General features: G+C 41.7%; 2 protein-coding genes across 6 annotated transcripts; one reads left to right on the top strand and one right to left on the bottom strand.

The window, feature by feature from the left end:
• Positions 1–9,159: 9,159 nt before the first annotated feature.
• SEL1L3 (SEL1L family member 3) lies at positions 9,160–50,086 on the bottom strand. 2 transcript variants are annotated; one of them, XM_075091727.1, is made up of 24 exons: positions 49,560–50,085; positions 44,846–45,413; positions 43,047–43,173; positions 40,236–40,357; positions 38,807–38,922; positions 37,066–37,121; positions 35,963–36,095; positions 35,230–35,362; positions 34,336–34,482; positions 33,707–33,918; positions 31,968–32,147; positions 30,717–30,836; positions 26,937–27,077; positions 24,921–24,983; positions 22,574–22,750; positions 20,764–20,891; positions 20,032–20,115; positions 17,546–17,636; positions 17,352–17,436; positions 15,072–15,181; positions 13,660–13,787; positions 11,903–12,005; positions 11,737–11,809; positions 9,160–10,436 (listed from the first exon to the last, which is right to left on the bottom strand). In XM_075091727.1, exons 1-24 carry the CDS (start codon positions 49,629–49,631, stop codon positions 10,270–10,272), a joined length of 3,336 nt encoding a protein of 1,111 aa, XP_074947828.1. In that variant the 5' UTR covers positions 49,632–50,085; the 3' UTR covers positions 9,160–10,269. The 2 variants fall into 2 exon arrangements, with proteins under 2 accessions (XP_074947828.1, XP_074947829.1); XM_075091728.1 differs by lacking the exon at positions 22,574–22,750 and having other exon boundaries at positions 49,560–50,086.
• A 245-nt stretch (positions 50,087–50,331) lies between these two features.
• Positions 50,332–56,267, top strand: SMIM20 (small integral membrane protein 20). Of its 4 annotated transcripts, XM_075091730.1 has the most exons (4): positions 50,336–50,506; positions 50,682–50,872; positions 54,374–54,430; positions 55,744–56,267. In XM_075091730.1, exons 1-3 carry the CDS (start codon positions 50,398–50,400, stop codon positions 54,389–54,391), a joined length of 318 nt encoding a protein of 105 aa, XP_074947831.1. In that variant the 5' UTR covers positions 50,336–50,397; the 3' UTR covers positions 54,392–54,430; positions 55,744–56,267. The 4 variants fall into 4 exon arrangements, with proteins under 4 accessions (XP_074947830.1, XP_074947832.1, XP_074947831.1 ...); XM_075091729.1 differs by lacking the exons at positions 54,374–54,430; positions 55,744–56,267 and adding an exon at positions 51,368–51,535 and having other exon boundaries at positions 50,332–50,506; XM_075091731.1 differs by lacking the exons at positions 54,374–54,430; positions 55,744–56,267 and adding an exon at positions 51,368–51,534 and having other exon boundaries at positions 50,334–50,506; positions 50,697–50,872.
• Positions 56,268–66,499: the final 10,232 nt, after the last annotated feature.

Genomic DNA, 66,499 nt, shown 5'->3' with positions numbered 1-66,499 from the left:
CTGAAAGACTTTTTACTAAAAATGTACACAGTATACTGGATTACAGAAACTAAATGGAGCTGACAAACACTACGTTACGGTTAACTCAAGTTTGAGAGGCAATACAGCATTTAATAATAGCAAAAATCCCACCAGCTTCACTTTGCCTTGAGTGGCAGAATTCCTGTCCTGGAAGGAAAGCTGAAGCACCACAGTTCTTTGGTGCCTAGCTTCAGGCATTTTAACAGCTCTGTGTGGAGGAAGGAAAGTTAGGCAGCTGAGAGAGGAACCACCATGTGGCATGGGAAGACAGCCATTGGAGAAGACAATAAGGTGATGCTGAGATCTTCCAGACTAGTGAGAGGTAGGTAGTAGTGGACCTGCAAGTGGCATAGTCTACATACTACATGGCAATACTGTGTGTGTGGATTGCCACTTGCATGATGATGTGAGGTGGCAAGACTTCTTCAGGGACTTGATCTTGCTGTTGAGCTAGCCTGGGTGTCTCCAGCCTCAGGCTGGCTCAAAAACTCTAAGCAGGAAAGAGATATGGATTTAAAGTGCTGAATTTAGGAGCTATCGGTGTAACAGGCAGGTGGTGGCTGCTTTTTTTCCCCTGTTAATATTTTGGGAAGAGCATTAGGTGCGTGTGTCCCGGATCAGGCACCACTGGTAAAGAAAACCCCCCCAAAATAAAAAAAAAATCCTCAAGCAATGAAAAAAAAACGCTCCAAAAACCAAACCCCAGAAGATGGGGAGTCATTCTGCTGTGGCTGTGCGTGAGGAAGCTGCTAGGCTGGGCATCCTTGCATGTCCCCTTGGCATCTTCTGCAAGCTGATGGTTCTGCATGTAGCCACCTGTAGAAATCTTAGACCTGTAGTGGCTTCCACAGGACTAGGTAGCAACTCTGAAAACACTCATGCATACCCGCAGTGCCCCAAACACTGGTTCTGGGTTTCAATAACACTGGGGTGCAGAACAACTCCTGAGAATGCTTAGGGACTCAGCATGTTATGAAGCGAGGCTCCCATTCATATCTCCTGTGGCACAAGTACAGGTGATGTTGACTGGACTGTCACATTTCTCTCTGATGTATCAGTAATTTGTAGGGGCAGGGCAATTTTCTGTGGAGTGAGAGAGGTAGACGTGAGCCTCCTTGGAAGAGGCTAATGCGCTGCTTCATCCTGGGTAGGTCCTCCAGACATAAAGCCGTTTTTTATAATAAAAATCACACAGCCCTATCAATGTATTAGGTATACATATATAAAAAAGGCAGCAGTAGAGTAACAGATTCTTGGACATACTAGGCACTGGGGCACCTTTACACAGTTTTCTTGGCACTTACAGTAACCAGAAGCTGTAATCAAAGTTAGTCAGAAAGATGTACCACAAATATCTCTGAGTTTTGAGTTCCCTCCTGCTATTTCTCTAAGTCTTTAAGAGTGATGGAGCAAATTAGGCAAAAATAACAGGTATGTCAAATGGATAAGGGGGGCTTATGATTGCAGACATCAACAAACCCTAGGTGTCTAAATTCCAGCTTGTAAGGTGGGAAAAGGCTTGGACACAGAATGTAGCTATTCTGAATTCTTAAAAATCAACTACTGGGGTGTTACCTTTGTGTGGAAGAAACTGCTAGAAATGTTAACTTTTTAATGAACTTGGACATTCAGCTCCCCAGTTTGCCCTTTAGCTCCTAAATACTCATACTTGCAAAGGCCTGTGGCCTTTGAATAACAAAAAGTCCTGTGAAGGCTCATATTTACAGTCAGGTCTAGCAGAGTAATTCAGTTTTCTGTCATAAAACACAAGTACAATCATGTGATATTTCTTTTTGCGGGAAGGGCAACTGCTCAGGAGTGCTCTGTTTTATTTGCATGGTGGTATAAAGTCCAGTTGTTCTGCAACAATAACCCATTTCTGTCAGAAACTGTCTTGCTGAATGTGTACAATATTTCATCTGGAAGTCAAATGTCCAACAGAACAGTCAAATTCATTACTTTTTTTAATTGGTAAGACACAAATCCTGACTATACTCTTATATTTGCTTCTAGCAAGCAGAAGCCTTGAAGGACACTGTGAGAGTAACCCAATGTTCTTAATCTGATAGAGGTTAAATACATTTGTCTTGCAGTGTAGATTCTGTACCTCCTGAATTTACTTTGCCTGTGCCAATGTTGGTGTGGGCAAACCTTGAGTGGTTGAGATGTATGTTGGGGTTGGTGGAACAGAAAATATGGCAAGGCCAAGTATGGAAAATTCGCAGGGTACAAGCCCCAGATCAGTCTAGCCATGCCCTGGACCAGTTATGGGTATTCAAATGTTGTGCTGCTCCTTGTGGCATTACCACTCAACATCAGCGATCCAACATGGCTTACAAACTCAAGCAGGGTTCAAGCACTGCTGCTGTTTGGACCTTTGCCCAGTACTGTTGGCTGAAAAGGGACTGTGATGTCTGCACTGAAGAGCAAGTAGAGATTAACTTGGTGATAGCACCTGGGATAGCCCACGCAAGGAACAACCCCAAAGACTCATCCTTGAACTACTCTGTCTTGACTGGTGTTACATGTGAACTTGCAGGAGAGTATTCTAAGCCCTTCTGTGCTGTTGTAAACAAAGCCACTGTAGTTACCAGAGAACTGCAGTAAAGACCCAGAGAACTGCTCTTTTTTTCTGGATAGAAGAGATATGGAGACTGTATAAGGCTCTGGAAGACTCTCAGGACTCCAGTGACTGTGGGGTTTGGGTTTTTTGTGTGTCCTTCTCCCTTCTACTTTTCCCCTTGCTTCAATTTATTCACAGCCAAACAAGCCTCAATTTAAAGCATAAGACTCTGGCATGATGGTTTTGTGTGTGGAGGAGATCAAGGGTGAGACAAATATCCAAGTTCTTAGACAAATCATTCTTCTGTTAAGTGGCACTGATATTGTGTATCTTCAAAAGTTGCATCTGATAAGCTGAGCTAATCTTTGTCCTAGGAGTGTAGTTAACACTATCACAATCTTTTAAATGCTTCAAAGAAGATCCTTTTACTTCAGTAAAAGTGAGAGACTTTCACTTTTTCAGTGAAAGAATGGATTGTATGTATCTTTATGAATTTACAGTAGGGGCCTTTATTAAACCCAGTCTCCCATCTTCAGCCCTTCAAATCGTTCTGTAATTATATGAGGCAGGTACGCAGTGTGGTGGGTAGATATGTAAATTTCTGCTTTTATCAGCAAGTGGTGGTGGGGTAGGTGGGTGCCTGGGGACTTTACCTGTTATGGTTTTTATAGGCAGACTTACAACTATAAAAATTATTTCAAATGAAAGAGAGATTTTATTTCATGCACATATCCTTAACAAGCATTTAATCCACCACAAGATGATCTGAATATTCCCAGAATAATGGTATTTGGGCACAAGGTATAAATAGGTACAATGTAGGAGTTTGGCGGGTAGCCTGATTCTCCCCCTCTCCCTGTGCCCCCCTCCCTTTAACTGAATTAGTACATGGAGTAATAAAGCTTTCTTGGAAAAGTGCATAGGTATTTTATTATTCAAGATGCTGAACAAGGTGTTTTCTATCCCTGATATCTGCATCAGTGTAACTGACTCTGTCATATGCTTTTCCTCTGTGCAAACCTGTCTGGTGCTAATAGTTTCCAAGTGCCAAGGATCTCCGGTGTATTCTCACCAGATACACAAGGCATGAAAGTGAAGTTGTTTTTATTTCCTGTAACTTTGGAAAGGCACAGAGGGTATGTTTGCAGAGCACAATAATGCAGTGTCACGCAGGGTAAAGAGTTTGCCCTAGGAGAGCCTGAGAAACAGGGTATGCAGGAATACAGCCAGACTGCTGCTGGACCCTGGTCCCAGGAGTCTCTGAGGTTGCATCTGCACTTGCCGTGGTTATCTCTGCGTGGCTGTCATTTCTGTTGTAGATGTCCTTGGAGAGGCTGAAATCCACATACTTTTAATGAGTGTAGGAGACCACTTTTAATACTGTTAGTCCGAGCTGGGTATCTGAAGAACTTGGCCAGAATTACTCTAGGCTATAGCATATTTGCATTCATGTCTCTATATCACGGCAGCTTTCCAGGTCAGTAAATTAACTTCTAAATATTGGCCTATTGGTGCTTCTGAAGACTGGTAGTGATTTTGATATATAACTTACTATTGCTTGGGGCCAGCATCAGATGAGCAGTAAAAATTTAAAAATATCTAGAGGAAAGATCACAGAATCCCAGGTTGGAAGGGACCTCAGGGATCATCTAGTCCAACCTTCCTAGGAAGGGCAGAGTCTAAACAAGATGGCCCAGCACCCTGTCCAGACAACTCTTAAAGGTGTCCACCATGGCCGAGTCAACCACTTCCCCAGGGAGATTATTCCAAGGGTTGACTGTCCTCAGTGTGAAAAATTTCCCTCTGGTGTCCAATTGGAATCTCCCCAAGAGAAATTTGTGTCCATTTCCCCTTGTCCTCTCCATGTGACTCCTTGTAAATAGGGAGTCTCCATCTTCCTTGTATCTACCCCTTAAGTACTGGTACATGGTGATGAGATCCCCTCTGAGCCTCCTTTTCTCAAGGCTGAACAAACCCAGTTCTCCCAGCCTGTCCTCATATGGCAGCTTCCCTGTCCTCTGATCATCTTGGTGGCCCTTCTCTGGACCCCTTCCAGCCTGTCCACATCCTTTTTGTATAGCGGGGACCAGAACTGTACACAGTACTCCAGGTGTGGCCTGACAAGCGCTGAGTAGAGTGGGATAATGACTCCTTTCTCTCTGCTGGTGATGCCCTTTTTGATGCAACCCAGCATCCTGTTGGCCTCCTGGGCCGCAGCAGCACACTGTTCACTCATGTTGATCTTTCTGTCCACCTGGACCCCCAGGTCCCTTTCCACAGAGCTGCTCTCCAGCCAGGTGGATCCCAGTCTGTGCTGCTCTCCTGGATTATGTCTTCCCAGGTGCATGACCTTACATTTGTCCTTGTTGAACTTCATAAGGTTCTTGCTGGCCCACTCCTCCAGCCTATCCCGATCTCCCTGCAGAGCAGGTCTCCCTTCTGGAGCGTCTACTTCCCCACTCAATTTGGTGTCATCTGCAGACTTCATCAGGCTACACTTGATGCCGTTATCCAGATCACTTATAAAGATGTTGAACAACATCAGGCCCAGTATTGATCCCTGGGGGACTCCACTAGTGACAGGTTGGCAGTTTGAGAAAGAGCTATTTACCACCACCCTTTGGGTGTGGCCTGTCAGCCAGTTCTGATTCTCCACAGTTTCTCATATTTGTTTAATGTAGACAACTCCAGGCATTCCTGGGTTTCCCCTATTGATATTGTAACCAACTGAATTGAAATTGTTAACTTGTTTTCTGGGACTAGCATGCTGTGGTTGACTCGAAAATGACATCAGAAGGGCTGTCTGCATGCAGCTGGAGCTGGCTTGGAAGGGCAATGTAACACTGGTGAGCATATGCGGGCTTCTAAACCTTGGCAGCTGGGTAGGACAGCAGATAGAGTCTGTGTGAGACAAGGAGGCAGGGACAGCATTATTGCCACTAACCAAGTCTGCGGAGCAGAGGGCAGTGCTTTGGTCTTACCAGAATGCGGTAAAGCAAGAGTGGAAACTTTGACTTATTTCAGTCAGTCAGTACTGGTGTGTTTTGAAAGGCTGTCCTGTGGTCTACAAACACCTGACGAGCATGCTGATCCCAGTAAGGCAAGCCTTCAAAACAGCTCTGAACATGGTTGGGCATCTGGAAGACACACAGGCCGGTGAAATTGGAAGGACAGATCTTAGAGCAGTCTCTTGGGACATGGGAGTGGAATTGAGTCTCGCAGCCTGAGTCAGAAAGGCCAGCATTTTCAGTTCATCTGCACAATTAATCTGAACAAGCCCTAAAGGCTATGCTTGGGCACTGGCTCATGATTGTCTCTGCTGTTTGGTGGTGTGCTTCTTGGCTTAGCTTGAGCCTGTTTGAGTAGTACCCTCCTAGACGACACCCTGGCACTGTTCGGGGGATTTTATGGACCAGGACTGGCCCCAACAAGCAGCACACAAGGCAACCGGATTCTCAGGAAAAGTTTAACTAGTCACAGCCAGACAGTGGAGCCTGACCTTCATTAGGTTATTAATACAATCTAGTCAGGGAGACTGGCTTCTAACTTGTGCAATTAAAGATACTTGCTGTGTAAATCCATGACTCAAGGTCATGCCATAATGAACAGACAGAAAACACCGTGCAGGTATCTTGGTTCCTCCTTTGTTGGACTGTTATAAAATGGTTCTGAGCTCTGCTAATGGTCTTGTGCAGGCTCCTGTTCACCTGGCAGACCTGACGGATGTCTGATAGCACTTACCAAACAACTCAAGTTCCTGAAGTCAATGGGCACATAGCGCTGGTGCAATTTAAGTTTGGAACCTCAGTGCTTCAGAATATCTAATCTACAGGAAGTGGGGTGGTGTATTTTTGTTTGCTTGTTTTTGTTTACCCAAACACACCTAATACTCTAGCATAAACATCTTCTGCAATGCTTTTCCTTTCCATTTTGGTTACTCATTGCTCCCAATTTTTTCTGGTTCTGATGCTCACATATGCAAAGCTGTATGCAGCTGTCTTTAACACAGATACCATGTAGTTAGGCAGAGGCTTGCTGCTCCTTCTTTTTTTTTTTTAACTGTAAATAATAGTTTGGCCTTCTGGCCTAGGAATTGGGTCTCTTCATAAACATCCAAGCTGTGATGCATTTCCAGCATGTCTATAGCCCAGTAACTGCTGTTTCTCCATTTACAATGCTCTGTTTATTAGGGAATTGCTCCTGCCACCTAGATCTTAGAAGACAACATGGGAAACTGCTCCGTGCTTGGACTTCCCTCATCATTCCTTAGCTTCCTTACACTTGGGCTTGTTCTTCAAAAATTCCAGCTGCTTCATTTCCTTCTGTTCTTTCTCGATGCCCCAGCCTCTTAATGCAGTTCATGCATTTATGGAAGGAAGGAAAGGGTGTGTGGGTGAAATTCCTCGGCTGAAGCTAATTCAACCTGTTTTGTACCTTTGTGCTGCATTTCATCCAGGATAAGGGTCAACAGCCAGTGTTAAATACCATAGTCCATTAGTCAATGAGGACAGCTTACACAGACAGGCGTCTGCTATAAAACAAATCTCTTCACAGATAATCCGTGTTTCCCACGTGCTTGGAAAGACCATCTACGGTTTCCCTGTAGCTCAAATGGGAATACAAAAGTCCCAATAGGGGATATACTCATAATCATATATATAATCATAATCAGTGTACTAATTTCCATGAATTGGCCTCTTTTTTTTTTTTTTAAATCACGGAATAAATTTCTATTGCAAGGTGTGACTTTTCAACATGTATTAATATAAACTTTAAGCACACACTCATGCCTGTATATTGGGATGTAATGTTCGTCACTGCATGGACTGGGAAACAGCATCATGCACTGGTCACAAAATCACCCACATAAGGATGCCCACTTCTTTTTCTGTTTGTGGGGTGCGGGTGTGATTTTTTTTGTGGATGTAGTGGAATTATGCAGCTGCCTTAACTTACCAGCCTCTCCCTGGGAATTGTTTGATTCTCCAGGTTGTCAAATAATAGTCTCCTAGATCTTTTAAGAAGTGACGGATAATAATGTAACTATTATTATTTCAGCCTTTAAACATTGCCAGTTTATTATGAAGAGTTGCTTATCTTAACATACTGTATTATTCAGTGGAACTTCTGATGTAATAGATAACAATAAACAAAGACCTAACTATGAACTGCTGGCATCAAGAAATATATTCCAGCTTCAGCAATTGTCTTCTGGAATACAGATGTGAAATCACATTTCTGGCAAACCTCCTCAAATAAGTTAATAACTAAAGTTGAACATGAGCTTAATTTTGGAGAGGACAAGTCAGTCAGCCTGACTGCTAACGCTTAACTCTGACCCATAGCTACATAACCCAAACCAGTGCTGCTCTAAGAACCACAAGATTTCAACATATGGGTTACAACCAGGCCACCACCACCAAACTTCCCCGAGATTAATGTTTTGTGACGGGCTTCAACAATAGCAGCACTCCCTGTGTAGGGACTGTCACTTACATATGTCCTATAGGTAGTAAAATCCATCTTGCATGTGTAGCTTACTACAAGCAAGATTTGCCGTACGTGTACCCAAACAGTTAGGGGGGTTTGTGACCACTCTGTCTGCCATTTTGTGCCTAATGGCATGCCTGTGTTGTGAAAACTGTCTACTCATCTTCAAAGGCTACGCTTTCTGCAAGACCTCTGGGCTTACCAGCTGACCCTGCCAACTCTCAAATGCACCCTGTTTTCTTTTATTAAGTGAGAAATGTAAAGGTGAGAAGATTCTTAAAATATCCATGTAGTTGCGTTAAGGAGTTTGATGCAACCAAAGTTAGTTGCACAAGGTTTTGCAACCCAAATAATATGCTGCTGATCCATTTGCAATGGATGCCAAAAGCACAGCATATAGCCTCGGCAAGCCAACAACTGCTTAGGATGTAGAAGTGAAGATCCTTTTTAACACCGCAAAATACTTTGTAGAAAGGCACACCAACTTATGCGTAAAAAGCACAACAAAATGTGTTACATGGCCTCTATATCCGACTGCACTAAGAACAAACAGTACTGTTTGGACTGTCCTTGCTGAAATTAAAGATTGTAATGTGCAACACAATTCTCCACATATATAAGCTTGTGTGTGTGTGTGAAGCTTCAATATCTGGATTTCCCCCCCCCCAGCTTACTCAATGGAACTGCTGTCTCACAGTATCAACTCTTCTCCAAACACTTTTGAATTTTCAGTTTTCTGCAAGAGAAATATACCCTCATGATATGTGTATACATACATTTATATATGCATATTAATATCTCTTGAAGGTTTTTTTGTTTGGTTTTTTTTTTTTTTCTCCTTTGAATTAATTAATTTCATACTGAAAAATTCCACACCTTGACTGAAAAACAAAACCAAAACTCTTCCAGGTCTGCTCTGTGAGAATTGCTTTCTTTGAGGAATACAGCAAGGTTGATTGTCCCACCTGAAGCTAAGAAAACAGACACCTAAATAATGGTATTGAGACTTTGCAACAGCAATTTGTTATTGTTACGAGAGACTTTAATCTGACAGGTGCTTTAAAAAAAATCCTTCATATACAGGCTGAATTAGAAAAATATTTTTATTTACAGGAGTAGATAATGTAGTGCAAGGAGAGTGGATTTAACCCTCAATAATGCATAGATTGATGCAAATTATAGCCTGTGATCTACACAATTTGCAGAGGTGCATGCACACCTGCTTTAAAGGTCAGACCTTTCCTACAGCCACTTCCTTACCTGACAGCTTTAAATCAGACAGAAGGCATTTGCACGCCACACTTATCCATATATCCCATCTACCATTTACCAAATAAACTGTCATTAAAACAGGTGTCTTTAAGAGTTACTGCAGAACATGAAATGAATCCTTTCCAATGTTATCTATCTAAGAATCAAAAAATAAGTTGTTCATTTACTTTGTGTCACCTGTTCACACTTAGCTTCCCTAATGAATAAGAAAATAGACTTTCTTTGGCAGAGCAGGAAACATTAACTGTTGTGTCTCCCAGGGAACTGCTGACACGTTGATGTTTCGAGGGTTAGTCAGCAGAACTGCTATGTTATGATCATATTGCAAATCTTCCTGGTGTGGTTTTTTTCCCAAACCACTCTTCACATCGAAGAGTTAGGATGGAATATAAAATGCCAAAAAAGTAATTGCTATCACTGCGTGTACTGAAGTCCTGGCAGGTGTGCCATGGAACCTGGAAACTGTTGGTGACTGGGTTTCACGTTTGTATTGCTTCCATGCTACCAACTCAGAAAACTCTGGTAACTTCACCAATAAAATAAGCTGAAATGCAGTAAAGACAATTTAATAAGACATTAGGTATGCAAGTAAAATTTCTTCTTCATCAAAACCAGTGGGAGGTTTGCTCATTCTTCAATGAGGCAAAGACCCTGCATGTTCTCCTCCAGTCCTTCAATGAAATACAGTATGATCTTGTGTTGGGTAGAGTGAGATAATCTGATTTATCTGTTTGGAGTGTTAAATAAATTGTAGAGATGGTTTTTCTCTATAGTAGAGAAATTAGATCAGTGAATTCCCCTACGATTTTGGCTGTTGGACTGCATTATTAATGCCACTACTAGGGCTGGTTGACAGTTCTTAGCTTTGTAGTTGTTCATATCTCTTCTTCCCGGTGGAACGTCAACCTGAAGAAAACTGCACTTCAGCTCGTAACAAGAGGATTCTGAGGGTTTGAATCCTGCTGTGCTAAACTGTTTGAAAAAGAAGATTCATCTTGCTGTACTAGTCTGGCAGCATCCTCGTTGGTATGGCCTGAGGAAGAAGGTTCATCTGACGATGGTTCTGATCTTGTTCCCAGAGAATGATGGGCTTTGGAAAAACATCAAAAGAAATTATTAAAAAAAGACCCCACTGTGCCTAGTAAGTCTATTCATCAATATTTAAATATTATGTGGATATAAAATCACAATATAAAGATAATACTCAAAGGTTATGAAATATCAAAAGAAGAATATATGGAACTTTATACATATGTAGTATGATTCCCAAGTTACATCAATTATAGCTAGCAAGAAAGGAAAGCAGGATTTCAGAATTCTTTCCACAGTCAGCATATTATGCACAGCTACATGTCTTAAATGCTGTCTAAGAATTATAAAATTCTAATAATCTTTTCATATTTTTAAACACTATTCCCTATAGTGTGGGTTGTCAATGTGGAAAGTAATTTTTTTTCTGTATTTTATTACAGAAGTATGTCAGAAAACAGCGTTTTCTGATACAGGCTTAAGCTGCCTACTGGGGTTAAACCACAACATAATAAAATGTATTTAGTGGAAGAAATTCTTTTCATAACTGGTAATATCCGTTTCACAACTTTGTGATCAAGATCCTGTCTTGCAGTTTAAAGTGAAAGGGTTGAAGCTGGTGATGCTTTTTAAATGATGACTCATTATTTTTGCATCTGATGGTAGGGGTTTTTCCCTCTTTCTTGAGCAAAGTGGTTCTGCCTCTGATCTCTCTTTCAATACAGTGAGAAAATAATGGGAATTTTAAAAGACTGAAGTCTGGCATTTGGTTTTCTGTCCCTTAATATTCTCTGTCCCATCAGAACAGAGAAAATACAGCAAACCCTTCTGGTTCAGGACATGAGGAGTCCTGTGCTGATTGAATTGCTGAAGTGCTGATTGAATGCATTTACTGATTTTGCTACTGGTCTGAAGAGGCTGAACTGCCTCCTTCTAAGTTACTCAAATGTACCAGCTCTCCGAACCTCACTTTTTCTCCTACCTTGTATCTGAACAGATCCAGTCATATGAAATGGAACACAGTTTCATCACATATTGCAGAGACAACATAGGAAATCGAAGCCATATAATTAACAATACGGCATGTTGAGACAAGGGAAAGACTATCTTATTTCCAGTCATAATCTACTGCAGTTAACGTTTTTGTTACGAATTTCCTTTATCAAAGGAAATTCTCCAGAAACCAATAGGTTTAAACCTACATCTCACTTCGTCCACCCCTTTCAAATGATCAAAAATGACTTGTGTGTCAAAGTTGTTGCTGTTCAAAAGCAGCTCTTCCAAATCCTGCTTTTAATTTTGAAGTTCTTACTGAAATAAAAAGATCACTCCTCTTCAGTTTTACCACGAGAAATACTTACCAGATAAAGACTGAAAATACTGCACCGTGAATGCAACCAGAATCGATAGAAGAAAGGTTCCCATGAAGTAGATCTGTGACAGTAAGTTTAGAAACATATTAGAGCAGTGTAAAGCCAAGGTAGTGCTCCCAATGAACTGTGCATGTACCAAAGGAGCAATACATACCAGAGTAGATTGTAAAATATTGTTCCAGAAAACTCTCATGTAAAAATAAAGCAATGCTAATGAGCATGGACTAATTGATTCTTGGTTACTGTTATTCCAGCACCTACAACAAGAAGATCAAAACAACTAATTAGTCCTGCTCTACAATTTTGTGGCATCTGTCATCTGGAAATCTCAAGTGTGTTTGCAGCAAACCTCAGTAACCCAGAAAATAAGCAGATAGTATCATCACTATCTCACAGATGGTGAAGAAAAAATTCATAGAAATACCAGATTAACCTCATTAAACACAGAGTACCTTACCCTAGGAGTATATTTTTATTTTCTTGTTAGCCAACAATGGGTCTAAGCATCCAGGCTACCCTTGCCAAGCAGTCACAGTACAGCGTCGTACCCAAGATACTTTGTTCTAACTAATGAGAAACAACAGCAGCAGGACTTGATTCCAGATTAGACATCCAAAATCTGCTTGCCTATGCAGGAGACTGGTGCCTAGACCCACTTTAGAGTCAATGAAGTACTACATGATGTAGTCAGAGCTTAAAGAGTGCTTTAGCTGACTAGCTGCAAGGTATCTGTTGTGGGGTGAGCCGAGTTGCTTCTCAGTTCCATCAGTCAGGACTGCACCAACTAGGGGAGTTTAGACAGCTGAATCGCAGGCACCTATTTTAAACTACAATTGACTCTTTACCAAGCTGAGGAGGGAGGTGGGTGGGTATAAAAGTCTGTGCCCTTCTGGACAAAAGTGTATGATGATAGGAAACCCCTGCAGTGCTCTGGAGTTATTCTCACTGCAAAGCAGATGGATTCAGCCCAAGTGAAGGCAGAATTCAGACTCAAGCTTACAACCCCAGATGGAGCAGCTGGTCCAGAAGCCCTATTTATCTGGCTGGTAATTTCATGTGGAGTGGAGGTAATTTAGGGAACAAGTTCAGGCTGGCTGCAGTGAAGAACAGTTTCAGTGGATTGTTGGTGAATTGACAAATGAGGTTTTAATGTTGATGATATCTCCACTTCTTTGGGTCACACAACACTCAGTAGAAAACCAGAACATAAACCACTCATTCTTGGTTCACAGCCTCATGTACTAACCGTCAACTCCTCCTTTAAATATCTGAAAGGCAAATCTACAAATCCACCAAATATTGTGTAAGCTTGCCATTCCCACTGTGCTTTTCAACACGTTGCTTTACCCAGGTAAAGGAAACCTAAGTTCTGTACCAGAACCAGAGGTCTCTAGGTGGTTTGTGCATGAACAGTGCTGGCACAGGCAGTTCAGAGAGCAGACCTGTAACCTTCTCACATATCTAATGTTCTGTGCCAGGATGTTCTGGGGCACAGTGCGAGCAGAAACAGGCTGGAACTTTTTTGCAGAATAAATAGGAAGGACTGCTATCACATACTTTTACATTCCACATTAAAATTATGCTATATTTATCATGAAAAGATTGTTTTGGACAGTATACAAATTGTCAGTGCCTAACTTAGGAACTTAAATACACAGAATTGGAAAATATCTCCTGGATCATTAAATCTAGTCCCTGCTGTTTCAGGTAACCACATACAATCACATCTCTAAAACAGGCATAAACTGAAATATATTTAGGCAGTTTAAGCATTTCAAGCATGTTGAGCTTAACCTGCCTTAAATCATACAAGTGACCAAAGTTAATAATTACAGGAGTTGCTATTCTCCCAAGTAAATGCTACTCACATGGAAAAACAGAAGATGCTGATTAGGGGGAAAAAAACCTCACCTGTAATAAAGTTCCTGAAGAAGTGAAGTATTACTAGAATGCAATGCCCGATCAATTTCCAAGTGATCCAGGATGTAGGAAGGTATGGAATTGCCCTCTTCTATGACAAGGGCCAAATTAAAGAAACCCTAACAATAAAAAAGTATACACGCTTTTTAACCATTAAATTTTCACATGTATATTTAAAGTCTAATATAAGCATTAAGTATCTAAATAATTATAACGGTCTTCTATAAATTCATTTAGTATAATGTGATCTTGCTTGAGTAATTACAAGAGCCTTCTCTCCTAACCATATACCCAGCTAAATACTGAATTAGTGTTCATTTGTTGTGACACTCGTTTTCTTAGAAACCACCTGGAAAAAGATCTGAGCTTTCTCATTTTTAGTTGCTCTTTAAACATAGCCACATATCACACTGTAATCTTTTATCTACTAGGGAAATTTAGACTGAAAGCAGAAATGGGTTCCTGTTCTGTTACTGTTAAATTCCCCTCCACCTAGCTCTGTAATTCCATAGCAATCTGAATAGTGAAACTGAGAGCAGAAATTTGCTCCACACAATTTAAATCCTTAATCTTAGAGTTTTGACAAGTGTTAGGCAACCCTATGTCTTTTCAGAACCACGAAGATGAACACACAGGAGATATATTACGGGATTCTCCATCAGATGGGCTTTCATACTTTAAAGAACTGTTTATGCCTCTCTTCTTACCTTTGCTAGTTTAGCAGTAATGTTTTGTCCCAGTATCCTCCAAACAGAATCCAACTATGCTATCTCTAATAAATTCACAGACAAGATACTGTCTGGGAACACTGTCATAGGGACAGGGAGAACAGAATATTGCACCCAGGACACTTCAGGAGGGTCTGAGGGCAGGACACTCAGTGTTGAAACATTCCATGTCTTTGGTAGTGTGACATGGTGTATCTTTTGATTAGAAAACATTTTAAGATTAAGCTTTTGTTGGTGGAGTGAACAAAATTCACCCTAGGATTCACCGAATATACTAAGGGAAATGGACCGGTTGTCTTATTTCCTAAAATAGCAGGGGGCAGGACTGGAATAAAACTCAGCAGTCTGTTAATTCTTCCCCTTGTAGGAGCAAAAATACCAAAGTCATAACAGATTAAATTGTGTCAAGGTAGGGTAGCACCAGATTAGGCCATTCACCTTTATCTTTCAAAACAGCCTAACTCTAGGACTGTCCATCTATGCTAGGTTTACCGTCTATTACCATGAAACAGCACCTACCTACTCACAAGGTATTTTGAAATAATTATAACTTATTCTAGCAGGTCTCTTCAGTGCAGAAGTAGCCAAGCAGAATAACCAGTCTCATGTGAATGAGGATTCTTGTTCTAAACTTTGATTTTTTTTTTTATAAACACATTACAACTGCAGACCCACCTGTGAATCTCCCTCTAACGCAGCTTGTGCGTACATCCGCACTGAGAGCTCAAGGTCTTTAGAGTGGTTCTGGTAACCATAGTAGTAGAAATCACCCATCTTCAAATAAGCTGTGGAAGACACCAGAAGCAGATCATTTAGAGTACACATAGAGATAGAATTAACCAACTATTACTATGATGGGGAAGTTAATAGTAATTCTATTTAAAGCAGCATCTTTAAAAAAGAAAAAAGCTACCCTGTCTCTGGTTGTCTCTTTGGCTACCTTACATCAGACTGACTATTGAAAATATTTATACTGGCTGAAATTTCTCATGGTTTCTCTTTAATGAATTTAGTGAATGATATTGCTACTTTTACAAAAACTAAGACTTAGCAACTTTAATACTGTTTTCCTTCTTCACTTGCTGAATCTGTCTTTGGGCAACCTGTAGCCTTATTATTCAGGTTATCCCTACTAACTTGATAAGCCTTAAAAACATGCTGTCTAAGTGCTTGTTCTGTACCTGTCACTACGGTACAGAACCCATCCCCAAACTTACAGAACTTTGCTGATGATAATTAATTAGTTTCAAATCCAACCCAAACCCAACCCAGGACAACAACAGGTGTAGAATTTTCCTGGTCTAGAAGAAAGCAAAGCCCAGCAAATACTTTACAAATATCTTTCTGTGATATTGCACAGTAATGAAATGCGTCAACAGAGTGGCCATTGACCCAGACACAAATAAGCGTAACATCGCACTAATCTACGCTAAAGATTTTAAAAACTCCCATGACCATGTCTACACTTAGATAAGTTTTCCCCAAATGGTTTGAAACATTTCTACACCTTGCCTTGTGCATCTATGACAGCCACCTAGAAATTCTACCTGTTTTTACAGTGGACTGTAGCAGAGCTCTTCCAGGAAGCAAGTCACTGACCCAACAGAAAGACTACATGGACAGGCTGGCACAGATGCAGAGTGAAAGGCCATGAACTCTGTAGTGAATCATCAAGAAGAGAGTTCCCCTCAACCCTACCAACTGTGTCATTCCAGCCTTGGCCCAGAGAGCACTCCCATAATAAGCAGCGGCACTGAGGTCACCCTGTGTCGCATTGATAATGTAGCCCTGGGAATCTCTGCTGCCAGGGTTAGACTCTCCGCCCCAGGCCCTACACTGGGGATTTGATCCTCCACTGCTGCAGAGAGGGATCTGAGACAAAAGCCCCCTCATGTTATTCATGTGAGGAAGAGATAAAGTAATAAAATCCTTCCCCTGTTGAAGCCAGCAAGTCTCTCCTTTACTTGAATGGAATTACAGTCTCACCCCATGAGTCTGACCTTCAGAAGCTTCTCTAATATAAGATTGTACCAGTGGATCTGCCAAAGGGTCATCCAAACTGCGCCTTGCTAAGGCATCTACAAACTCCCTGTGAAAGCTAACAGGGTTTGTCAGCTCCTGCGGCTTCAGGCTGTATCAATGTGGTATCCAGTTTCCATGCTGCTGTGTATTTAAATGAATAGCTTGAATTACTTTTACACTCCACTTTTCCACGTGCTTATTACAAAGCACTTAAACCTTCTTGTGAGACAATCAGATCAATGTTTTAAAATACTGAATAACTTTTTCAAAGGCACCAAAATGACTCAGTCACTAAAGCCATTTACCCATAAAGATGTAGTAAAATTTAAGGCTGGAGGAATGTAACCTGTATGTAAATAAACCTTCTGTTCCAGAAAGGCTTTTTTTTTTTTTTTTAAACAGAGAATCCTTTAGTTCCGCAAGATAAGATGCGCCAATGTTGATAAACTCTGTACCCTAATAGAAAAACTCATAATAAATTAGACAAGGACTCTTTAACCTTCATTAGTTTCTCATGACTCAGTTATGATATGGAATTATATTTGCTTTTGGGTTTTCTCTTTGATAAACTAAACAGCATGAGCTCCTAAAGTCTACTGCTATTTTTTTCCCTTAAACCTTGAGTCAATTGCACAGGCTCCTACATATCTAGCCCCTTTTCAGAGCTTAGCTTTTTTATTTTGTTTTATTCAAATTTCATCCATGTTACGCCATAAAAAGGAAATTCTCAGAAAAGCTGTGCTGAAATACAACACTTAAAGTACTTTTTTTCCTCCTGATATTCCTATCAAAACACTGAAAAGGAAACGTATGATAAGCAGTGATTACTCTTCCCTTAACTTGCTCACTCCCATGGAAGTTATAACAAACATAGTCTTTGAAATTAAAAAAAAAAGGTAAAATTAAAATTGAAAAATAATTCCTTAAGCATACCAAATGAGGGTGCATTGACTTGAGAAACAGAGAAATTGTAGTATCTCCAAACACAATCAGTTGCTAGGTATTTCCTTGCTAGGTCCTGGAAAGAAAACAATTGATCCATTCATATCGCAGATAAGAGATTAGGATCACAGCATTATTAACAAGTGTTCCTTTCAGGATAATGAGTTGTGAATACTTTTACTTACTGGTCTTTCTTCACAGATGTGTGCTAAATTTGACTGTGACACTTCAATCCCAGTTTCAGCTGCTAGAACGTAATGCAGCAGAGCTTCATGCCTAACGTTTGATAAAATAAATTAGTGAAAAACCTAACAAAAATAACATGCCTTTTGGTATAGTTAAAGAAAACCCCAACTAAATAAGTTGATACAAATCACTTAAGAGCACAATTTTGGCAAAGGTTTAAAAGCTGGCAAACCCATGCAACAGCTACACCTACTGGCAATGCTTGGTGTAACAAGCCATAGTGAAGCTCAAGAATTTAGTGTTTTCTTCTCTCTTAGGTTGAAGCTAGATTGGCTCCGGTGTGCCTTTACTCTAAGTGCAAGACTGATGATAAAGTTGAATTGTTATTAAGCCCAATTATCTATTTAAATGTTTCAGATAAAACATTCTTAAAAGACTCTTACCTTCTCCACTTAAAAAACAATCCGTAATTAACTTAGCTGTGTATATATCTGTCAATCATTCCTCTGAGTTCTTCTTTGGTATGCTTTATACTGTTATTTCTACGACTTGCTTGCCTTGTCTTTTTAGACTATGGGCTCTTTGGAGCAGGAATTGTCTCTCATTATATTTGAATGTGTGAATAAAATACAGTCTCAGTCCCTCTATGGGCTCTAGGCACCTCACTGACGGTAAAGCAAGTAATAAAAGCTAAGTTTACATTTGCAGTATAGCAGTTCAGTATTGCAGTACAGTGGGACAGCACTACTTGTGATTCCAGAGGAGAGCATCTCCTTCATGTTCTTTGTCACTCATCTACTCAATATTACAAAGACTAAGCAAGCAAAATTAAGAGGAAGTCTTTAAAATCATGTTTGGTTTTAAAATTACAAAATAAATAAAAAAACCACTTGGTGAACTTTTTTCCTACAAAAGCTTCCTATGAAAGGGTCATGTTTCCAGTGATTTTCTCCACAACACAAAGCTAAAACCATTGCAAGTTTCAGGGTCCAATGGTTTGTTTAACTGGAAGTAAATATGGTTAAATATGCATTTAACTTCAAGAGTAGGTGCTTAAGCAAAGAAACTTTAAATGAAAATGTGAAAGTAGTTGCCCTTACAGAATTAGCTGGTGTTTCCCAACTGCTTCTGCAAGAACAGAAATTCTTCCTTGTACTTGCCCTGTAAAAACATCTGGGACAATGGAGACCTGGCACCACCACAGAAGAAACTCAGGATACCTAAGCTGGGAAGTTATTTCTCCTGATCCTTAAGTCTCGAAGGAAACTACATTTAAGGCCTTTAAATCAGTTTCTGTAGATCTAACTACAAGGACTAACAGATGTGTAGAACATGTGGCTGCTAACACCAACAACTGAGGAACATGTATTATTTGGTCTGTTTGGCAGTGTAACAATTTACATCTGTGCACAATACAGGAAGAAATATTCAGAAGCAAAGATTTCAACACGAACATACTCCTAAAACCAGAGCTGACTAGGACCAGTATTTATAAGTAACTACCCATACACTCCCAGTCACTGGCATCTCAAGTGGGGCTCCAGCAGATATTTCCTCCTAGCTGTTGAAACCAGACCCTCTGGGACCTTAATGCTCTACCTGTCACATGCGCAGGACTTTCATGTGACTGTAAGCAGAGTGAGCTGGGTAGAGTCACAGGATTGTACATTAAAACATGCCACAAAAATATTAACTTAGAGTTTTTCTGTGTTGAAAAGTGAGGTCAAGTCTCAGGAGAAACGTCTGTGATGAACTGAATAAAAAGAAACAGCTCCTAGGAATGGGTTATTCCACAACAGTCCACTCATGGTTTCTTGTAGATCATCTAAGCCCAAAGCACTAATTAAGTACTAGGCAGGGGGAGGCTGCAGGACTAAACGAGCCATTGTCTTAATCACGTATGGCAATCTGATGCCTGCATGTACAGTATCTGATGCTTTTGCCTACAGGTCGCTGCAAAAAGGGAGCATTAACCTGGAGGCTATTTTGAAACCACTTGGCTGGCTCACTGGATATCGCAGCCTCCTATTATACTTTACAGAAAAGAAAGATAATATTAACCATATACAAAAGAAGAACAAATCTAATCAACCAACCTGAGTTTTCATGACATGGAATTGCACAAAAGCGAGAAAGCAAAGTATGGGTTTTGGAACAGAGGGAGTATTAAAAGTGAAAGGCATTCCTCTGTCTAATCCAGTGCACATTACATGCTACAGTACTACGGGCTGAAAATCACGGACAGCAGATACAGCACCATTTCACTCTGCGAACTCCCTCTTTTTCACTTGATTCTGTCAGAACTGTTGAATTATGCCTTAGGTCAACTCCTCCTTCCCTTTATGTCAATGGGAGTTTTGCTACTGATCTCAGTGTTGCTGCTTTTTGTGGTTTTTGAGGTGATGGCCCAATGTTAATTATTTTATTATACTAAGAAGTAAGTGAAAAATAGAAAATGAACTTGAAGAGAACAGAACAAACATACCACGAAAGTTCTAGATAAGCATTGAGAGCTTTTCTGATCACATGACCTAAGTAGCCGTTCTTCTCTGCAATGTGTTTTGCCCAGCTGTAGAAAAGAACAAACAGTAAAAAATGAACAGCTGTGCTCCAGTAATGTTATCCCAACTCACACCAACTCAAAGGACACAAAAGGATATGGGGTCACCTTCTGACTTTCTGACTTCTTCCATAAGGCAAACTATGGGATTTCACAGTAATTGCTCCATCAGTCTTGTCACTGTTGACTGAATGAGAACATTTTGTCCATTCATCTCCGTGAGCATATCAGAGACATCTATGTTTTTTCTTAGCAAAATTGCCCTTTTTTTTTTTTTTTTAAGAAAACAAACATAAGTTAATCTGTGCTGTAACTAATTATCTCTTTTTTTTCTTCATACAAAATACCAGTTCTACCACATCAGGAGCCTGGTATTTCTTGAAAATCAGACAAGCATTGCTTTGTTAGATACAGCCCCTCTGAATTGTTCCAGAAAAAAAAGTACTAAAACTACTCAGCATCTCTCAAAATCTATTGGTCATTTAAATAATACACATATTCATGTGGATCAAACTTTACTGCAGAAGAACCTTTTGTCGAGGAGGTAAGCACCACGAAGTACAAGGTATTCAGACCTCAGACTTAAAAAAATCACGAATAATCAAAATAATCCCACCAGAAATATCTTCTCCTTTAACGAATGGTTTCATTCCTTACATTACAGCTTTTTCTGGATCTCTAGGGAAGTCTTCCATATTTCCTGTGATGTAGTACAGAGAACATCGCAACGTCCCTTCTATGTGTCCTCCTTGGGCAGCTTTATAGAAATAGCGTGCAGCAACTGTCTGTGAGGCAACAAGACACAATTAGCAAATCTGCATTATTGATGTTTCTTGAGTTTTGTTTCCTGGGACTCATCTCATCAAATGAATTAAAAGAGGCAATTGGCTAATAAGGGCGAGCCAGTTTAACTACTTTTAATGTACTTAGGTGAACTAAATTAATTTCTTCTAACTTTTTAATAATTTAGGCTGGAAAAAGGTTTTGAAAAACATAAATTTTGATAGTAAATTGCATGTCAAATAGAAAAGTGTCTAAAAGTGTAACTAACATCTGGTAGCATACAAGTCTTGTATGCACTGACAAAAGTAAAATTAGTTATTCACTAGTAGGGAGATTAATAAGGAATCCTGGAGAAGTGACACAGAACGGGACTTTTACACTGGCCATTCCCAAGTGAAGGCTGGGGAGCAGTGGCAACGCTCAATATGTCCAGCAGCGCACAACCGCAGTACTCAAGCCTCCAAAACTGGCTTATAAAAGATAACACAGGCTGAGCAGACAGGGCCAGGGCTGCAGAAATGAGAGGGCTGTGTGACTCTCTATGTTTTACACTCAGAAACAGTAATCTGTAATGTAAACCAAAGCAGCACACAGCCTGAAATAATTTATTTAATGGAATTTTTAATCATTGATATATGTTTTCTGTGGTTGAGCATGGACTTGAGAGTATCCATCACAGCCATAACAAAGTACTTCTTTTCCCAGGAAACCTGGGCAGTTTTAGGTGCACTGTTATAATCAGTCTGCTCCAAAATGTGTATTTTGGTCCCTGGGGAAGAAAAATGTGTTTGTCAAATGCATGTGTTGGTAAGCACTCCTGCTGCTGGCATCAGAAATACTCGCTGTCTGGAGTATATCCAGATTTCAGAACACAAAGGCCAGACTGGAAACATCTTTTAGCTCCAAGCACGACGTCTGCTTGCATTTATTACAGCCTAACTCACTATGTTTGTGCTGTTGGTCATGAACTACCTACACAGAGCATTTTCTGCAAAGTTAATTAAAAGAAATACAACCAAACCACACCCTTCCTATTCTTATTCCTAAGTAGAATTTCCCATTCCTAGGTAGAGCTCTCTTCCTAAGGGGAAAATAACTTTTCTCATTGACATATGCAAAGTTACATAAATTGACTGTGTCACAGAAAGGAAAATCAAAATAGCACAATTTATCAGGACTATGTTAAACAGTTATCTATGGAAGTCTGGCTTGAAGGTGTTTTACTGCAGTTCTGAGGTTCACAGAACCTATGTGAACGTAGCAGAGCTGATTACAAGTTCAGGGACAAGGTTCTGCTGCTTTCGTCTACTGTGGAAAGCATCCTTTCCCTAGATCCTTTCCAATCTAAAACTGAGAGAAACCGGAAGGATCACATGATGTGAGAATACACACTATCCTGGCCAGTGCCACTGGAAGCAGGAAAGCACAGGCAGTCCCTGGAGCTAAACCTGCACCTGCTTTGTTTCTAAATTAAAGGAATACAAACCCACGCATTTAAGTATGACTGAGATATTTGAGTAACATCTCTCTCTAAACAATCTGACTGAATTCCCCAGTAGCACTCTTCTTTGTAATAAAAGGTATCAAAATCAATCAGAGTGAACAACAGCAGTCTCAAGAATGAAGCAAAAACTTCTAAACTGGGCCCATATATAAGAAATAGTACTATTAAATATTTACTCACTTGATTTCTACCAGGTACTCCAGGGTAAATCCCATCTAAATAGAGGACACCAAGGTTGTATGATGCATCTGGATTTCCCAATTCTTCAGCAATTAACCAGTGTTTAGCTGCTTTTCTGTAGTCTCTTCTAAAATTGTGGTAATACCAACCCAATCCATTCACTGCCTGGGGCAAGCCCTTAGGGAAGGATAAGAGCAGTCTCAGGTCACTCATTTAATTCTGCTTTGGGTCACTTCGCAATTCCAACCTGCTGCTCAACTTTGGGTGCTCTCATGACCTTGCCTATCTAGAGGTCTGGTACAAGGATCCAGCCAAAGTTACACTGATCTGGGACTGAGGGATATAAAGGTTTGCTGGCTTTTTTCACACTATTCTTCCTCGTGGCCTCATGCTGAGAGCAAGGAATACGACTCCAGTGTCCCCTTGTTCTATAGAGTCTCAGCCATGTCTGCATTCAGATTTGTACTTGTTGACAAGAACAAAAACAAACTGTGACTGTTCTTCACCTGGTTCCTCTGCAAAGCCAAAATGGGACACCTATTCTTGTGAACACCCAGAACCTGGCTGACAGGATTGGCAATCAAAAAACCTACATCTTTTAAAGTAGAACATTTCCCTAAGAATAAATGGGAAGCAACAAACATGGAACTTTGCCATGTTGTTTTCAAAATGTATTTGACCAACACCATACAGATCTGCTTAAGACAGTGCTACATGCTATTACTAAGTTGCATCTTTGCATCGATGATTATGGATCAAGAGAAAAAAATCTTATTGTTACAGTTTTTATTTTGGTTGCAGTGAGTCACCATCTCCTTGCATAAACTGGTGGGTCATATGGTGGCTGTAAGTATGCCAGCAGTTCAAACTACTCTGTACCAATAAACATGAACATGCTATTTACTCTTACTTTATAATGTACGTTTAATAGCAACCATACCAGAACAGTGACATAAGGTAAAAACTATCTCAAAAAATCTCAGTGCACAAATACAAGTTATTTGTTTGCTACTGTTGGCTTCTACACTGCACAGTCTCCTCCTCTAATCTCTGTAGAAAAAGCTGCATGCTGCTAGCGCTTACAAAGGCCCTCTGGAAAAGGATTTCTTTTCCTTTCAAATTTGAAAAGTGTTAACTAGCTCACCCATTAAAATGCAAAAGCAGTCAAACTTTTCAATAACTATGGTGTTATTTTTGTACAGAAAAAGTGCACCTGAGCATAGAAACATAAGTATCTGGATTCAAGGAGAGTAAGGAAATTGTTGTCTCTAGGGTGCCTCCTGGAATCTATTCCTTAGATCCCAAGTCAAGGGAATTTTGATCACACTGTGAAAACCACTCAGTTTATTCAGGCCTTTCCCAAACAGGCAGTAGAACAGGTAGTCTTTCCTGTTTCGAAGGAATGATAGAACCAGCACAATTCTTTCCGGACGGTGGTTAGCACTGAAGTCCTATTGTCATTATCAGCAATTTAACTAGTTCAGGTTCTAGAGCTAGGAAGGTACTCAAGGTCTAGGTACTCTCTTATTTTTATACTAGGGACCAGAGTGAGGCTCCTCTTTTCTGTGGTGCCAATGTTTCCCCCCTGCTATGGAAAAAACAGAAAACTTTGGGACACCCAGGTCTTCTCCCTGAAGTAGAGAAGAGCTGCCAGAGAGAGCACATACAGTCTTTCTTCAATCACCAGCATCCCCTGAAGGAGTTCTAACTCTAAGCAGAGAGAACTAGCCATAAACCACCACAGCTCAGGGATGGTGGTACAGGAAGCCACCAGTCTTCCACATTCAGGTCCTGTGCTGCAGGAATGCACCATCACTCAGTGCGCACTGTGGAAGTACAATGCAGACCTTGGTCTTTACTCTTTTTCACTCACATTACAACCTAAAGATGCTCTGTTATTATAGCAAAGCCTGCTGGCATGGATTTTCCAAGACGGCAGTTATCTCTGCCTAACTCCGGAGAGATCACCATGTCAAAAGCTCAAGCCTGGTAGACACTCCTATTAAAAACATACCTAATACAGTCTAGAAGAAAATGCTTAGGAACGTGAGTCAAAAACATATTCCTGGATCAACTACTCACTCTGTAAGTCACTTAACTACCATAAAGTTCCAAATGATGTAAGTCGAGAAAATTCTTTTTAATCCATAGAAATTTTGGCCGATTTTGAGTAGTCTAGTCTCCCAATATGGTGAAATAAGGCTTTCACCATTCATGGCGAAGACATTGGTAAAAGCAACCAGTATTCACACAGAATTATGATAATACGTATTTTGTATAAATCAGGGTTCATTATTATTAGCACCTGGTATAGGACTTTTACAATAAAATACTTATGACATTTTACCTTGGCTGCTGCTTTCTTCATCAATTCCAAGGCAAGTTTTGTATTCTTTTTCACACCTTGGCCCTAGGAAATGGATATGTGAAACAATCACTGTTTACAAGTACAGAACACAGGCTGAGGAAAATTCACATATACACATTCAAAATGCATTTTAACATTGATATTTACTAGGTGTTATTCATCTTTAAACAGCTACAACCAAAAAAAAAAAAAAAGCAGCTTTGTACTCATCCTTCATTCATAGCTTTACAAAATTTTAATGATTCAGTCTAGGAAAAATTATTTCATCAGTTGATCCAAGTGATTTTCCTGGGTAAATAGAATCACAGACCTTTAATTTTTTGCAGCTAAGGAAGAGTGAATAGCATTCAAAGGTGCATAGATTGCTCACAATTTGGCAATGAGTATAAGCTCTCAGCTTTCCTGAAAAAGGATGTCAGAGTGTCTCCAGAGGAAATACACAGATATTAGGCTGATGATGTCCATATAAATTAATTCCAGACATGGGTCAAACAGATTATTGGTGCTCAGAATTAACACAGGCAGAACTTAAGCAAGCATTTTGTAGAGAACACCCCTCCACTATCAAAGGAATGAGATGAAGGCCTAACTTCTTCACTAATATCTCTAACCTTTAGTACTGCTTGTTGAATGCCTTAAGGGTGACATTGCTTAGCTGATACAACTTATTTGACTCAGCTGAGGTTATGCCTCCGTTTAGCCTCTGCTGTCTACTGCTTCTAGCAGGAGAAAACTAACTGCATGCAGAGACTATTTAATTCCTACTAAAAAGTACTTCACAGAGATCTAATAAAGGGCATTCTAAGAAAGGATTGAACTTTCACCTCCATCTCTACAGCAAGGCGTATGCCTACCGGCTGGTTAGATTTTTGAGATGCCAAACCATTAGGGAAAAATAGGATCTACAGTTTAGGTGGTATGTTGATCCTGAAACTAGCTAGGAACAAAGTGACTAAATTGTTTTTCACTTGCTCTTTTTAAATTTTTTGTGCATAGCTGGTAAAAATCAACATTAGCGTCATAAAGACTGATTTTCAGATTAAATCTAAAAGCACTTGTATACACTCTCACAGTGTGTCACTGCAGATAACTTACAAACATCCATGTCATAGGAGTGAGACCTGGACAGGCTCAAGACCCAGACAGGATGGAGAGCTGGGCAGAGGGGAACCTGATGAAATTCAACAAAAGCAAGTGCAAGGCCCTGCACCCGGGGAGGAACAACCCCAGGCACCAGTACAGGCTGGAGGCTGACCTGCTGGAAAGCTGCTCTGTTGAGAAGGACCTGGGAGTGCTGGTGGACAGCAAGCTGACCATAAGCCAACAATGTGCCCTTGTGGCCAAGAAGGCCAATGGTATCCTGGGCTGCATCAAAAGGAGTGTGGCCAGCAGGTTGAGGGAGGTTATCCTCCCCCTCTGCTCTGCCCTAGTGAGGCCACATCTGGAGTACTGTGACCAGTTTTGGGCCCCCCAGTTTAAGAAGGACAGGGAACTGCTTGAGCAAGTCCAGTGGAGAGCTACCAAGATGATCAGGGGACAGGAGCATCTCCTGTATGAGGAAAGGCTGAGAGACCTGGGTTTGTTCAGCCTGGAGAAGAGAAGACTGAGGGGGGATCTCATCAATACCTATAAATATGTAAAGGGTGGGTGTCAGGATGATGGGACTGGACTCTTTTCAACAGTGCCCAATGACAGGCCAAGGGGCAACGGGCACAAGTTGGAACACAAGAAGTTCCAGCTAAACATAAGAAAAATCTCCTTTCCCGTAAGGGTGCCAGAGCAGTGGCACAGGCTGCCCAGGGAGGTTGTGGAGTCTCCTTCCCTGGAGACATTCAAAGCCTGCCTGGACGCGTCCCTGTGCCCCCTGCTCTGCGTGTGCCTGCTCAAGCAGGGGGTTGGACAAGATGATCTCCAGAGGTCCCTTCCAAACCCTACCATTCTGTGATTCTGAGATTCTGTGATCTTTTTTAAGTGAAAATATGAAACATGACTTACCTTAAATAACACAATGGCATAATCATATATTAACACTGGATCTTCTGTTTCTGTTGCACCCTTTGCATACCATTCTATAGCAGCTTCAGGATTTTTTGCCACTCCTTGTTGGCCCCAAAACAGCATCTGAGCCAATCGTTGCTAAAAGAAAAAATGTATGAACTAAGTTATAGATCATAAAATCTATTCGGGCTTTAAACTAAAGGACCTGGGGGATGGGATCCGTGGAGAAAATGCTCACACCAGCACATCCAACGGGGGAGTAAGTCAGGCCAAGCAGTGTGGTGATAAAGGCTCCTTAGCTGTCTCCCAAGAGGTGAAACAGAAGAGTAAACACCTCAAGTGTATGTGTACAAATGCACGCAGTCTAGGTAACAAACAGGAGGAACTGGAGCTCCGTGCCCACTCAGAAGGGTAGCATGTCATAGGAGTAACTGAAACGTGGTGGACAACTCAAGTGACTGGGGGATCGCAATGGACGGTTACAGGCTCTTTCGTAAGGACAGGCAGGGTAGAAGAGGTGGACGAGTCGCACTCTACATCAAGAAACACCTTGAATGTATTGAAGTCAACTATGGTGACTGTGACTGCTCTATCGAATGCCTCTGGGTTATAGTCAAAGGGGTCATCCCCAAGCAGGACCTCACAGTGGGCATCTGCTACCGACCTCCTAACCACGATGACTGAGCGGATGAAGCGATACTTGGGGCACTAAAGCAAGCTTCTGGCCAACAGAACCTGGTCCTGATGGGTGACTTCAACTACCCAGGCATCTGCTGGAAGAACAATACGGCAGCTCGCATGTCATCCACCAAGTTCCTGGAATGTGTAGAGGACTGCTTCCTCACACGAATGTCAGATGTGCCAACCAGGAAGGAGGCACTGCTGGACTTGCTATTCACAAACTGAGATAACCTGCTTTGTAATATCTCGGTTAGTGACAGCCTTGGCTGCAGTGACCACAATATAGTGGAGTTCAGGATCCTGCTGAGTGTGCTGAAGGTCAGCTCTAATACAAGGGTTCTGGTTTTGGAAGAGCAAACTTCAGTTCACTCAGGGCTCAGCTGGGAGGGATTCGATGGGAAGCTTCCATGGAAGACAAAGGAGCTAGTGAGTGCTGGGAGTTCTTCAAGAACTTTCTATTGGAAGCACAAAGCCAATCTATCCCCTACAACGGAAAGGGAAGCAAGCAAAGCCAGAGGCCCCCTTGGCTCAACCATGACCTCCTGGGTCTACTCAAATCCAAAAGGGAAGCACACCAGAAATGGAGAAGTGGAGGATTGTCCGCTGAGAACTACAAGGGCATTGCCAGAGAGTGCAGAGATGCAGTTAGAAAAGCAAAAGCCCAATTTGAATTGAAACTGGCTGGAGACATAATAAATAACAAGAAAGGGTTCTTCAGGTATGTCAGCCACAAGGAGAAAAAGAAGGAAAACACAGGCCCACTGTCAAACAGAAAAGGAGAATCAATAACGAATGATGCAGAAAAGGCAGAGGTCCTCAGCACCTTGGTCTTTACCAGCACTGCCAGGTCCCAGGCTTTGGGAACAAAATTGCCAATTGAACCAAACACTGACGTACCATCAGCGAAGGAAGCTTGACCCCCACAAATCAATGGGCCCTGACACCATCCACCCGAGGGTGTTGAGAGAGCTGGGTGACATCATCGCAAGGCCACTCTCCATAATCTACGAGAAGGTATGGAGAATGGGGGATGTCCCAGAGGACTGGAGGAAGGCAAATGTTACCCCTATCTACAAGAAAGGCTCGAGAGAGGATCTGGGTAACTATAGGCCCATCAGCCTTACTTCAATCCCTGAGAAAGTTATGGAACGAATACTCCTGAGGGTCATCGCAAGTCAATTGAAGCACATGATTGGGAAAAGCCAACATGGCTTCACTAAAGGCAGATCGTGCTTGACTAACCCGGTGGCCTTCTATGACAAAGTGACTTGCCTGGTTGACATGGGGCGGGCGGTGGACATTGTTTACCTGGACTTCTCCAAGGCCTTTGATATGGTCCCCCACAGCCTCCTCCTGGAGAAATTAATGTGTTATGGCCTAGGCAAGTGGTCTGTGAAGTGGGTGGGGAACTGGCTGACAGGCCACACCCAAAGGGTGGTGGTAAATAGCTCTTTCTCAAACTGCCAACCTGTCACTAGTGGAGTCCCCCAGGGATCGATATTGGGCCTGATGTTGTTCAACATCTTTATAAGTGATCTGGATAACGGCATCAAGTGTAGCCTGATGAAGTCTGCAGATGACACCAAGTTGAGTGGGGAAGCAGACACTCCAGAAGGGAGACCTGCTCTGCAGGGAGATCGGGATAGGCTGGAGGAGTGGGCCAGCAAGAACCTTATGAAGTTCAACAAGGACAAATGTAAGGTCATGCACCTGGGAAGACATAATCCAGGAGAGCAGCACAGACTGGGATCCACCTGGCTGGAGAGTGTGGGGTCCAGGTGGACAGGGAGCTCAACATGAGTGAACAGTGTGCTGCTGCGGCCAAGGAGGCCAACAGGATGCTGGGTTGCATCAAAAAGGGCATCACCAGCAGAGAGAAAGAAGTCATTATCCCGCTCTACTCAGCGCTTGTCAGGCCACACCTGGAGTACTGTGGACAGTTCTGGTCCCCGCTATACAAAAAGGATGTGGACAGGCTGGAAGGGGTCCAGAGAAGGGCCACCAAGATGATCAGAGGACAGGGAAGCTGCCATATGAGGACAGGCTGGGAGAACCGGGTTTGTTCAGCCTTGAGAAAAGGAGGCTCAGAGGGGATCTCATCACCATGTACCAGTACTTAAGGGGTAGATACAAGGAAGATGGAGACTCCCTATTTACAAGGAGTCACATGGGGAGGACAAGGGGAAATGGACACAAGTTGCTCTCACGGAGATTCCGATTGGACACCAGAGGGAAATTTTTCACACTGAGGACAGTCAACCCTTGGAATAATCTCCCCAGGGAAGTGGTGACTCGACCACATTGGACACCTTCAAGAGTTGTCTGGACAGGGTGCTGGACCATCTTGTTTAGACTCTGCTCTTCCTAGGAAGGTTGGACTAGATGATCCCTGAGGTCCCTTCCAACCTGTGATTCTGTGATTCTGTGAAATCACAGAAACATTTATGTTGGAAAAGACCTTTAAGATCATTGAGTCCGAACATATGTTAGTGCAGGAGCAGACTTCCGCAGGCTTAAATGGATTTTAAATATGTAAAGAAACTAGTTATATGTCCTCAACAGTTTGAAAAGAATTGATCACCAGGAATATTCAGAGAGCTTCCCAGTAGTGAAATGTACGGATATTAAATCTACAGCAGGGTTATTTTTCACAGCTGTCAGTACCACAGAAGTCTGGCTTGATTTAAGTGCAGAGGTAAGTGATAAAGGCAGATTTGATGCATGCAAATGTCTCAGTATTACAACATATTGCTGCTGGTCTCAGAGCAGCAGCAATAACTGCACCGTGCCAAATACAAACCCAGGGAAAAATGATCAGAGAAGGTGGTTGCTAAGTCTAGAGAACTCTGCTTCCCTTTTGACTTGCATCATTGTTATAGCTTTTTGCATGGTCACTGGATATTATCAGACAGAAACATGGGAAATAGTTCATAAAATTAATAAAAAAGAGGAAAAGCTCATAAAAAAGAGCCAGTCCTGGGTGGAAAGATAAAATGTCTGTCCGCTTCACTCTCCTCCACAACTTTCCCGCATAATCTATAGATGTAAATACATGTGTGTATAAAACCAAGAAAGGGGAAATGTGTTACTTTATACCTGTGCAGCTGCATTTCCTCTTGTTGCTTCATGTTTTAACCACATAAAGACATCACCATTTTCTCTTGTTTGAGCTTTTAGCAGTTCATCATCCATCAGCCTTATAGTTTCAACAAATGCCTAAAGAGTAGACGAACAGAAAAAAAATTATTACACAATGAATTTGTACATCTGCCACGAAAATGAAAATGTTGCCCATTTCCTACTTATTCCTAAAGATTTGTGATCAGTTCTGGGTTTTAAAATTCTCACCACCCCTCTGCTGGCCAGTGCATTAAGAACCATCCTCACATGAACTGTAAAAACCATTTACTGCTTTGTTACAGCACAAAACTCTTAAGTCCACTCTACACTGGAAAGATATGCCAAGATGTCAACAACTGAACCCTCCCCCCACCTTTGTAGTTTTAAATGCACTTAATAATGGCAAAGAAGTGCCTTTAAGCTTTTAATGCTTTTTAGTATCATCTACAGAAACCTCTCTTAAAAGAAAGCTGTCAGAAAGCTTGATGAAGACCTGCCCTACAGCACTCTTATCTAGGTGACTGTCTACTGATTTTTAGTTCTTCAGCAATCAAAATCTCTCTATTTTTTGTACAATAATTGTTCTTTCTGATAAGCCAGGATCCTGGTACTGGCCTACCTTGAGTATTCTTTACAGATAACATTGTGTTGCCTCCTCTTTAGGCAGCTCATTCTAACATCATTTTACTGTAAATACCTATCTGATGAGATAAAGTTAACAGCTAAATCTTTCAATTTTATTATAGAAAAGGTATATGTATGGAGAGGCCAATTCATCTTTTGCATGAACTTCATGATGTTTGGCTACTGAAACAGCAGATCAGTTGCTTAATAAACACATCTAATTATATTAGTAACTAAAACTCTGAGTGAGGAATTAGGGCCCAAGAATAAGACTTAGACTTTACTGAAAAATAGGCATGTGGACAATTATGAAGATGTGAGCCTAACTTTGATTCGGTTTCCCTCTTGCTAAGAAATTGAGTAATGATACCTATATATAATTTGGGGGATTTTGTAGCAATCATAGAATCATAGAACAGTTTGGGTTGGAAAGGACCTTTAAAGATCATTTAGTCCAACACCCCTGCCATAGGCAGGGACATCAGTCAGATGAGCTAATATTTGTAAATCAAGACAAAAATGTTCTGGCCACATAATTAGTATTAATATATGAAAAATCATTTGCACAGAAAACAAATTCAGATACACTTGTAATTCTTTTACCTGTTCTCCTTTTATAGTGTGTTGATCCAACGATGTCTTTATTGCAATATTACTGTAATAAGCATAGGACAGCTCCAAATCAAGTGGATAGTTATTAATGCCTTGGTAATGTTTATAGCCAAGATTCATCATAGCAAGTCTCTCATTCCCCTGAGCACCAACCAAACTATACAGCAGTCCCTGGCAAAAATCAACAGAGATAAGTGAATTCACTGCACATCTCAAAAGTTTAGCACTTTGATGGAGATTTACAGGGAATCGAGTGTTCATAGTGGTAGCTGATATACTAGCTATACCATGTAAACACAGTTATAGAATCAAGCACAGCCCTAAAGTAGTTAAAATGTCTTCTACATGTACAGAAAGATTTGAAAGAAAAACTAGAGACACTAAATACTTTTCAAGTATTGCACTTATTCTGCCACCACTAAGTGTGCAGCAATTTTTAATGCCACTTTATTATAGTGTTAAATATACTGTGACGCTTTTTACACTTAGCAGTGATTTAACTGACTCACTGATGTCAGCTGGAGTTTTTGCACTGAATTCAGTGGAAACATATGGAAGTTAACAACCGGCACTTGAAAATCTTAACCTATGGATTTGACGGGATGAGAAGGATGGGACTTGTGGCTGACAAGGTTTCAGCACAAAGCTCCCTTAAGATACACATTCATTGGTGCAACAAATAGTCTAGGTGCTGCACATTTCAAAATAATTTTCAGCACTACTATTATTTTTCACCTGCACAGTAAAAAAACCCAGTGGTGTCCTATCTGCACTGGATATTGAATTATTTCCTACACTATCTAAAGCAGATACAATACTGAAATTACTTAGCCTCCATAACTAGCACTAGATATACTCCATAACTAGAGTATAAAAAAGGCTTCTATCTATGGTTTCTTGTGTTTGAGAAGCAGGAGTGAGCTGGTCTCAGAATGGCCTCTCAGGGGTTCTTCTGTTTTAGTATCCGGTAGCCACATTAGGTAGATCTGCTGTTCTTTATGAGCATTTTATATTACACTATTATATCACAATTAAATATCTGTTGGCAAGTTCAGTATAGCCCCCTTCCCGTGATATATAAACACCTCCCCTTTATTTGACCTTGCAATGGAATCGCATGGAAACACTCCAGTTATTTGCAACCTGCCTAAAAGGTCAGTTCACATGCTCTGCAGTTGCTCAGCTGAAGCACGGCCAGTTTTTTTTTTTCCAAAATAATACTGTTCTACTTTGGTTACCTTTAATCATTTGACTATAATATACTCAGTACCACACTTTTGCATACTGTAAAATGGGACTTCTTTCCTGACTGTGCTGCACAACCTTTCCACTTCAGATTTGCCTGACTCGAGACTTTTTTCATAGCCATCTAAAAATGACTGTGGGTGACTTGAGGGTTATTACCTCATCCAACCTCCTCAGTGACTGGGAAAAGCAGTATGTTCCATGCTGTTCACTTTATCACCATTTTTAGGTCTTACTAAAGCATTGATTTCCTAGTTCTGGGTGAGCAGGATAACAATTCCTACCATAAGGACTTCATAAAGACTTCACTGCCATCGGGCTATTTAGGAGTAGCTGTATTTTGGAATCCCTTCAACCAGGGCCTGGATCTGGAGGCCATTTAACCTTTTTTTAAATTAAATTGATCATTAATATATCCCATTTATAAATTGCGTTTAAAAGGTAATTAATTTCACAGATATAACCAAACATATTAAACGCAATACCTTTGTACGATCCACAGACACACCGAGCCCTGTTTCAAATATAACTGCAAGGAAATAGGAAGCCTTATGGTATCCACAACAACTGGAATCCACCAAGAGAGGGACAGAGGAGCCCATATTGCTGAGGCCATCAGCGCTGGACAGACCCTTTGTAACCTTCTCAAATATCCTCTGGCCCACTTCTAGAACTGCATCACTTTCATCTTCTAACACTAAAAATAAAACATAGGATGCACAGTTATCGCAAGAGTTAAAATCAGGAATTGACTTCCCCTCCTTTATTTAATGGGACTGAGCCAGAATCTGTTATTTCTTATGCTGAATGGTATTCTCAATGCAGACAACCAAAATTCCTAGAGATACAAGGTACTATTGAACAGGAAAGGTGAATAAAAATCCAAAAGATCGTCTCAATGTAACTAACCACTAAAAATGCAGGGATATCTCTATTTCCTTCTTACGTAATAAGCCATCCTTCATTTGCAGCACAACCTATAAGATATGACACTCCTTTACTAAGTTAGCTGATCTGAAAAAAAATGTATAAAACATGAACTGAAGTCAAAGCACACTAACTTACAAAACATATATTGTGGAGTTATTTAAGAGCAATAAAGTAAAATGATTACCATCTGGAGCACTGAAATCCATCTCTTGTAACAGTCTGAACAAAGTGTGGTACTTTTCCCTGAGCTCTTTTCCCCACATGAAGGCATCACACTTGGATTTTTCTCCATATTTGTGAACCAGCTCCAAATAATAGTTTTCATAGTAACCTAGAGAAAACAATATATTTAAGACACAAAAACTGACTTGACTGATCTTTAAAACAAGCTTCTGGTAGAAAAAAAAGATGTTTCTAGGGTACACTAAAAATTCATGGACAAGATGAGCACATCCTTCACACAAAGTAGTGCTAAAAACTAACAGAGCTAACAGAGGCCACTTACAAATATATAAGATTTCTTCTACTCTCTTCCATACTCTGGTCACAATGCATGCAATCGAATTCTGATTGGATACATAAGCTAGTTTTCAGCACCCATTTAAGCTATGCTGTTATTCTTTCATTAAAGTGGTTGCTTTGGTATAAACCTGTCAATTATTGCACATCAGGCAAGTGTGGCAGAGACGTTCTAGGAAAACCCACCCATTTTTGGGAAAGAGCTTCAAATACATGTGCCTTTAGGGTCATTTGGGAATGAAACGGAAGAAAGGCAATTGAATAGCTTACATGTAAGCTTGAAAGTGTTTCTTTGCCCCTGTATGCACCTGTCTTACTAGAGAAGAAATATCAAGAACATGATTTAAGTTCGTATTCCATGGCACAAAACTCTCTGCAGGAGCAAACCCACAGTTTTAGCTACCAGTAACAAGGCTCAGCTCTTCAAATTTCTTTTTTCTTGTCGTGGCTGAATTTAAGTTTACTTTTGAGGATCATTATCTAGATTCTGGTAAAAGGAAAGAAAACAGGTCTCCAAAGATGACAGTTTAAAATTCATATCTTATAGATCAACACTTACAATTTTTTTGTGCTTTCTCTCCTTGCCTTACAATATATCGGTACTCATAAACTATTTCTTGAACATCCACGCATCTCTCGTAGTAGAGTTCAATTTGTTCCACTGTTTCTTCATCATGAAGAGGGTTAGAAATCTGTAAAAAGGCAAATGATAGATAAATGGCACCTACAGTATCTGTTACCGTCTATGCTTGGCTAGAAAGAAGTCTTGAAGGCAAATTACAAAAGGAAACAGATTGTTTACTACAATCAGCTTATCTGGCACATCATGTTAATGTGCCAGACAACCTGATGCTGGCCACTATATACCATGACTTTAAACAGTCAGCACAATCCAAGAAACCATGGATGAACTTCCAAAATTGACCAAGCCTATGCGACTTTTGCCACCTATTTCAACAAAAACATAAATTAATCAAATGTGTTCAATATTGTACAATCAAAAACTATGGGAAACAAGGCAACATGGAAAATACGTCCTTACATAAATATAGATTTAGGAACCTTGTTTTACATACCCACTTCTAAAAATCTTACCTTTTGGAATTTGAAGTGGTAACTAACAGTCCTAGATTTCAACAGAAAATTAACATATTTTGGTTATAAATCACTAAGTACTATTATGCTGTATAGCAAATTTATCACATGGTAAGAGATTCAGTTAAAAAAAAAAAAAAGTACAGCCACAGCTGGCTGCTAATATTTAAAGATTTCCAAATACTGCTTTTGTTTACCTGTTCTGTTTCCAACACATTGAGACGATAGTATTTCACAGGTCCAAAGAATGCTTCAATACCATTTACATATCCACTTCCTCCAAGAACAAAGTATCCAGCAGTGTCATCGTAATATAAATCTTCCCTAAAACTTGAGAACATGAAAAGGGAGTAAGCTGGCTATCAAGAGGTACTTCGAAAGAAAAAAAGAAATTTGTACCTCAGAATTTCCATAACTGACAGCCTCAAACTCATTGCCAGTATCATCTTCTTTTCTCATCTGTTTACTCTCAAAATCTACTCTCCAATTTAGTGTGATAAATTCTGAGGTAAATTTAACAATTCCCTTGTCTACAAACATATTAAACCTGCAGGGTGTTTTATTTTTCTGACCTGTAGGTATCTTCTGGTGTTTTATATATCATTACACAACCTCAAAGATTTCAGTTCCACTTTTCCCTTGCACTTTTCTGAAGTTGGCATATGAAAATTTAAGTTATCTCTCTCCTACAGTTACTATCTACAACACTGAAGTCTGCCATGCAATTTACTGTTACATAGTTTCCATATTAAAAGGTTGGGGTTTTTTTCATTATTTGCACAAGAAAGAGTCAATCTTCAATTACAGTGAAAGAGAATAATTAAAGATCCATTTTAAAAAATTATTCAGTTTCTTAGAATAAAGGATGAAGCAATAACATTTTAGGTCGAAATTTCGCTCTCTACCTAAGCAAAGCAGATAATTTCACCAGTGAAATCCTAGCTCTCTCACAAAAACAGCAAAACCTCCCTTGACTTCAGTAAGGCCAAGACTTCATCTGAAGACTTATCTTATTGCCACTGACCTTCCTAACAGTTTTTAGTGAGGGTTATGAGACTCTAGTACTAGATCATGCAGCATGTTAACTCAACTAGCTCACGGCATTAACAAAGTCATTCAGCTCATGCTCAATGTAAGCACTGTAATGCAAACTGGTTTTGAAAGCATAGAATGGAAAAAGACCACAGACATTCCGAAAATCATTTGGAATCTCGATTACAAACTTGTGCTCTCCTTCTCCATTTTCCATATCTGAACACATACATGCATATTACTCAGCAAAGGGGAAAATGCTGCTTACATAAAAGACTGATGATGATGTCTTTTCAAATTCTTCCCAACATGGCTTACTTCTATCTAAAAGAACACAAAATATTAATTATAATAAATAAAATATTACAAGGTACATTTATTAAGCCATTTAAACTCATAATTCAGAAGATTACAGCTGCAACTTGTTGCATCTCCTCTGCACTGAAGAGGATGCTGTCATGTATCCGATATATGTCAGTAGAGTTTAATGGAAAGCATTGGCACAGGTCTGTCCTGGCCAACCATGAGCGATGAAAAATAGCAAAAATAGCACAGATGTTGCCTACCTCAGCTATTTCATTCCTGTGTTCAGTTACAAGACATCTGTACTTTGCTGAAGCTTTTATTCTTCCAAAGTGTGAAAGGCTGTTTTGCTTTTATATAGCAGAGATGCTAAATGAAGAGAATATCGGTCTCCTCAATAAATTGTAGCTTACAGGTGAAGAATGGCCATAAAGCTAATGTAACAGGCCATGATAAAAAAAAAATATCTGGGTTCAACTCCTATTTCTACAGGAGATGTACTTTCAGTAGACTTTCAGTGCCAGAATGGCTACAGGAATTCAGATGCCCAAGAAGGAAGACAAGATAAGATTTTTATACATGTCTGTATTGTAAAAAGTTGCTTAAGGACTCACAAAACAACCATGCAAAATTTTCTCAAGTGCATAGGTATTTTTAGGGGTTCGTCTGCATCTTCAGATGCTCTTAAAGTCTGGCTCTTGATTTCTTGATGCCTTAATTTTCCAGCCTTCTCTAATTCATATATTTTGTCTCAAATCATGCTGGACTAAATGTATCTAAATCAATGGAATTGAAATAATCATAGAATCATTTAGGTTGGAAAAGACCTTTAAGATCATTGAGTCCAAATGTAAACCTAACACTGCCAAGTCCACCACTAAACCATGGCCCTAAGTGCCACATCTACATGTCTTTCAAATACCTCCAGGGATGGAGACTCAACCACCTCCGTGAGCAGCCTGTTCCAATGCTTGATAACCCTTTCAGTGAATAAATTTTTCCTAATATCCAACCTAAACTCCCCCTGGTGCAGCTTGAGGCCATTTCCTCTCACCCTACCAACTTGTTGCTTGGGAGAAGAAACCGACCCCTACCTCTCTACAACCTCGTTTCAGGTAGTTGTAAAGGACGATAAGGTCTCCCCTGAGCTACAGAGGGATACTACAATATTTTTTGTCTTTTAATGGTAGTCAATCCTATGCCACTTTGTCAAGTATGCAAAACTTAGAAACTGCACATGCCTCCTGTTAGCTATCACACCTAGGCAAGAGGCATGCTACTGTACAGAAGCCCAGACACTTAAATTTTCATATTGAAATGGTAAAAACCCCTAAGCCTCCAAGTGCAAAGTCCCTCAGAGCTATTCACACCATGTAACTTAAAGTGTCTAGGTAAGGTATCTAAGCCAGGAGCCCTGGTTGCGTGTACAGTCAATGAAGTCTCTCGAGAGCAACTGTGTGCCAAGATAGGCACTGAATACACAGTAATTCTACGCTTTTATCATAAGCATCTGCATTGATTTCCCAAAGTCGAATGGTCTGAACATCCCCAGACAATTTCTAGTTTTAGATTTTTCATTGTTTTGCTATGTGTCCATGTAAAGATTACAGTATTTCTCTCAGCCTCAGCTATTAATGGGTTTGTCAGGCGCATAATCAAATCAGACAAATCTCAGCCTTGATCCTGTAATTCAGTAGCATGCATACCTGTCCACCCTTAAAAGAGAGATCCAGTCGAAACCACTGCTTCAGAGGAAGACTGAAGCTAGTTTTCACTGCAAGGTCATCTCCTCTCATGAGGTGCATCTGAATATGCACGCAACCTGACAGAGCAACAACGGAAGAAAAAGGAAATAAACGCCACGGAAATATCAACATTAAGAATGGGCTTCCTAATGTATTATTCACAGTGATTCTGTCGTCTTCTTCCTCCTCATGACCAACAGAGATCTGGGCACTCACCAAGCCATATATCAGCTCTCACAGAATCCTGGGGAAACACGCTCCACATTTCAGTTACACATCTCAGATGCTAATGCCCAGGCTCCTACATGAAACCACAGACTCAAAACCAACTGTCTGAGGGATAAACACACTAAACATAAGGCAAACAGGGAGGGTGCCAGGGTTGGTCTCATACACCAGAGCAGACATGACTTGCAGCAAACAGCAGAGGGGAACAGCAGAAAACAGTTATCTAGTCAACACTCAACTGCTAGCACTTGAGAGTGGAATGACAAAGTACAAGATGACTCTGCCTTCCACTGCTTAGACCTGCAGAAGCTAGGCTCATGGTCTGAGCTCTTAAGACCAGAACAGGCTATTATGATAATCTAGTCTAACACTGGGAATAAAACTGGCCCTAAAACCTCTCCAAGAGTATCTCATATCAAGCTGATAACTTCCAGTTGTTTTAGTTACAAGACAGAGAAAATAGAAAATAGAAAATAGAAATAGAATAGAAAATAGAAATAGAATAGAAAATAGAAATAACAAAAATAACAGAGAGGAAAAGATTAGATGTGAAACTTGCAAAGAAGGGGAAAAAATATAATGACTTATGGGAAAGCCAGGTGTGTACTTTTAAAACTCTGCTCACATGTCCTCTGTGAGCCTACCAGCCAGCCCCACAGCTGCTGATTTCATTCTCTATCAGAGGCTGAAGCTCAGGGAAAAAGACTGTGCTTCTTGAACACTGCAATATAGGCAAGACTTTGAAACATTTGGACTATTCAAATTTTCAAAAAATTTCAAAAATTTTCATGTAGTATGTATGTAAGAATTGAGCACAATATTAAAACAATACTTCAATAATAATAACAAAGGTTGTTCATTGAGATAAAACTGTTTAATCCCAGTGTATATTCCTGACTTGTAAGATTCAGCCTATTCTCCTGACAAAGCAGACATTTTCTGAAGTTAGCCAAGACTAGATGCTATGCAACTACTTCAGTTTTACCCTATTAATTTAGTAGCTACTTTCCTATTAAGACACTGTAGTCAAAAAAGAAGCATTTTGCAAGGGATAAGTTTCACAAAATAGGTCTGATAATATATTTATAAACATTATTTCTAGACACAGACCTATAAGGACTGTATTAGATCCCTTCTGGAGGCCATTAATAATATCCCTTACCTTCCTCATTTAGAAATACAGCGGGAGTACCATACATTTCTTTTGCATCAATAAAGTAGAGTATACCGCAAAGATCCTTTTCACAGTGATGGAGTAAATATAGCCAGATTGAAACGGTGAACCTGTATGAGCAAAAATAAACAAAAAAATCCACTTCTGATGAGAAATGTCCCTATATAATTTGAAAAGCATGCATTTCACACATGTAATCTTCAGAATGGAACACATCCTCTGCAGTGAAAACCTTCAGAGCAACAGTACTTAAGAGTCTTGGATCTGTGATCCCCTCTCAACCATGCACTTTTGTGGTAACACATGAGAAGAGAGTAAGGGAGTGTTATCTGAATCAATTCCAGAATGGTGGGTCAGAGCTACTGCCAGATCCCACATCAACAGAGAACTGAAAACATGACTGAGACAACTTGGAGCCAACCTCCCACAGGCATGCTACAGTACAAAATCCCCAAATGCATGGTCTTCTAATGTTGAGTGTGGAAGCCAGTAAAAACTAAGCTGTGTCTTCTATATTAAATGCCAACTGTGAAAATGTGCTTGAAAGAAGCAGTTAAAAAGAATCCAGCCTCTGGGTAGTACAGATAGGTATGAACAGCTGTCATGGAGCTATCACAGGATAAATAAAGGTGGAGCCTGTGCAAACTATGGAGCAGTGCAAAATAAAAAACAACACTGCCTACTTAGAAACTTCTGCACAAAGCTGGCCGAGGCACTAAAAGCAGAATTTAATCCACAGTATCTAATCTTAACGAGTTCCTCTGTGCCAGACTAAAACTGCTTCAGTGCCCCTAACAGAGCACTGGAGAGACCATTTATTTCCGTAACATTTCCATAGCACTTAGGCCAGTGCTGAACACCTTTGAAAACCGTACTTCCAATGCACCTTTATCACGTCTGATAAAGAAGTTCTCTTTTCTTAGAGACTTTTAAAAGGAGATATTATTCGGGTTTTGTATTTCTGTAATTAAGAAAAAAAAATGTGAATATTTGTTTTTAATACTTTAGAATTGGGTCACTTTGCCTTGCTTCTCTCTCCAGAAGTTGCTGAACATACAGTACCTTGTATCTTTTCCTAAACTAAACCAATACAGGTCTGAAAGCCTAACTGTTATCCTGCTTAAAAAAAATGCAAGGGTAGTGAAGTTTTCTGAAATAGTCTACACCTTAAATACTTAGTAACAACATATCCTCCAGAGATGGTACAAGGGTGAGACAGAAGGGTTTGTAAACCACAATCACCTGTATATTGATTATTATGACCTACAGGCATCCACTGTGCGTCCACTGCTTATGTATTACTCCTTTCATCTTTCATCTCTGGCAATACAGCAAACTTAAATGCCACAGTCTCCATTTAACCCTTGATTGCCAGTCTGAGCACAGAACTGTTCTGGACAAATTTCTTGGGACCTTGTGGTCCCAGCCTATCCTTGCTGCAGGCTGTCCACTGGTCGCTACCTCAAATGACAGTTGTCTATCTCCAGTCCTCTTTCTTTACAAACCCCTGACTGAAGTCAAATGAGTAACTTCAGTCAGATCCATCTGCTTCTGTTGGCCTTTTGGTGCAGCAGGGAACCACCACGCACATACAGAGAACTGAACGAAAACTCTCTTCCTTTTCTTAACAGAGCTACCCCAGGCTGTCACACAACTACAACACACAGGCAACACTTTATGTTAACACAGGAGACACCACCCAATGGCAAGAGAGGGTCGAACTGTGTGGAGCAGGTAAAGAGCTGCATAAATTCATGCCATATATTCTCAACCACAGCTTGAGTGCCTCAGTGCCAGAAGCAGAAGGCAGCTGTGCTGGTGCGCAAAGGGCAGCAGGCTGTGTAAACCAGGCTGTTGCCTGTCCTGAAGAGGCCAGGGGCTAAATATTGCTCTGTACTTATGACTTCAGAGCTATAGTCTGAGGGCTAGTAATTTGTATGCAACCTGTGCTATCTGGCAAGTCTTCTTTGGCACTCCTCTTGTGGTCACAGGCCAAACACAAACCACCAGGCAAGTTCCAGTTCCTGCAATCATTTCCTGCTGCTGTAATAATGTTGGTGGGGAAACAGCATCTGGTGGAAGGGAGATATATTTATATATCTCTATATATACTTTTTCCTCTAAAGTTGCAAAATATGACTGCTGAATTGTGACAGTTTTGGAAGGGGCAGAAGGTAGAGAAAGATGATCTTCCCAGAGTGATTCCTCTGTAACTGAATCGTGTGTAGGGGCTAAGCAGTTTTATTCCTATCCAACGAGAAGAGTTTACACGGGGATGATGAAAGGAAATAGTGTAAGCTCAAGTCCCCCTAGGCAGGGCACTCTATCAGTAAGGACTTGTCAGCTGCAAAATAAACTACACTGTGAATTTATAGGGAAAAAGCTGCTCCACACTGCTTGCCCTTGCAAGAAACTCTGCTCTACACCTGGTCTGCAAATGACGTTTGAAATGCAGATCCCTTTCTAACGCAGAAAACCCCAGGCTAGCTAGTTATGAGACAGCACGTAACAGCTAACTTACCCTCCTAACTCTACCTAACCTGCTCAATTACACTGACTATTGGTATCTCTTACACAGCACTGCACTAACATGTACTGTCTCTTTCTGAGGTTCAGCTTAACCCTCTCCCAAACTGAAATCAGAGAACAGAAGGCATTGCTAACTAGTTTCCTTTTAAGCCTTTTCTCAAATTAGTGGGTAGTATTCCTTTAGTTTGTGGTATAGCCTAAGAATTTAAGTACATTCTGTGGCCTTCTATAATCAATTACAGCCCGCTTCAGTTATTTGCCTATACTTACATGGGATAATCAATCTGATGTACTCTTACTGTCTCAAGTTCTCTGTTTTCAAAGTGTTCAAATTTCTTCACGATCCCTGTTTTCTCCCCACTGGAAGCATATATAAAGTTGAGAATCTGGACACCATCTGCAAAATACAATCTTTCTTAATCTGCCAGACAACAAGCATTGATAACTAATCAATTAGCTCATACTTGTAGAGTCAAACATTTGAATCATGCAACAGATTAAAAATTAACACAAACCTTCAGTAAGTCCTTAAACACAAGTTCACTTACTGTTATTAAATGTGTTAGTCTTGGACCAAATAACCCACAGAAAGTGCAGTGGAGTCCAGTTCCAGCTGGTATTAGAAGCAGGGAAAGAACAGACTCATTTAAATCTAAGATACTTAAAGAACCAGTTAGTAAGGAAGAAATCTTCATTAATGTTATTTGCCTAACTCTCATGCTGTCTTTGGTTATGCCTTCGTGACATTATTCCACAGCTCTTGGACTTGCTTTCCATTTTCAGCTTTCCAGTTTACACTGTATGTACGCATAGATACCAATTCCGTTCTTAACTGATATGCATAATCCTGTAATAAATCTGATAAAGCTGCCCCTCCCAAGAAACAGGAAAACGATCTTCAAGGCCATGACATACCATCAGCTTTCCTAAAGAAACCCCCAAAACAAAAAACGACAACCACAAAAGAGAAACAAAAAAAAAACCCCAAAACCAAACCCCAAACAAATTGTTACAGGCTTATTTAAAAAAAAATTTTAATAAAACATTATTTCCTCCTCTTTCTTGTTATACTGTTTTCCTCTATAATAGAATTAGATAACACATGTTTCACACTGTTGCCAGAGATCACATGCTGTCTCCAACAAGTATTTCAGAGAGCCCCTGAAGGTGGCAACATCACTGCCAATTTAGTGAAAATAAATGTCACAAATACCATGATGGGATTTTCTAGGAGACAACCCTTTAGAAGCAAATAACGTTTTTCCTTTTAGGTTCTGCTTTGAGTATATATTGAGGACAAAAAGCATTGTCAGCAGGTGTAAAGCTAGAGATAGGCAGACAGAAGAAAACCTGGAACTGCCAGAAAAATCTAGAAAGCAGAGTTGTGAGTTTCAGGAATTTATACAGTTGGCAAGATGCATTTTTTTAATTTAAAACTATTAATTTTTAAAACAGAAGTGCTTTTCCATAATGGTTTGGGGGGGTGGGTGGGGGAAGAAGTACTATGAAGTTTGTTGCACTATAAAGACTTAAAAATACGGTTCTGAGTGTGTGACCATCATCCTAAGCAGAAGTAGACCACCTGTGTGAGAATTATGTAGATTCATAGAATCATTAACGTTGGAAAAGACCTCTAGGATCATCAAGTCCAACTGTCATCTAACGGATGATCATCCAACTGTTGTGTGTAAGAACGGCAGGACTGACCCTGAAGTAACGCAGTAAGGGACTGAACACTTCTCTCTGAAGACAAAGAAACGATGTCCACTGACATCAGTGGGTTTTAAATCAAGTTGTTTGAATATACTCAGAATCTAGAAGGCCATGCTGCTGCAAATCTCCAGCCTGGCTGTGATGAAACAAGCCAGCTCTGAAGGACATGATGGCCTCAGTCATTTGCAACTCTAACCCCACAGTCACGAAGCTTACATATTCAACAATGTTTGCCAAGTAAATTATTCTACATAACATTTACCATTTGCTGCAGGTATGCATTTTTTACCAGCTTACCAAAGATATTATTTGGGTCCTCTTAGTTTCCTTGGGGAAAAAAATGACATTACACCTACCACTTTCATGAGGGCATTGAGGTATCCTGTTTGCCTGGAGCATCCACAAATAGTCAGCACCCCACTGAAGACAAACTTTGTGGTCCTTATATGGGCGTTCAAAAGGTGGAACTGCTTCTAAAAAAGTGTAATTCTTGGCAACCGCATCCTGGTAGTCTTCATTCTGCTCAACATCATAGTGACTAACTGATTTGTGACTAATCCATGCATATAATACCACACTGTGCACTATTATTGAGTTTCTGATTATATAATCATCTCTGTAAACCATGATGCTTGGAAATTTCAAATGTACTTGTCGAGTTCTGCTAACATAAAGGTTTTTCTCATCCTTCCATCTCCTTCTATACACTGGTACACCAGTCCTGAACTCAGAGGAAGCTACTGCTTCCAAGTTGACAATACAAGGCTTAGAACATAAATACTGAACTGAAACCTCAGAATTGTTAAGAACTTTCTTTTCTAAAATGTTTAAATGAATAAAGTCCACATAATCCATGTTTCGTTCAAATTGTGGAGCAACTGCCGTTGTCCGTGATGTCTCCTTTCCAAAGGATGGCACAAAATTCTGGAAAAAAAAAACCAAAACCCAAAACACATTAACCAGAGAATCTAAGTTTATGTGATTACTAATACACTCACAGCAATAACAAAACACTGCATAAGCAGGTTTATGTACCATATTAGAACTCCAAAATACCAGGACACTCTCACACAGCAAGTAGATGTGGATAACTGAAGAGCTACCATCAAGGTTTGGTGACAATGGTAACAAGGTTTGGTAACAATGGTAATAACTCCCCTACCTCAAGTTCTCAGTGTTACATAGGTGTCTACAAACATACTGTATTTACAGGGCTTATCCTTCGGCCCTTCCGCAACTGGAATCCGGTATAAGATACTGACTTACACGTCATGCTATTTACACACCCTCCTAGGATCAAGCATGAAGCGTATATACTAAAATGTACCAGCATTTATTCTGTGTATTGTTGTTTGCTTGTGCTGCCACAGCCTGATGTTCTGTATCTTTTTAAAGTTAGCTAATTTTGTTACCTCTTATTGAGGTACCTGAAGAGCAGAATAACAACTAAGGCAGCTCGCAATGGTTTCCTGAGAATGAATTCATGTTTATAAAATATTTAGGAGCTTAGTACATAAACATTCCTGTCCTGAAGACAGACTCACAAAGCTGAGCAGCAAGACCAACAGGCAGCATTTGCTCAGTTTTTGCTCTCTCTAGCTATGTATAATACATTTTGAGTAAGTGCTTGGACATACACCAGGATTATCCTCTGTGCTGAAGTTCTTGTCTCTAAGGCTTCAAACAGCTTCTTTTCTTTCTGCTCTGCAGCCAGCAACTGGCTTGATGCACTGCCAAGGATACTGAGGATTACTCAGCTCAGGGGGCCAGCCACCACTTCTGCCAGGTCCCCTGATCTATCTAAAATATTCAGAATTGTCACTTACGATTACCAGGGAAGCTGGTTGTTAGGATTGCTTAGATTGAGAGGATCTCTTTTGGGTGACCTTTAACTTTGCTAGGCTTAAACAAATCAAACTGAAATTTATCTTGGATTTCTACCTTGGATTGATGGCTTTTTCACTGTGATTCTCAAAATATTTAAAAGCTTCAGCCAAGCTGTAAGTACATTTCTAATTACTGGAATTACATGTCATGCACCTCGAGGACAAGACCTTGCCCACAATTCCGTATTGGGATCAGTAAGAGCTCCTAATGACAAGCTATTTTGCTTTTAATTTTATAAGAATACGTTGACACTCCTTGAGAGCTACACTGAAAAAGCATCAAGCCAGCAAAACCCGTGAAGGTGTAAATATCAGGAAAAATCAGAACTAAGTTTACCTATGCTACTTCTGTGTTCCTATAGATGAGGATTTTGGATTTAACTATGTGATCAAATGCTATTTTTCCCCCAAATCCCTGCCTCCCTAAAGGCACAAAAGAGCTCTAGGGTTGCAAGTGGAACACAACTGTGCATGAGGGGAGACTATTTAACCCAAGACCTTGACTTCATTTAAGGCAGAAGCTGTAAGCCATAACCAAATGAGGGAACTTTTGGACGAGAAAGCTAGCAGCTGGGTATCTCCAGTTAACTAGATTTATTTAGTGCTCCTAGGTCTCTCTGAACTTGTCACTTAAACCACTTTCCACAGCAACCACCAAGTACTTTTTAATCTTCTTGTGTCCGACAACAGGCACCGGAAGCCAGATGTGCAGTGATACTGAACACTCATGAACACCTGTGTAAGCACCAAGAGACACACTTTGAACAAATAAAATGCTATAAAAATGCAAAACACTCCACAACGTCAGTATCCAGCCTTTCTATAACAAGTAGTCTCTTCAGAGTGACAGCCTTCCTCTCTGCCTCATTTCCCATTCCATAAAATGGATATTGTAAAAATGGTGTGTACGGAAGGGGCTACAAAAGGAATAGCAATAGGAGGCTGGTGTCCATTGGAAAAGTTACCACCATATCATGTAATAACACACAGGCACGAATATCGATACAAAAGTGGATGAGAGAACCTTAATTTTAATATTAATTTGAATATTTTTCAGAGCTTGACCTGACAAAGATACTATTCTTTTATGTTTCCTACATAATTATTCTTTGGTTATAGATACTTCTAACAGCATTAAAAGCACATGGCAGGAATCACAAATTATTCTAAACCTCTTCTACTTGATGGTTATCATTCATATTTCTTACATATTTTTAATCTTACAACAAAGAGTACTTGTGAACAGCTTAATCCTTGTGATACGGTGGCTGTGTCATGGGGAAGATGGTGATATATTATGAAATTAATGCCATGGGGTAGTCCCAAAATGTAGAAACCTAACAGGCAGATGCTACAAAGCGTTGTAGTCCTGCTGTGTGCTTACCACATACACACATTTACTGTCAAAATACAGACAGCGAGCCCCCAAATTTCTCGGGGCTTTGTCCAACACAGAGACACGGGAGCTGGCCTCCAGCAAAGACAGCTTGCGTCTGGCACAGTTCACTAACAAAGATGCATTGCTGTATGAATGTCGCCGTCTGAGTCCCACTGAATGGCAAATTTTGTGGTGGGGATCCCAGGAAGTAAGCTCCGCAACCCAAAGACAGTTCCTTGTAGAACCAACTCCATGATGTTTCTAGAGCACTTAAGCACGACATACCGTGACTGCTGATGTGTAAGGTTAGCTTCACCCATGCTGGTCTTACTGCTTGGTGCCTGTTCTGCTAAATGGCTCCCAGAGTTACTCAAGAAACATTTTTTTGTATTCTTTCGTGCCTGGGTATTAGTTGAGATACCTGCTGCAAAAATGCATGAAGCATGTTTGGGTCTGCTGTTACACCACACCTAACAAACCCCTCAGGAGGCTCATCCGTCATCCGTATGGAGCACAGTACAAAGGCCCCAGAGCGACCCCACACTGATGCAGCTGTGGCAGAGACCGCAGACCGTAAACTTTTGCAGGCCATGGCTGAGCCTCTGTTACTGCTTGGCTGCCTCTACAGAGTGCTCCCCAGCGCGCTGCCGAGTGCGCCTATTATCTAAACGTTCCTACTCAGTGAGGAACCCTAGCTCTTCCCTCCCTGTTATCTCAGACAAGCCAGAGCTAATTGTGCATCATCTGTGACTACAGAGAGGATGAAAGGATTATGCAATGACTGTGATTACGAGATTTAAATATAAAAGTTTCCCAGCACAGTAAAGAGGCCAGCTATGCTGGATTCAAAACGTTACCATAAACTGGGCAGAGTTCAACAAGAACGACAGAGGCTTCGCTGTGTGGTGCAACTTGGCCACAACAGCTGTAAAGGGTTTTTCTTGATCTTTTTATTAAAACCTGCTGAAGCTGAGTTTGCCCAGGTCATCCCTTCAGAAGTTGGGATAAAAATCACTGTGGGAGGCAATCACAATTAGTAGGAAGGCAAAAATTTTCAGTAGCATAGTATTACAGAAATGATGAGAAACTGTTCTTTCACCCTCGCTGGAATAAGATCTCAGCAGGACCCTCCCTGAGTTCACCCCTGCAGAAATCCCACATAACCCTACAAGACTGCACCTGTTTGCACAAAATCTGAAGATAACCCTTTACCTGTGAACGCCTGCCACGTCATGCTAGATTTTAAGATGTGTGAAAAGGAGACACGCCAACAAGGGTGTCGATCAGCTCCCAGTCAGCATCAATATCGTACGGGTATAGAAACACTTTAACCGGAGTTCGTGTTTAGCAGCATAAAACAAAGTGGTTTAGCCGATGCCCCTGGAACGCTGTTGCTTCTGTAAGGCAGCGCCGCACCGTGCTCGCACCTGCACCTGTGGGCAGATGTCAAGGGCACCCCCCTTCTCTCAACCCCAGAAACGTAACGTCGCCCAGGTCGGAAAGCTCGTCGACGCTTTGACTTAACACCTGACGTCCCCCAGCTCGACGGGGCAGCGCAGCTCTAGGGGTTGGGGAGGGGGGGCCGGAGCAGGCCTGACAGCGCCGGGGGGGCTGCGGGAGGCGGCCCCGGGCCCGGCCAGGCACCCCCGGCCCCCGGCCCGGTACCCTGCCGGGAGCTGCGCCTCCCGCCCCGCCCGCGCAGCGCGGCCCCGGCCCCGGCCCGGCCGAGCGCGGAGCCCCGCCGCGGCCAACGCCTTCCGCCGCGAGGGCGGGCAGGGCAGGGGCAGGTGCGGGGCCGCCACTCACCGTGAGGAAGAGGAGGAGGAGCAGAGGGGGGCGGCGGCGGGGCGCGACCGGGGGCTCAGCCGGGGGCCGCATCCTGCGGCGGGGGCGGCGCTGCCCAGCGCGGCCGGGAATGCGCGGCCGTCCCCGCCGACGGGGATGCGGCAGATCCGGCTTCCTGGAGGAGGGGCCGCCGCCCGGGCAGGGCCGAGCCGCGCCGCGCCGAGCCGGGTGCCGCCGCCACAGGTGCTGAGGGGAGCGGAGGGGCCGGGCCAGGCGACGGCCGAGCCCCCGGGGGGTGCCGCCCCCTGGCCGTGCTGTGAGGCACCCCAGAACCACCCCCCTCTGCGCCGGGCACCCCAATAAAGGAGATACCAGACGGGACCCCGCTAGCGGCGCGCCCCGGGCGGGTCCCCGCCGCAGAGTCGCTCCCTCCCTCCCGGCGGCGCGGCGCGGGGATCCCGCGGTGGCTCCCCCCGCCCGGGCTGCCGGTGCGGTCCCCTGCCGGGGCAGGTCCCCGGTCCCGCCGGCGGGCGAGGTGCGGCCACGGGGTGGGTTTAGGGCGGTGAGGCGTGACGGAGCTGGGCCGGGCCTCCTCACTGCTATCGCCTGCGGGGCTGCCTGGGAGACGCCGCCGTTCGCCCGGTCAGGCGCGGCACAATGACAGGCGGCGGGCGCGTGACGGCGCCATCCCCGTTCATCACCGGGGGGGACCGGGCAGGAGCCGCGGGTCTGTCCCGCCGCCCCGCGAGGGGGCGCTGCCCACCGCCGCCCCGCCGGGGTAGGCCGGAAGGGGCGGAGCCTGCAGGTGCCTCCCGGAAGCGGGAGCCGGACAGCTTCCGGTCCGCGGTCACGGGCGGTGATGGCGGGGCTGCCCCGCACGCTCGGCATCTTCGGTGGCTTCGTGGTCGTGGTGGGGGCGGCTTTTTACCCCATCTATTTCCGGCCGCTCCTGCTGCCGGAGGAGTACAGTGAGTCCCTGCCCGGGGTGGGCCGGGGCGGGTGGGTGTGTGCCCGGCAGGGGGGCGGGGACGCGGGCAGCCCGGCCCAGTGCGGGCTGGGGGCCTGCGGGGGCTCCTCCGGGTGGGCCGCTCCGGGAGGCCTGCTCGCCGGAGAGGCTTAAAAAAGGAATATTAAAGCTCGTAGTACTCTTTGTTCGAGTTATCGGCCGGCACGTGGTTAAGAGCACCCGCGAGTTGTCCTCTGCAGCGAATAGGATTCAGTTGCAGTTAAAAGAAGTTACGATCCGAGGGCTGGAGCACCTCTCCTGTGAGCAAATGCTGAGAGAGTTGGGGTTGGTCAGCCTGGAGAAGAGAAGTCTCTGCGGAGACCTTAAGGTAGTCTTCCAGTACCTGAAGGGGGCCTGCAGCAAAGCTGGAGAGGGACTTTTTACAAGGGCGTGTAGTGATAGGATAAGGAGTAATGGCTTTAAACTGAAAGAGGGTAGATTCAGACTGGATATTAGGAAGAAGTTTTTTGCAATGGGGGTGGTGAAGCACTGGCAGAGGTTGTCTGAAGAGGTGGTTGATGCCCCATAGCTGGAAATATTCAAGGTCAGGTTGGGTGGCGCTTGGAGCAACGTGATCTAGTTGAAAATGTTCTTGCTCACTGCAGGGAGTTGGCCTAGATGACCTTTAAAGGTCCCTTCCAGCCCAAACCATTCTGTGATTCCATAAGCTGTTCGAGGTGTTTTTGAGCCACAATTGAAAAGTTTAACTTAAAGCGTGGTAACAGATTACTTACCAATTGCGATGATTTGCTAGAGTTGGACTCTATCTGCAGAGTTTTTGCTGAAAAATTTTTCTCTGAGAAAAACCCCACTTTCCTGCCAGGAACACAGAAAACCTGCCAAAGCCCGCAACTGAGTGTAACCAGGGAGCTCTCAAGCACTCAATGGCACCTGAAGCTTCAGGTGTGAAGCCTCAGCAGCTCCAGGTGGGCGCTCCATGCTGTGGGGATGGTAGAAGGAGCACCTGTTACTCCTAAACTTCTGTTAATTACTGCCGAAGGAAGTGTGGAAAAGTTGGTGCAACCAGTCTTGTTTCTAAAAGCTGAGCGAGTTGTTTGTGATAACCTGAGGATGCATGTGGTTAATCTTCTGAGACAACTGAAGAGATTTCTGTGAGAAAAAAAAAGAGTGATAAAGTTGTTGATCATCTTGGAGGGACTTTAGCCTTGCATGAAAGCTGAAGTAGAATTTAACTTGCAAGCAAGTTTTTATTTAAGGCAGCTATGTTTATGAAGTTGAAAACAGCCCACAAAGATAGGTTTTCTACTCTGTGTTTCCATTTTAAAATCTGATTCTTAACACATTTTTGCTTACGGTGTACTTTCCAAAAATATAACGTTAGAAGCGTGACTCAGCCTTAAGGGAAGAACAGAACTAGTGGACAGCATCCACTTTGGTACTTGTGAAATACATAAGCTAATGTTCCCCAGCAGGTCAGGGATTTTTTTTTTAATCTCCCTTTAGCACATAAGATGAGCAGTGTGCAGTCAGCAAGTCCTTAAACTTGCTATTTAATACCTGATTCTAAACTTTACTTATTGCATGCTGCTCAAACTCTCCTTTGATCCCACCTGTATTGATTTCCTATGTGCTTTTCTCGACGCTCATTGCTGCAGTGTGAGGGAAGCGCAAGCATTTGTTGTCATAATATTTCAGATATGAACATGGAATTTCACAGCTGTGGTACTAGAGCGGAAGTGTTTTAACCTTTGGGGTACAAGGGATTTTGATTTTTTTTTTTCAAGAGTACAGCCTCATAAGCTGTATGGCAACTTCTGTAGAAGCTCATGCCCCTCCTTGGCTTGAGCTATGGGTGAATTCTCAGTAGTTCTGTGTTTGGGGACGCTGGGTCTGAAGTTGCATATTTTGATTAGGATCTCATAGTAGTCCTGCAAAAGGCAAGGGTGTTTTCAGTTCTCTAGAGTGACATTCAATTATGTAAATGTGAAATGCTATCTTTTCTTCCTTCAGTCTTGTTTTTCTTGTGTATATCCTAAATTCTGCACAAATGAGGTGCAATACATTTAGGAGGAAGACGCTTCTGCACATTTCTCGCACATCTTCAGAGGAGTTCCTAGCAGTTTAACAAATAAAATGGAAGCTACTTGACAAAACTGTATGTAATCAAATTGTTGATATGTACCTTAAATTGTGCACACAGGGATTTAACTTAATTTCATGCAGAAGTGCTATCATTTTATAGGTTTTAAGTATCTCAATTTGTGGCCTTGATCCTTCTAATATTTTCCTGTCTGTAACTAGCTTTAAAAAGGACTGTTTCCTCATATGAAATACATAGTTCAGTGGCAGTGTTAAAACTTTGAGGTCTTCAGCGCAGACCTGTTCCACTTGGATTAATTAAAATGGTAGGTTGACAGCTGCTGTTTGGGGTGATACTGGGCCATTTTCACAGTAGATTTTGTGATTTTGCTGAACTGTGAGACTCAGCTCTTACTCCCTTGTGTGACATGGTTGTCCTCCCATCAAGATGTCTCTTCCTCATTGCCCCTTTTTTGGCTTACCTGTTTTGCAAGTTGTTTCGAGGCCCCAGCCCAGTCTCCCTATTGTCTGTTCCATGTCCTATCTCTATATTTCTCATCTGTTACTTCTCTGCACCCGTTTTTTGCCTGACCAGTTAACAGCTCTTTCTGTTCTCCTCAAGTGGGTTCCGAGATCTCTCGATTGATTCCTGTTTGGTCTCTACCTCTCTTCTGATCTTAATCTCCACCTAAGACTAAGTATCCTTCTCTTCCATGTCCTAGAATAAGTCTGATTCCTTGTCCTAATTTATTCTGTTTTCTCTGTCTGGGTTTTGTACCTTTTCCTTCGAAATTAGACAGTTCCCTGAGATTTTGTCTGCTAAAAAGGATGGAGTGGCACTTAACCATGCTCAGTGAACAGAACTGGAGAAGCTGGATCTGCTTCTAGCTTCCATGCCCTTGCAAGTAGAATGAATTACTGTGATATGCCTGCTAGCCTGTGGTACCGTTAGGCTTCTATCTAGACAGCCTAATAACACGTAGTGCCTGTGCATTCTCAGTGGGATAGGATGTTGAAAAGTTTCAGTTTTAAGGTGAGCTTAGCTCTGAGTTTCCCCTGAGAATGTGCACCTTACAATTTTTTAAAGGCTTGAAAAATTCAGAGGTGTGGGCAAAATGCTAATCCAGCTGAGCTTTGACTTCCTGCTTCAAAGTATCACAGTGGTAAAACACTTAACTGGAGGGGGGGGGCGGAAGGGACAGGCATTTAATAAGGGGAAATAATGTCATTTTGTCCATTTCTCTTCCTGGAAGCAGTTGAATCTTTCCAGCAGAAAAGAAAAGCCTGAGACAGGCCCATTGTATGGAAAGTATCCCTCTGATACTTCATTTCACAAAGTTTACAAGTAGTCGTTTTACAGATGCTGTCATGAAGTCTATTTGTGATAAGATGCAAGACCTTTCAGGGCCTGAAAATGCGGATCACTGATTCTGGAAAGAATAAATCTTTTGAAGAGTTTTATGTGGAGCATATGAGTGATAGCTCCTAAAAGCACAAGTCATTCCTTAAGAGATGGGATCATGGCAGGTATTTTGGCATCTTTGATTAAACAGTAGTCATTACTTTAAGATGATTATCTCGTTGTTTGTAATCTCTCAAAACAGACTAGCTGTTAGTTTCTCAGTGAAGTGTGAATATTACATTTGCATTGTGTAGGTGGATACTCACCCGAATTTTACTGTGTAGCATCCAGAATGAATAAAACTTTCAATATTATTTTATTGGGTGCAACTGAGATGTCTGGTATTTTCTTTTTTTTTAGTAGTGTCCTTTCTGTCCTGTTTTCCAGAGAAAGAACAGTCAATAAACCGAGCTGGTATTGTTCAAGAGGATATTCAGCCTGCAGGTATACTTGATTCATGTATTTGCATTGATTGTTTCAAAGACCGTCTTGAAGTAAGACCTGAATATTCATATGGATTTGAATAACACATTGAATACATTCAAAGAATACATATGTAATAAACTTACCATGAAAATTTTTTTCAGGCTAATTCTTCACTTGAAAATTATGGATTTAATGAAACTTGTTTTAACGTGACTTAACTGGCCAAATAAGTTGCAGAGATTCTGTTATCTTCACACCTTCTTAAAGGCATGCAGTTTCCACATGAGAAATTAATTTATGAACCAGCTCGGAGCAAACAAGAACCATGGGTGGGCCAAGCTTCAGCTGTGAAAAAAAAAAAATTCCGCTATTGCACCCTGGTTTTGTGGAATACTGCTTTACACTCAGCTGAAACAGTTTGTGAGCGCTTTGTTAGTACCTTCCAGCCTCATGGGTGGAGCGGTAAGGCAGAAATCCACTACACATAAAGGAACATTTGGAAAGAAGTGCTAATAGCTTTTTGATTCCTGTTGTTGCCAGTAGAAGGTGTGGAAAAGCATACGAGGGGTTTAAAAATTGAAGTATGGCAGACCATCCTTGATAGTTCATTGTTTCATAGGTAACAGAACTGGCTGTTCATTATGGAAGGTTGGCACTTCTCATTAAAGATGTGAGAGTGCTTGTCTTGATGAAACAGTCCATATCTGAGTATGTGGAACGAGTTACCGTTTATATTTTTAGAAAAGCCTAACATCAGCAGGAGGGGAAAACCAAATAGGATTAACGCCACGTCCTTAACACACATTTCGATTAAATCACCGGTGCAGGAATTACTTTCCAGGAAAGCGGTGAAATGCTGAAGAGGAGTAGGAAGGTTATAATGAAATAGAAGTCTGGTAAACCTGCCTCTTTTATTAACCATTAAAAAGGACTGGACTGGCTCATTTATCCAAGAAGCAGGTACTTGATGACCAGTTCTCCTCAGTATAACTTTTTCATCTAAATCTAGCTGCTGCTGAGAAGTTGTGAGATCCACTAGTTGAAAGTGAGATCTAGACAAGTTCAAGTGCAAGGTACAATTCTAGATGGTTGTTCCAACAATATTAGAACACCTTACCTATAGGTGTGATAGGTTTTTCCATTATCTGAGCTTAAAATCAAGATGAGGTTGTCTTTCTAAATATTTTTGCAAGCTCAAGCAGAGTTATGTGTTCAGTACAGAAATTGTTAGGCTCTTCCGTTGTTTCGTACACAAGGCTGGAGTAGCCTACCAATTTTTTTTTCCAACAGTCTAGTTACAAACTGCTGGTATTCTCATATTTGATTTGTAGGGTTAAAAGTATGGTCTGATCCATTTGGAAGAAAGTAAAGTTGCCGGCTGGGTGTATTACAAGGCAAAACTGAAGATGGACATCTTCAGCCATTTCTTCTTTCACTGAAGTGTGTCTTTGGGTGTCGCTGGAGAAGAATTCTGAATATGCTGTGTGGGCACATGAGGAACAACAGATGCTACTGGTTGGAATCTCAAGAGATAAAAAGATGCTAGTTTTGACAGAGGATGCTGGGGCATAGCGCACAGACCGTTAGAGCGCTGAATGATTCTTGAGTTTAGCAGTGAGATATTTATTTGCTTAAGAAAAGGGAAGAGGTATTTTTGTGGTTAATCTGTAAACACTTGTAGAATAAATTATGGCTAGAATAAATCATGCAGACCACTGCAGTTTCCTCCCTATTTTGAGAATTAATTTTTGTGGTTTTATTATGAAAACATGATAGAAGTATATACGGAGAGATCTGTGCAGAAAACATAACATAGTGTAAATTTGTACATTAAAATTTCTTCCTTTTAAACCAATGCGTATTTTTTTCATTTGTTTTGTGAGTAGTTGTGGTTGGTCAACCTTGGCCAGGTGCCCTGTCCAGCGATTCTTTCACTCCTGCTCCTCAACAGGACAGGGGGAGAAAATAGGATGGCAAAGCTTGCTGGTCTGGATAAACACAAGGACATTGCTTACCAGTGACTGTTGCAGGCAAAACAGACTCAACTTGGGGAAAACTAATGTAGTTTATTGCCAATTAAAATAGATTTGGATAGTGAGAAGCAAAACCAAAATTTAAATTAACACCTTCCTACTGCCTCCCTTTTTCCAGGATCAACTTCACTCCCGAGTCCTCCATTTCCTTTTCCCCCTGGTCCCCTGAGCGGTGGATCGGGGTTGTGGTCAGTTTGTAATGGTGGTTCTTCTGCCCCTTTCTTCTCACACTTTTCCCCTGCTCCTGTATGGCTCTTCATGAGCTGCAGTTCCGTCAGGAAACACCCAGCTGCTCTGGTGTGGGCTCCTCCCCAGGCTGCGGTGCAAATACCTGCTCCAGTGTGGTCCGCTGAGGGCAATATCTGCTCTGGTGCCTGGAGCACCTCCTCCCCCTCCTTTTCTGGACAACTTCAGTGTTCACACTGCTATTCCTCACTTTTTTCCCCTTCATTCCTCTGCTTGTCTGGTGTTTTCACAAAGGTGCCACCCACTTGGCTGCTGGGCTGAGCTGTGTCTTGCCCTGGGTTCTTCACAGAGACAGCTGGAACCATCTGTGCCTGGCATGGGGTGACTCCTGCAGCCTGCCTTCCTTGCTACCAAAACCTTGATTGGTACACCTGACACAGGAGGTTGGTGCCCACCGTTGGGGCAGAAAAGCAGATACTTTAAAGAATCTTTTTTAAAAAGCACTTTTTCATGGTGATCATAATGCGTAAAGGATTGCCCCTACTGACAATCTTTACCCGAATTGGATGTCTGTATTATCATAGAAACATTAAGGTTGGAAAAGACCTCTAAGATCATCAAGTCCAACTGTCAGCCCAACACCACCATGCCTCCTAAACCATGCCCTGAAGTGCCATGTCTACCTGTTTTTTGAACACCTCCAGGGATGGTGACTCTACCACCTCTCTGGGCAGCCTGTTCCAATGCCTGACCACTCTTTCAGTAGAGATATTTTTCCTAATCTCCAGTCTAAACCTCCCCTGATGCAGCTTGAAGCCATTTCCTCTCATCACTTGTTACTTGGGAAGAAACCAACACCCGCCTCACTACAACCTGTCAGGTAGTTGTAGAGAGCGATGAGGTCTCCCCTCAGCCCCCTCTTCTCCAGACTAAACAATCCCAGTTCCCTCAGCCACTCCTCATAAGACCTGCTCTCCAGACCCTTCACCAACTTTGTTGCCCTTCTCTGGACACGCTCCAGCACCTCAATGTCCTTGTAGCGAGGGGCCCAAAACTGAACACAGGCCTCAGCAGTGCGAAGTACAGGGGCACGATCACCTCCCTGCTCCTGCTGGCCACATTTTTCCTTATACCAGCCAGGATGCCATTGGCCTTCTTGGCCACTTGGGCACACTGCTGGCTCATGTTCATCTGGCTGCTGACCAACACCCCCAGGCCATTTTCTGCCAGGCAGCTCTCCAGCCACTCCTCCCCAAACCTGTAGCGTTGCATGGGGTGGTTGTGACCCAAGTGCAGGACCCGGCACTTGGCCTTAATATTAATAATAGGTTCTGGATAAAGTATCCACTTTCAGATTTCAAAAGAAAGAAACAGTCTAGAAGTTATAGTTACAGTCTGTAACCTGACCAATATTGTTCTTGAGTACAGGTGTAGCATGTACGTTTAACTTTAATATACAGTCTTCTTTTCTGGTTTTATTTTTAGCACTTCATTATGGTATACAACATTGTAAAGACCATTGCATGATCATGTATGTTATGAAGAATGTATGTGCAGTGAGTGTTATTTATAAAGCTAGCAGATGTTAGTTTGTTTGGTGGTTTTTTTTTTTTCGGACATCACACGGTTTTATTAAGAAGACAGATGAGAGACTCGATGTTTACAGTGTTCTTTTCCAAACTGCCATTCTGTTATGTGCTGTTCCTTTTCTACCTGTCATTGTCATTCCCTTCCAACTCAGACACATGTTCCCTTTCTGAGTTTGTATTTTTTTTTAGTCTTCTATTTGCGCTGTAAGCATTATAATTTTGTTTTGTTTTCTTGCTAGGAAAATGTGACCATATTTGATTCCTTTCGGTTCTCAGGTGATTTCACATGATGGCTGAAGTCAGAGTGAATGTATGCATTCGCTGTAAGGCTGTTGACCAAAGTTTCACTACATAGCACAGAGCAACACTGTCACAAAGCTAATGCACTGTTTGCTAGGAAAAGAAGAATCAATTAAACTGAAGAACAAAGAGGTTTTATCACTTAAACCTTTCTTCAACATGAGACTGCAGAAATGAGGGAGCCTTGGGTTTTGTTTTCTTGAATGAAACATTGTACTGATGCATCAGGCAGTTTCAGCCGTGTTGTTTTGTCTAAAATACCTTTCCAGTGGAAATATAGCATTGCTTAAATGCGGATACTCCATCTATAAAAACTAGCTGCAAAACAAAGAGTTTTAGTAGAAACTGGGAATTCAGTAATGCTGCTCTGTCACTTGGTGACACAAATGCTTAAAAACATACATCATGGTAATGTGAAACAATTATTAAACCACTGTTTCAGGATAAATGATGTGACAGAGGATATTAGATTACTTAGTTCGGAGTTAGTTGATAAAACAGTCTCTGCTACTCATTTACTTTGTGAAGTTGAGCAATTTGGTTAGTCTGGATCTTGCCTGGAAAAATGTTAGATGGTTTCAGAACAGTGGCCGTTGCTGGCAGGTGCTGAGGCTTTTGCCTTCATATTACTTAAATGTTGCAAAACATTTCCCTGGAAGTGTTCAAGGCCAGGTTGGATGGGGCTTTGAGCAACCTGGTCTAGTGGAAGGTGTCCCTGCCCATGGTGGGCGGGGTTGGAACTAGACGATTTTTTAAGTTCCTTCCAACCCAGTCTATGATTCTGTGATTTGAGTACATGAACTCAGCTATTTAGCATGCATAGAACTGTGTGCGTCTGTTGTCGTGATCTCTAGTTCATTCCAGTGCAAATAATCTTGGTAAGTTTTGTAATTGCCTGTATAGATGTTCCAGCAGTGCATATCTGTTGAATGCTACTGAAGGGAATCCAAATTCTGAAAATGGTGTACATTGGTTTTAGTGATCATCACTTCTCACTTGCCATGTTCCATCTAATAAAGTGGGCCAATTGGCCACGTCTTTAAAGTGTTAGGACAGTGAATGTCTTTTTCAAATTTTTGGTATTCTGTCTGGATAAAACTGTTAAGTCAACAAGGAGCATACCACAATAATTCTCCAGAATTTACACTGAAATTTTCTGATTGCTTTGGCATTTGCCAGTTTCCTGGAAATTTGCCTGAGGCTCATGTGGGAAGTCCTAATGCTGCAGCTGGCTTTCTGGGCTTTGTGACAATGCTTTGTTCTGCTCGTGGACACTGGACATAAGCCTCTCCTTCTCTTAGCTACCCAGTAACAGGTAAAGTTGAGTATAGCAAGTTGTGTTCCCCGGGACTCTTAACTTGCTCTGGAAGTCAGAGTTTTTGCTACTTTTGTAGCCTGCAACAACTATTATTTTTCAACACAATGACACAAAGATGCATTTATGCATAAGTTTATATAATTATTCATACTTGGGAGGGACTGGTATGTCTTTTGCACAGGAACCGATTTGCTAGTTTTGGTCCAAGTGTTCTGATTGTTCTGATAGAAAGGTTGGGACAAAACATTTGATAAAAATGCCTTCTTAGAATGTTTTTGAACAGTTAGCATATCTATTCTGTAATATGAGAGCATTTTGCGTATTTGTTCTAGCTCGAATATGAACAGCAAATACAACTTCAGCCTTTGGAGGACTGGAGAAAAGTTTTAAACAGTGCTTTGACATCCCAACAGAGAAAGATCTGGTTAGGCCTGCTGTTGTATGCCGATAAGTTTTGAAATTATTAAAACTTGTGCCATGAAGAGCAAACCTGGCATTTTGGTCTAAATGCAGCTTAGTTTTGAAGCATTACAGACTGTTGATGCAATGAAACCCTCAAGCACAAACACTTCAGGAGGAGTGAGTGTGGCAAAAGATATCGGCAAGTTGCCAGCTTATACGCATGAGCAAGAAAAATGGGATTTTTCTTGCTGAATATTGTACTTTGCTTATTGAGATTGTTCCTGCTGATAAGAGGGGTTATTTTTTTTCTGCAATACTCAAAGCGTATTGAATAGCCTCAACCGATTGTCGCGAATTTTACTGTACATATGTCCTCCCACAAAAAGCAGTCCAGAAAAAGAAGCAGTTCGTGTGATTTGCAGTTTTCTAAACCAAAATAAAGCACGTACTTTCCCTTCTTGCACTCTAGCAATAATTAACTACCAATTTTCTCAGTACTGTGTACACTCCTACTGACCTTCTTCATGTTAACATGCAGACACAGCAGTAAATGAAAAGCTGCATTGGCTTTTTTTGTGGTGCCGCACAGCCCAAATAGTGTGTTTGCTAGTGGAAGGAAATGATTTTCCAGCTTCTGAGAAAGTGCTGCTGAATATACACTGTTTCCATGTGGACAATGTATAACAAGAGAGAGCAAAAAACAAAGTGCAGGTCAAAGCATATTAAAGCTTTCATTTTCACATATTAGCCTATGATCCAAGGTATATTTGTGCATAGTGCAGACTGTGTGGGCCTTGCAAGAAAAATGGTGCAGTGTTTAAGACACTGTCTTGGAAATTAGGACTGTTGTGGTCAGTTCCCTATTCCACCATGCTTTTGTCTGGCAGCAGGTAAGTAATCTAGCCTTAGAGCTTCAGTTCCATCTGTAAAATAGCAATAACAGCGCTCCCCTTCCTTGCAAGGCATGATGATGGAAAATACAGGGGCGGGGGTTTTTCTGATGCTCTAGAAAACATTTCTGATTCTTGTCTGAGAAGTTTTCTTCATGGTTAGGAAAAATAGGTCTGGATTTGTGTGGGAATCAGATATTTTGGTTTCAAGAACTAAAAATGTTTTGAAGAATCTTTTCCAAAAGGAAACAACTGAAATTTCCCAGGACTTTATATTGCTGAAATATTATGCTCTGCGTATGGAAATTTTATATTTTGGGAGTCAAACAGAAAATTCACCGGCTTTTCACAAGACTAATGTTTTTTTAGAAGATCTCCAAATTTGAGTATAAACTTCAACATATAAGTTGAAACGCAACCCAATATGAATGTTACTACAGTTGCACAAAAACAGAAAATTGGTCAGCTTTTGTTACTGGCTCAGGTGCCTCAGCAATTTTCAGGGTTTTGACTTGCCACTTCCCTCGTCTTCTGTAATAATGGGTCCTCCTTTCTGACCTTTGCATGCCAAAAAAGTAGCTAAAAGTCTTCTGAGAGCGGTACAAGTACTGAGCAGGGGAAGCTGGGTGGCAGTTAAAGGAGGTGAGGAAGAACTGGAGGTACTGCAGGGAAGAGTGTTCCTCCTGTAGCTCTGGAGAAACACCTTGGAGGCAGGGTGGTGGATATGAAGAGGAGACAGGGTATACTGGTCAGTTGAATGCGCAGGAGCATGAGGGGCATAGGACATAAATCCACTGGAATACAGCCTTCATAGGCTCTGCTGCTCACAGAGCAAACTGGGACACCTCTTTCCCTCTTTTCTGTTTCTTCCCCAGCAGATCAGAGGTAAACATTTCTAAAGAAAGTTCCTAGTCAAGACAAGGAGGTTATCATGAGAAGAGAGCATCTAAGGAGAAATGATAAAACTGTCCTTCACTCTAGCCTACATTTAGAGGTCAGAAATCACAGAATAACCTGGGTTGGAAGGGACCTCATGCTGAAAAGTATCTTTCAGGTCACAGGGAAAGGTGCCTCCTTCACTATCAGCTTGTTTCTGTAATTCAGTACAGTGAATACCAGGAATACCAATCAGGGTAGAGGAGGAAGGTACACCCATTGCTTCAGCAGAAATTCCTGTGGAAGGAGTCCTTCTCCTCAGCCACCCATTCACTCCCAGAACTGGATGGCTCAGGCACAATTTAGAAATGTATTTATTCTTCCACCCTGGTTGAAGAGAAACTACTGTGGATATTAACCAGAAGCATTTGCTTCCTGGTCTATTATCTGTGACTTTTGGGGTGCCAGCTAGATCCAGATCTCCTCCCATCTACAGATAAGAGGAAGGTTCATACAAGAACTCTTAACTTGTGCCATTACTGGCTGAACAGCACCATTAGGAGTCCTCTGAAGCCTGGAAAGCAGGTAAATTTAGTAACAGAATCTTCACTGTCTGCTTGTAGCTTCCTCTGAAATGTGCTCCATTTCCCTAGTTATTCTTGTAGTCATCCTGTGTGTGGCTAACACAGCCTTGCTGGATGTCCCATATAACACAGAACATCTCATAGTTAGGTCCATAGTCCCATGTCCCACATTGAGAACTGGTGGGGTATTACTTCTCCCTGTATTTCCTGTGTGTTTTTAATATAGGTTAGTTACGTGATTTTGTGGCCTCTGCTGCCTGCTCCCTGCCTACCTCTCTCTGCCTCTGGATCAAAGCAATGATGCCAGCAGCACCACTAGCTGAAGGTGCCTGTAAGGAGCTGTGAGGATCTAAGGGAGGCATTCCCATATACGAAGTCTGGCAATCCTACTAATATATGTCAGAATTCCTCCTAGGTGTTTTCAGCTGACAAGCTTTTGGTTCATAGCAAAAACTCTGGTTATTATTCCCTGTTGCACTTAGCACAGTTAAATTTTGTTCCATAGCTACTATTCCAGCTATTCTTTTGCACTGACATTGCCTCCCAAGTTGTTGAATCAGAACATTTCATTAGCGTACTGCTATTCTTGTGCCAAACAATTACGCTACGTTTGTCCTGGGACAGTTCTTTGAGGAACACCACCAGTAAAATCCCTCCAGGCCAATGACTTCCCATTTGTCATTTCTGCTTTAGCTACTTCCATACTTGGCTTGCTATTCTTGCAACTACTAATTGTTTCCCATGTGACATCGTTCCAAATGCTTTGCTAAAGTCCAGATGGAATATATCCCCTGAATTTTTGTGATGTTGACAAGCTGGTTACCCAGTTGAGTAGCAAGGGTAATACTCTGATATGTTCTACTTCGGGAATTTTCATTTCTGTCCCCACTTTTCATTACTTCAGAGTTTGCCATGATTCTTGTGTGCTCTTCTGGAAAGAACAGCAGCTAGGTAGATGTTTTCCAAAAGAAGTCCCAGAAGTAGCTGGACATCCTTATACTCTTTCTGTCTGGATGCATCATAGTGCATATAAAATGAAAGACTGTTAGAACTACCTAAACCACCTACTACCTAAACATCATGAGAGCAACCTGCATCCCCAGACAGAAAGGAAAGATGTTTGCTGCTGTTAGTTCCTTTCAGAAGCTCAGAAGTTTATATTCATCCCACCTCTGTGTCATCAATTATTGGCTCATAAGAGCCAGGCCTGGCTAATAGAAAATTGCTATAAACATAGAGCACAAGGCTGGTTTTATTTAGTCAGAAAACCCATCATTCATCAAACTCGTGGAAGAGTAAGGCAGTTAGCAAGCCTTATTGACAAAATGTGATTAAGTGAATTGTCACATCTGCAGTCATTAGCAAAATTTTTGGGGGGGTGCAAAGGAATTTACACCTGGTTCTGGTTTCCACAGGTCATTGGGTGCATATCACTTAGAAAGGCTCCTGACAAGGCAGGCATGACATCCAGATAATGAGTGCTTTCAAGAAGATAAGAAGTTTTCCTTTGCTCCAATCTTTCGGAATCACAGAAGAGATACAGATAAAGGTAAAAACACAATATTGCAATTGTGCCAATGGTTTTAGTGGAATGATATTGATGGCACTTTGTGATTTATTTGTGAACTGTCACATCCTTTGGGAGCTACTTGGAATATGATCTGTATGCTCTGTTGCATCTTAGAAATACTAAAGTTTACTTATTTTATCCAATTTCATGCCCTGTTTACAGTCAGTCACTTCACCCCACCCGTTTCCAGGAATCTTCCCATGATGGCATGTTCTAGTTAAAGTTCTGATCATCTCTGAGTCTCAGAAGAGGGAAAGGTATTTTGTTCCTGTTATTTTCTGTTTTCCAAGATAACATAAATTTGCATGCTACTCTCTGTCAAGACTGTTGTGAATCTTCAAAGCCAGGTTCTAATTCTAGCCCTAAGCCTTTGGAAGATTTCTCATCTTCTGGATTATTTTTCCTGTCTAAATTTTCAGGCAGAGAGCTCCAAATCTAGGAGTGTCTGTGTTAGGTGTTCTGCTGGTAGTACAGAAATGCTTAATCACAAACACAGTTTCATTCTGAAGAAGCATTTAGGATTACCGGCCTCTTGGGGCAAATATCTACAACAGGTATGAGGTTCCTTACCACTTCTTTCTTTTAGGATTCAGCAATTTTGTCTCCTCTGCCGGTTTTGAGATAAATCAAGGGAGTTATTGTAGTTCCTACTCATGGTATAGGGACCTTCTTCATTCATGGCCCGTCTGCCCTGAAATAGATCCCGAGCGGTATTTTCAGCTCCCAGCTACCTGAAAATATCTTCTGATATTTTCAAGACTACATTCTGGGTGAATAGCTGCCTTTGGGTATGAAACAGCTGATGAAATGTTACCTCTACTGTATACAAGCAGTATGGTAATATTGATGTCTGCTTGGCTGATATTACCTGGATGGGAACAGTTGTACCCTCTGGTCTCTTGTGTTAATTAATGTGTTGACTAACTTGTTACCATTAAACTTATCTCTCAGAAACATGACAGAGGAGAGCCCTTAAAACTGTCTGCATATTCTAAGTGTGTATTCTTTATGGTCAGCTTCATATAAGCATTTCTGAGTCGAATGCCAGCTGTTATGTTGAAAGTCTTCCTCATCATTCTAATGGATTTAGCATCTTGTATCATGGTAGAAAACATCACAGTGATACTTTATATAAAGTAATGAAGGAAGGGCCCCATCCACTTAAATTTGCAGAGGCTGGGCATCTAGGGAATTACTATATTTAGTACAATGTTGCTCCATATATTTGCTGTTGTAGGAAGTGACAGGGAGTTTTTGAAGAGGAATTATGCGTAGGAAAGGACCCAAGACATTCCTTGGGCAAGACATGCCACTGACTGGATTTAGCTGTCTTGCCTGGAGACTCCATTCAGCCTGCAGTATTTTTAGGGAAGTGGAGGGTCATGGTGCAGCCAACCTTTACCTGAGCAGGAGTGTGTCCAATGAACACTCTATTACATGTTCATAGTGCAAAGAAAAGCTACAGAGCTGTATATTTAATTTTCTCACCACAGATGAGGGGGTGGTAACCAGCAGTTACCGCCTAGTGAGCATATGGATGGAATGGGCAAAGAGGTGTGTGCGCCCTCAGGAGAGGTGAGGAGCTATTTCTGGGTGAACTGGCCAGCCATGCTCCCTTTTGCAGCCTCACTGGCAGGATGGCTTTGGTAACTGGAAGGCAGCCATGCAGTGGGGCACGACTGAAAATCACACCTTTCTCCACCCAGCAAAGCAAGAGCCACCGTCACATTTGTGTGAACTCCTTTTACTCACCAGCAAAAGAACGGAGGCTGCTCAGTCTGGGACAAGAAGAGAACCATCCCTCCAACACACCTCAAACAGTCCAAACTGCCTATTGATCTTCAGCCTAGTTGGTATTCCTATTTCTCTAAAGGAGAGCTACTACCATTTGGAAGCCTGCTACGCAAGCCCTTTCCAAACATTCCTGTCATTTCCCTTGGGCTGGAAGTCATTTTAGATTTGCCAGCTGGGACTTGGCCCCTGGGCTGATTCCAGCACCTGAGCCTAGTTTTATGTCAGAGCGAGCTGGCTGATCCCGTGGGACATTACAGTGTGCCCTGACACAGGTGGTGCTTGGAAAGGTGCTGCCAGACTTCTGCAAGGAGGTGGAAAGTACCAGTGTCAAAGCTGAGTGGTGGCAAAGCAGTGATTTCCCGCTCCTTCTGATGTTTATTTCCTGGTGAGTGGCATGTTTAAGAATATTCTTAATGCTTGTGGTGGCAGCAAGAAGTGATGTATCAGGTGCTTTGCCTATTCCTTTTGTTCTGAATTTTAGAATGTCTGTGACTAAAGATATAGTTACCCCTGCGCCCCAGAAGAACCCCCAAAACAGACACTAA

This window comes from Phalacrocorax aristotelis, chromosome 4 (genome assembly GCF_949628215.1).
Source record: "Phalacrocorax aristotelis chromosome 4, bGulAri2.1, whole genome shotgun sequence".
Taxonomy (NCBI): domain Eukaryota; kingdom Metazoa; phylum Chordata; class Aves; order Suliformes; family Phalacrocoracidae; genus Phalacrocorax; species Phalacrocorax aristotelis.
The sequence above is the reverse complement of the archived record's forward strand: the minus strand, read 5'-3'. Positions and strand labels throughout refer to the sequence as shown.

Bases quoted from the DNA above. Each gene is read 5' to 3' on its own strand.
- SMIM20 (XM_075091729.1), top strand. From the start codon at position 50,398: ATGGCGGGGCTGCCCCGCACGCTCGGCATCTTCGGTGGCTTCGTGGTC. The intron at 50,507-50,681 runs GTGAGTCCCTGC...TAAAGCTCGTAG, and splicing joins CCTGCTGCCGGAGGAGTACA to TACTCTTTGTTCGAGTTATC. The intron at 50,873-51,367 runs GTAGTCTTCCAG...CTTTCCTGCCAG, and splicing joins GTCTCTGCGGAGACCTTAAG to GAACACAGAAAACCTGCCAA.
- SEL1L3 (XM_075091727.1), bottom strand. From the start codon at position 49,631: ATGCGGCCCCCGGCTGAGCCCCCGGTCGCGCCCCGCCGCCGCCCCCCT. The intron at 43,174-44,845 runs GTAGGTGTAATG...TGTATTTTGCAG, and splicing joins TCAATGCCCTCATGAAAGTG to ATGGTGTCCAGATTCTCAAC. The intron at 35,363-35,962 runs GTAAACAAAAGC...GCCTTTTTACAG, and splicing joins ATGTGTTGGAAACAGAACAG to ATTTCTAACCCTCTTCATGA.